The sequence below is a fragment of the Platichthys flesus genome, chromosome 12, assembly GCF_949316205.1.
Source record: "Platichthys flesus chromosome 12, fPlaFle2.1, whole genome shotgun sequence".
Taxonomy (NCBI): domain Eukaryota; kingdom Metazoa; phylum Chordata; class Actinopteri; order Pleuronectiformes; family Pleuronectidae; genus Platichthys; species Platichthys flesus.
Genome location: NC_084956.1, coordinates 18,126,947 through 18,199,035, shown reverse-complemented (window position 1 = coordinate 18,199,035; position 72,089 = coordinate 18,126,947). Strand labels below are relative to the sequence as shown.

The 72,089-nt window shown below is 41.4% G+C and overlaps 2 protein-coding genes across 3 annotated transcripts; one reads left to right on the top strand and one right to left on the bottom strand.

The window, feature by feature from the left end:
- Nucleotides 1–23,720: 23,720 nt before the first annotated feature.
- On the top strand, nt 23,721–29,864 carry LOC133965858 (merozoite surface protein CMZ-8-like). Of its 2 annotated transcripts, XM_062400436.1 has the most exons (10): nt 23,721–24,357; nt 25,188–25,393; nt 25,821–25,983; nt 27,394–27,558; nt 27,698–27,820; nt 28,142–28,264; nt 28,550–28,585; nt 28,755–28,822; nt 29,353–29,396; nt 29,672–29,864. In XM_062400436.1, exons 1-10 carry the CDS (start codon nt 24,255–24,257, stop codon nt 29,718–29,720), a joined length of 1,080 nt encoding a protein of 359 aa, XP_062256420.1. In that variant the 5' UTR covers nt 23,721–24,254; the 3' UTR covers nt 29,721–29,864. The 2 variants fall into 2 exon arrangements, with proteins under 2 accessions (XP_062256420.1, XP_062256421.1); XM_062400437.1 differs by having other exon boundaries at nt 24,257–25,313.
- Nucleotides 29,865–31,564: 1,700 nt separating this feature from the next.
- LOC133966530 (uncharacterized) lies at nt 31,565–38,224 on the bottom strand. Its single transcript, XM_062401510.1, has 19 exons — nt 37,893–38,224; nt 37,663–37,783; nt 37,063–37,143; nt 36,546–36,947; nt 36,369–36,470; nt 36,028–36,260; nt 35,754–35,932; nt 35,222–35,315; nt 34,961–35,047; nt 34,640–34,698; nt 34,268–34,472; nt 33,899–34,016; nt 33,673–33,764; nt 33,472–33,589; nt 33,261–33,365; nt 32,994–33,164; nt 32,506–32,667; nt 32,172–32,413; nt 31,565–32,016 (listed from the first exon to the last, which is right to left on the bottom strand). Exons 1-19 carry the CDS (start codon nt 37,977–37,979, stop codon nt 31,966–31,968), a joined length of 2,709 nt encoding a protein of 902 aa, XP_062257494.1. The 5' UTR covers nt 37,980–38,224; the 3' UTR covers nt 31,565–31,965.
- Nucleotides 38,225–72,089: the final 33,865 nt, after the last annotated feature.

Below are 72,089 nucleotides of genomic sequence, written 5' to 3'. Positions count from 1 at the left end.
TGGCCACTAGTGGCCGGCTCCATGTTAAAAAGCCTGAATTAATATTCAAGGTGATAATCTCCCACAGAGCTGTTGATAACAGTCCACATCATGTCTCTCCACTTCTCTGTGAAAACATAATTATATAATGAATAATAATAATAATAAATACAACTGTGTATTGATTTTGGTGAAGATCGGTCAATGCGAACACGTTCCGGGGTCTCGGGGGGCACCATTGAGACATTTTGTGACGCCCATTAAAAATTCCTCCAGAATATGTACATTTTCACCACAGACGTAATGCTACCTTAAACAGCTGCTCTTAAAATGCAGATGTGATTTTAAATACTCACGTTTCAGTTGATCACAGTAAATCTGTTTCTGCAGAATAATAATCTGTGTAACGTAGTCAAGTCAAATGGTTTGGCGAGTGAAACAACTTTACATACCATCAGATATCTTACGTGGTGGAGCTTATCCTCCAAACACACTCAACTCTAACGCTTTCCCCCGCTGGGTGGACCGGATCATGTTGGTTCATGTCGGGTCAATAACTCCGTACGGTCCCGTTTGCATCGCCTGCAGCCTAGCGAAGCTAAACTAACAAGCCATGTACAGGTACCTGCTCATCACTACTAACACATAAATACAATACTTAACTGGACTTACCACAGAAACGGGAGCGCAGACGTCTTTAGCTTCTCTGTCAGGAGAACACACCGAAGATCAAACTGTATTATTCGTCCGATATGTGAGTGAAACCTGTCCACAGACTCAGGTCGTGTTAGCCTGTTAGCCTGTTAGCTCAGTTGGAGCCTAGCAGGCAACAGGCTCGGAGCTGGAGTCGTGATTCCTATTATTCGAGTCGAGGTAATAGGCAGATTCCGTGGGTCACATCTGAAAGTGCCCCCCCACCCAATGTTAACGTCGGCCTGTGTGGTTCACGCTCATTGGTGTTTCCATGGCAACAGTCTTAAGCTTGGGCCGTTGCCCCCAGAGCAGAGACGGACGGCAAGAGAGACACTGTATCCAACTAGTGCTAATTCAGCTGACCCCTGGGAAATAGGTTGTACTTTCTTGGTGCCAAAATATGGATAAATGCAAGTACAATTCAAGTTACTGAAGGACTTATTAAAGGATTCTTCTATAAAGCTGTTTATCAAAATAGAAAGACCTTCTGTGCAGGCACGCAAACGATTAAAGAATAAGGAAGGAGCTGCACATATTGTGTAAGCTACAGACAGAAAAAAACAAGTTTCTCACAATGAGAAATGCTGTTTGCCTTCAAATAATGAAATGCTTGCATCAAATGATAGCAAAAGGATATTTTAATACTTGTATATATTTTCCCATACATAGCTGAAAATATAAGGAAACTAGAGATCAACATCAGATTTCATTTTATGTTTCCCTCAACAAATTCCTGTATTGATCAGTTTATTGGTATACGTGTGTAATCTCCACACTGTATTTACAAGGGCTATCACCAATACCACCCATCCTCCGGTGTTGGACTCTCCAGCAGCTCCTTCGAACTGGTTCCCCTGGTCAACGGATCAGGCTGAGAAAAAGCAGGCGCATTGTGCAGCAGATTGTAGAGGCGATTCCTGCGATTCCTGTTCTTATTGCCTCTTCTGCGTGGGGGACGAATAAACAAAGAGTCAGGAAGGATGGCAGTGTAAATGAGAAACTCTGAATATCAAGCTTTTCCACCAATTTGGAACCTACTACAATTTATTATCACTGACCTAAACAGAAGCAAAACAAACCCCTATTAACAGAACTGATTTATTTTTAAATTAATGGATTCTAGTTAATCAAAGTTAAAAATATCCTGCTAGCAGAAAAGATAAATATCTAAATCACAGAGACACTCTCCTCAAGTTTCAGAGAAACCTAACACCAACAGGATCCCTCAAATCAGACAGCGTTGTCATCTCATACCTTCCGTCGAAGTCTGCCTTCTCTTGAGGAGGGGTGGAGAGTTGTGGTGAGGGGCTGGACTGCAGCGCTGAGAAGCAGTTGAGGCCTGCAGAGATGAAATGTTAAAAGAGAGAAAAGTGAAAAATAACGATTGTGGGTGATCAGATCAAAGTCCAGTCATTAAGAGGAAGATGCTTCACCTGCCTCCGTGTACAGGATATGCTGTAAGTTACTGTTTTATATCAGGGTTTCATCAAGTTAAATTTAAAACCGTTTTAAGAACATAATGAAGGAAATTCTGGTAAAATGTAAAAGATATGAAAGACTATCAGACTCCCAGATTTCTAACAAGCTTCATATCTTAGATGAATCAGTGACAACTACACCTAAACAGAGCGGAGCAGCCAAAACATTGTGAAGTGAGTGACACCCTTTCAGGTTTGAAAGTCATGTGGTGTGACCTCACCTGAGTCACCGGCCTTGGCTCCTCCTCCACTGCCCTTCACCAATGTGACCCGAGCCCAGGGGCACTGCTTGATCTTCTCGTCGATTTGAGAATGCACCTTTCTCGGCTCCTCCTTCTCTTTAATCTTTGCCTCCTTGTGGACAATGGTGATCAGATCCTGCTCGGGTCCTCTGGACACCCAGTTGTTCTGAAAGAAAAAAAATGTACAAAACCACATTATATCTCCTCAACAACAGCAGTCTAGATATTCATTGAACAGAATGTGAACAGAATATGTAGTACTATATTCCTGGTCATCAGACAGATCGGGTGAAATAAATCTCTGTGGTAAAAATCCATCTTACTTTGAAGAATTTGAATGTTGGACTCTTTACAATTGTGCAAATGAAAGAAAAATCGCGAAGACCAACTCACCAATCTCAGGTCTATGACATCCTGCAACATGACCCGTATCCGAGTCGCTATCTTCCCCTCTCGGACGATTTTTTTAATCTGTTTAAAATACTGATCCATCCAAGGCTGGTGAGACAGAGAGGGAGAGAGATGGTTAATTTGAGACATGAAGCTCATGTTCAGCATGTCTCCATTCAATCTACCAGACAGCAGGTTGCAGATATTATTATTCTACAGAGTTGACCAATTGTCCAGTTTATCACTTGGAACAGTCCCGACCGCCCGAGATTAACTTTTCTCTTTTATGTCTTGGAAACTGTGTCCATGTACATCAGAATCAGCTCTTAAATCACTTATTGGACACTTTCAGAAGAATACATCTTGGTGGGATGAAAGCAGAGACATGAACTGATCTTTGGCTGCACTAATGTCAAAAACACTGCTATCGAAATGTTCACATCACATCTTCATTCCTGCAAACAACACATTTCTCTTAATATTTAGATTTAGAAAGGGAAACCAGACGCATATTATCCTCTAGATTATATTCAAAGCTTTCAATCTGTAGCCCTTCAGACCTTTTCTAAGACTTTAATAAAAGAAATTTAAGATTTATGTCAAATGTACTACTTCCAGCTCACCTTGGCCTCCTCTAGGTCAAGGACCTTGCCCATGGTGGTGAGCAGGCTGCACAGACACTCTGTAGACTCTTCGTCTTGGTGGTTCAGCAGCCTGACCACGCAGTCATGCATGATGGCCGCGGTTTGCATCTTGAGCTTGAAGATTTTGTTGATGAACTTGATGTTTCCAACGAAATGCCGCCAGATAATGGCCTCGGCCTTCTGCAGATTAATCAAAAGTCGGTGACGATCCGTGTAATGGGACCAAGGAATCAAACTTATGGACAGAGTTGAAACCAAAACTAAAAGACGTTTCGGGAAAGATCCAGCGTCACACTTAAGTCAGGTAAATCAGGCTTGAAACAATCGTTGAAATATTTAGTGTAACCAATGACAATGACACTGACACGATATGCAGATCTAGTTGCTTTCAGACATGTACATGAGAACTGAAATGTCCAGCAAGGTAAGAGAGGAGGGATGACAACTAAAGGTCAAGAACTTCAAAGCACATTATAGGACCGGAGCATCACTCATTTAGATTAAAGGCATTAAATCTGCCTTGAAACCATTGCGCAACATCCTGGAAAAGCTGCAGTCCACTGGATGGCCACTAGTGGCCGGCTCCATGTTAAAAAGCCTGAATTAATATTCAAGGTGATAATCTCCCAAAGAGCTGTTGATAACAGTACACATCATGTCTCTCCACTTCTCTGTGAAAACATAATTATATAATGAATAATAATAATAATAAATACACCTGTGTATTGATTTTGGTGAAGATCGGTCAATGCGAACACGTTCCGGGGTCTCGGGGGGCACCATTGAGACATTTTGTGACGCCCATTAAAAATTCCTCCAGAATATGTACATTTTCACCACAGACGTAATGCTACCTTAAACAGCTGCTCTTAAAATGCAGATGTGATTTTAAATACTCACGTTTCAGTTGATCACAGTAAATCTGTTTCTGCAGAATAATAATCTGTGTAACGTAGTCAAGTCAAATGGTTTGGCGAGTGAAACAACTTTACATACCATCAGATATCTTACGTGGTGGAGCTTATCCTCCAAACACACTCAACTCTAACGCTTTCCCCCGCTGGGTGGACCGGATCATGTTGGTTCATGTCGGGTCAATAACTCCGTACGGTCCCGTTTGCATCGCCTGCAGCCTAGCGAAGCTAAACTAACAAGCCATGTACAGGTACCTGCTCATCACTACTAACACATAAATACAATACTTAACTGGACTTACCACAGAAACGGGAGCGCAGACGTCTTTAGCTTCTCTGTCAGGAGAACACACCGAAGATCAAACTGTATTATTCGTCCGATATGTGAGTGAAACCTGTCCACAGACTCAGGTCGTGTTAGCCTGTTAGCCTGTTAGCTCAGTTGGAGCCTAGCAGGCAACAGGCTCGGAGCTGGAGTCGTGATCCGCATTATTCGAGTCGAGGTAATAGGCAGATTCCGTGGGTCACATCTGAAAGTGCCCCCCCCCCCCCCCCCCCCCCCACCCAATGTTAACTTCGGCCTGTGTGGTTCACGCTCATTGGTGTTTCCATGGCAACAGTCTTAAGCTTGGGCCGTTGCCCCCAGAGCAGAGACGGACGGCAAGAGAGACACTGTATCCAACTAGTGCTAATTCAGCTGACCCCTGGGAAATAGGTTGTACTTTCTTGGTGCCAAAATATGGATAAATGCAAGTACAATTCAAGTTACTGAAGGACTTATTAAAGGATTCTTCTATAAAGCTGTTTATCAAAATAGAAAGACCTTCTGTGCAGGCACGCAAACGATTAAAGAATAAGGAAGGAGCTGCACATATTGTGTAAGCTACAGACAGAAAAAAACAAGTTTCTCACAATGAGAAATGCTGTTTGCCTTCAAATAATGAAATGCTTGCATCAAATGATAGCAAAAGGATATTTTAATACTTGTATATATTTTCCCATACATAGCTGAAAATATAAGGAAACTAGAGATCAACATCAGATTTCATTTTATGTTTCCCTCAACAAATTCCTGTATTGATCAGTTTATTGGTATACGTGTGTAATCTCCACACTGTATTTACAAGGGCTATCACCAATACCACCCATCCTCCGGTGTTGGACTCTCCAGCAGCTCTTTCGAACTGGTTCCCCTGGTCAACGGATCAGGCTGAGAAAAAGCAGGCGCATTGTGCAGCAGATTGTAGAGGCGATTCCTGCGATTCCTGTTCTTATTGCCTCTTCTGCGTGGGGGACGAATAAACAAAGAGTCAGGAAGGATGGCAGTGTAAATGAGAAACTCTGAATATCAAGCTTTTCCACCAATTTGGAACCTACTACAATTTATTATCACTGACCTAAACAGAAGCAAAACAAACCCCTATTAACAGAACTGATTTATTTTTAAATTAATGGATTCTAGTTAATCAAAGTTAAAAATATCCTGCTAGCAGAAAAGATAAATATCTAAATCACAGAGACACTCTCCTCAAGTTTCAGAGAAACCTAACACCAACAGGATCCCTCAAATCAGACAGCGTTGTCATCTCATACCTTCCGTCGAAGTCTGCCTTCTCTTGAGGAGGGGTGGAGAGTTGTGGTGAGGGGCTGGACTGCAGCGCTGAGAAGCAGTTGAGGCCTGCAGAGATGAAATGTTAAAAGAGAGAAAAGTGAAAAATAACGATTGTGGGTGATCAGATCAAAGTCCAGTCATTAAGAGGAAGATGCTTCACCTGCCTCCGTGTACAGGATATGCTGTAAGTTACTGTTTTATATCAGGGTTTCATCAAGTTAAATTTAAAACCGTTTTAAGAACATAATGAAGGAAATTCTGGTAAAATGTAAAAGATATGAAAGACTATCAGACTCCCAGATTTCTAACAAGCTTCATATCTTAGATGAATCAGTGACAACTACACCTAAACAGAGCGGAGCAGCCAAAACATTGTGAAGTGAGTGACACCCTTTCAGGTTTGAAAGTCATGTGGTGTGACCTCACCTGAGTCACCGGCCTTGGCTCCTCCTCCACTGCCCTTCACCAATGTGACCCGAGCCCAGGGGCACTGCTTGATCTTCTCGTCGATTTGAGAATGCACCTTTCTCGGCTCCTCCTTCTCTTTAATCTTTGCCTCCTTGTGGACAATGGTGATCAGATCCTGCTCGGGTCCTCTGGACACCCAGTTGTTCTGAAAGAAAAAAAATGTACAAAACCACATTATATCTCCTCAACAACAGCAGTCTAGATATTCATTGAACAGAATGTGAACAGAATATGTAGTACTATATTCCTGGTCATCAGACAGATCGGGTGAAATAAATCTCTGTGGTAAAAATCCATCTTACTTTGAAGAATTTGAATGTTGGACTCTTTACAATTGTGCAAATGAAAGAAAAATCGCGAAGACCAACTCACCAATCTCAGGTCTATGACATCCTGCAACATGACCCGTATCCGAGTCGCTATCTTCCCCTCTCGGACGATTTTTTTAATCTGTTTAAAATACTGATCCATCCAAGGCTGGTGAGACAGAGAGGGAGAGAGATGGTTAATTTGAGACATGAAGCTCATGTTCAGCATGTCTCCATTCAATCTACCAGACAGCAGGTTGCAGATATTATTATTCTACAGAGTTGACCAATTGTCCAGTTTATCACTTGGAACAGTCCCGACCGCCCGAGATTAACTTTTCTCTTTTATGTCTTGGAAACTGTGTCCATGTACATCAGAATCAGCTCTTAAATCACTTATTGGACACTTTCAGAAGAATACATCTTGGTGGGATGAAAGCAGAGACATGAACTGATCTTTGGCTGCACTAATGTCAAAAACACTGCTATCGAAATGTTCACATCACATCTTCATTCCTGCAAACAACACATTTCTCTTAATATTTAGATTTAGAAAGGGAAACCAGACGCATATTATCCTCTAGATTATATTCAAAGCTTTCAATCTGTAGCCCTTCAGACCTTTTCTAAGACTTTAATAAAAGAAATTTAAGATTTATGTCAAATGTACTACTTCCAGCTCACCTTGGCCTCCTCTAGGTCAAGGACCTTGCCCATGGTGGTGAGCAGGCTGCACAGACACTCTGTAGACTCTTCGTCTTGGTGGTTCAGCAGCCTGACCACGCAGTCATGCATGATGGCCGCGGTTTGCATCTTGAGCTTGAAGATTTTGTTGATGAACTTGATGTTTCCAACGAAATGCCGCCAGATAATGGCCTCGGCCTTCTGCAGATTAATCAAAAGTCGGTGACGATCCGTGTAATGGGACCAAGGAATCAAACTTATGGACAGAGTTGAAACCAAAACTAAAAGACGTTTCGGGAAAGATCCAGCGTCACACTTAAGTCAGGTAAATCAGGCTTGAAACAATCGTTGAAATATTTAGTGTAACCAATGACAATGACACTGACACGATATGCAGATCTAGTTGCTTTCAGACATGTACATGAGAACTGAAATGTCCAGCAAGGTAAGAGAGGAGGGATGACAACTAAAGGTCAAGAACTTCAAAGCACATTATAGGACCGGAGCATCACTCATTTAGATTAAAGGCATTAAATCTGCCTTGAAACCATTGCGCAACATCCTGGAAAAGCTGCAGTCCACTGGATGGCCACTAGTGGCCGGCTCCATGTTAAAAAGCCTGAATTAATATTCAAGGTGATAATCTCCCAAAGAGCTGTTGATAACAGTACACATCATGTCTCTCCACTTCTCTGTGAAAACATAATTATATAATGAATAATAATAATAATAAATACACCTGTGTATTGATTTTGGTGAAGATCGGTCAATGCGAACACGTTCCGGGGTCTCGGGGGGCACCATTGAGACATTTTGTGACGCCCATTGAAAATTCCTCCAGAATACGTACATTTTCACCACAGACGTAATGCTACCTTAAACAGCTGCTCTTAAAATACAGATGTGACTTTAAATACTCACGTTTCAGTTGATCACAGTAAATCTGTTTCTGCAGAATAATAATCTGTGTAACGTAGTCAAGTCAAATGGTTTGGCGAGTGAAACAACTTTACATACCATCAGATATCTTACGTGGTGGAGCTTATCCTCCAAACACACTCAACTCTAACGCTTTCCCCCGCTGGGTGGACCGGATCATGTTGGTTCATGTCGGGTCAATAACTCCGTACGGTCCCGTTTGCATCGCCTGCAGGCTAGCGGAGCTAAACTAACAAGCCAAGTACAGGTACCTGCTCATCACTACTAACACATAAATACAATACTAAACTGGACTTACCACAGAAACGGGAGCGCAGACGTCTTTAGCTGCTCTGTCAGGAGAACAAACCGAAGATCAAACTGTATTATTCGTCCGATATGTGAGTGAAACCTGTCCACAGACTCAGGTCGTGTTAGCCTGTTAGCCTGTTAGCTCAGTTGGAGCCTAGCAGGCAACAGGCTCGGAGCTGGAGTCGCGATTCGCATTATTCGAGTCGAGGTAATAGGCAGATTCCGTGGGTCACATCTGAAAGTGCCCCCCCACCCAATGTTAACGTCGGCCTGTGTGGTTCACGCTCATTGGTGTTTCCATGGCAACAGTCTTAAGCTTGGGCCGTTGCCCCCAGAGCAGAGACGGACGGCAAGAGAGACACTGTATCCAACTAGTGCTAATTCAGCTGACCCCTGGGAAATAGGTTGTACTTTCTTGGTGCCAAAATATGGATAAATGCAAGTACAATTCAAGTTACTGAAGGACTTATTAAAGGATTCTTCTATAAAGCTGTTTATCAAAATAGAAAGACCTTCTGTGCAGGCACGCAAACGATTAAAGAATAAGGAAGGAGCTGCACATATTGTGTAAGCTACAGACAGAAAAAAACAAGTTTCTCACAATGAGAAATGCTGTTTGCCTTCAAATAATGAAATGCTTGCATCAAATGATAGCAAAAGGATATTTTAATACTTGTATATATTTTCCCATACATAGCTGAAAATATAAGGAAACTAGAGATCAACATCAGATTTCATTTTATGTTTCCCTCAACAAATTCCTGTATTGATCAGTTTATTGGTATACGTGTGTAATCTCCACACTGTATTTACAAGGGCTATCACCAATACCACCCATCCTCCGGTGTTGGACTCTCCAGCAGCTCCTTCGAACTGGTTCCCCTGGTCAACGGATCAGGCTGAGAAAAAGCAGGCGCATTGTGCAGCAGATTGTAGAGGCGATTCCTGCGATTCCTGTTCTTATTGCCTCTTCTGCGTGGGGGACGAATAAACAAAGAGTCAGGAAGGATGGCAGTGTAAATGAGAAACTCTGAATATCAAGCTTTTCCACCAATTTGGAACCTACTACAATTTATTATCACTGACCTAAACAGAAGCAAAACAAACCCCTATTAACAGAACTGATTTATTTTTAAATTAATGGATTCTAGTTAATCAAAGTTAAAAATATCCTGCTAGCAGAAAAGATAAATATCTAAATCACAGAGACACTCTCCTCAAGTTTCAGAGAAACCTAACACCAACAGGATCCCTCAAATCAGACAGCGTTGTCATCTCATACCTTCCGTCGAAGTCTGCCTTCTCTTGAGGAGGGGTGGAGAGTTGTGGTGAGGGGCTGGACTGCAGCGCTGAGAAGCAGTTGAGGCCTGCAGAGATGAAATGTTAAAAGAGAGAAAAGTGAAAAATAACGATTGTGGGTGATCAGATCAAAGTCCAGTCATTAAGAGGAAGATGCTTCACCTGCCTCCGTGTACAGGATATGCTGTAAGTTACTGTTTTATATCAGGGTTTCATCAAGTTAAATTTAAAACCGTTTTAAGAACATAATGAAGGAAATTCTGGTAAAATGTAAAAGATATGAAAGACTATCAGACTCCCAGATTTCTAACAAGCTTCATATCTTAGATGAATCAGTGACAACTACACCTAAACAGAGCGGAGCAGCCAAAACATTGTGAAGTGAGTGACACCCTTTCAGGTTTGAAAGTCATGTGGTGTGACCTCACCTGAGTCACCGGCCTTGGCTCCTCCTCCACTGCCCTTCACCAATGTGACCCGAGCCCAGGGGCACTGCTTGATCTTCTCGTCGATTTGAGAATGCACCTTTCTCGGCTCCTCCTTCTCTTTAATCTTTGCCTCCTTGTGGACAATGGTGATCAGATCCTGCTCGGGTCCTCTGGACACCCAGTTGTTCTGAAAGAAAAAAAATGTACAAAACCACATTATATCTCCTCAACAACAGCAGTCTAGATATTCATTGAACAGAATGTGAACAGAATATGTAGTACTATATTCCTGGTCATCAGACAGATCGGGTGAAATAAATCTCTGTGGTAAAAATCCATCTTACTTTGAAGAATTTGAATGTTGGACTCTTTACAATTGTGCAAATGAAAGAAAAATCGCGAAGACCAACTCACCAATCTCAGGTCTATGACATCCTGCAACATGACCCGTATCCGAGTCGCTATCTTCCCCTCTCGGACGATTTTTTTAATCTGTTTAAAATACTGATCCATCCAAGGCTGGTGAGACAGAGAGGGAGAGAGATGGTTAATTTGAGACATGAAGCTCATGTTCAGCATGTCTCCATTCAATCTACCAGACAGCAGGTTGCAGATATTATTATTCTACAGAGTTGACCAATTGTCCAGTTTATCACTTGGAACAGTCCCGACCGCCCGAGATTAACTTTTCTCTTTTATGTCTTGGAAACTGTGTCCATGTACATCAGAATCAGCTCTTAAATCACTTATTGGACACTTTCAGAAGAATACATCTTGGTGGGATGAAAGCAGAGACATGAACTGATCTTTGGCTGCACTAATGTCAAAAACACTGCTATCGAAATGTTCACATCACATCTTCATTCCTGCAAACAACACATTTCTCTTAATATTTAGATTTAGAAAGGGAAACCAGACGCATATTATCCTCTAGATTATATTCAAAGCTTTCAATCTGTAGCCCTTCAGACCTTTTCTAAGACTTTAATAAAAGAAATTTAAGATTTATGTCAAATGTACTACTTCCAGCTCACCTTGGCCTCCTCTAGGTCAAGGACCTTGCCCATGGTGGTGAGCAGGCTGCACAGACACTCTGTAGACTCTTCGTCTTGGTGGTTCAGCAGCCTGACCACGCAGTCATGCATGATGGCCGCGGTTTGCATCTTGAGCTTGAAGATTTTGTTGATGAACTTGATGTTTCCAACGAAATGCCGCCAGATAATGGCCTCGGCCTTCTGCAGATTAATCAAAAGTCGGTGACGATCCGTGTAATGGGACCAAGGAATCAAACTTATGGACAGAGTTGAAACCAAAACTAAAAGACGTTTCGGGAAAGATCCAGCATCACACTTAAGTCAGGTAAATCAGGCTTGAAACAATCGTTGAAATATTTAGTGTAACCAATGACAATGACACTGACACGATATGCAGATCTAGTTGCTTTCAGACATGTACATGAGAACTGAAATGTCCAGCAAGGTAAGAGAGGAGGGATGACAACTAAAGGTCAAGAACTTCAAAGCACATTATAGGACCGGAGCATCACTCATTTAGATTAAAGGCATTAAATCTGCCTTGAAACCATTGCGCAACATCCTGGAAAAGCTGCAGTCCACTGGATGGCCACTAGTGGCCGGCTCCATGTTAAAAAGCCTGAATTAATATTCAAGGTGATAATCTCCCAAAGAGCTGTTGATAACAGTACACATCATGTCTCTCCACTTCTCTGTGAAAACATAATTATATAATGAATAATAATAATAATAAATACACCTGTGTATTGATTTTGGTGAAGATCGGTCAATGCGAACACGTTCCGGGGTCTCGGGGGGCACCATTGAGACATTTTGTGACGCCCATTAAAAATTCCTCCAGAATATGTACATTTTCACCACAGACGTAATGCTACCTTAAACAGCTGCTCTTAAAATGCAGATGTGATTTTAAATACTCACGTTTCAGTTGATCACAGTAAATCTGTTTCTGCAGAATAATAATCTGTGTAACGTAGTCAAGTCAAATGGTTTGGCGAGTGAAACAACTTTACATACCATCAGATATCTTACGTGGTGGAGCTTATCCTCCAAACACACTCAACTCTAACGCTTTCCCCCGCTGGGTGGACCGGATCATGTTGGTTCATGTCGGGTCAATAACTCCGTACGGTCCCGTTTGCATCGCCTGCAGCCTAGCGAAGCTAAACTAACAAGCCATGTACAGGTACCTGCTCATCACTACTAACACATAAATACAATACTTAACTGGACTTACCACAGAAACGGGAGCGCAGACGTCTTTAGCTTCTCTGTCAGGAGAACACACCGAAGATCAAACTGTATTATTCGTCCGATATGTGAGTGAAACCTGTCCACAGACTCAGGTCGTGTTAGCCTGTTAGCCTGTTAGCTCAGTTGGAGCCTAGCAGGCAACAGGCTCGGAGCTGGAGTCGTGATTCGCATTATTCGAGTCGAGGTAATAGGCAGATTCCGTGGGTCACATCTGAAAGTGCCCCCCCCCCCCCCCCCACCCAATGTTAACTTCGGCCTGTGTGGTTCACGCTCATTGGTGTTTCCATGGCAACAGTCTTAAGCTTGGGCCGTTGCCCCCAGAGCAGAGACGGACGGCAAGAGAGACACTGTATCCAACTAGTGCTAATTCAGCTGACCCCTGGGAAATAGGTTGTACTTTCTTGGTGCCAAAATATGGATAAATGCAAGTACAATTCAAGTTACTGAAGGACTTATTAAAGGATTCTTCTATAAAGCTGTTTATCAAAATAGAAAGACCTTCTGTGCAGGCACGCAAACGATTAAAGAATAAGGAAGGAGCTGCACATATTGTGTAAGCTACAGACAGAAAAAAACAAGTTTCTCACAATGAGAAATGCTGTTTGCCTTCAAATAATGAAATGCTTGCATCAAATGATAGCAAAAGGATATTTTAATACTTGTATATATTTTCCCATACATAGCTGAAAATATAAGGAAACTAGAGATCAACATCAGATTTCATTTTATGTTTCCCTCAACAAATTCCTGTATTGATCAGTTTATTGGTATACGTGTGTAATCTCCACACTGTATTTACAAGGGCTATCACCAATACCACCCATCCTCCGGTGTTGGACTCTCCAGCAGCTCTTTCGAACTGGTTCCCCTGGTCAACGGATCAGGCTGAGAAAAAGCAGGCGCATTGTGCAGCAGATTGTAGAGGCGATTCCTGCGATTCCTGTTCTTATTGCCTCTTCTGCGTGGGGGACGAATAAACAAAGAGTCAGGAAGGATGGCAGTGTAAATGAGAAACTCTGAATATCAAGCTTTTCCACCAATTTGGAACCTACTACAATTTATTATCACTGACCTAAACAGAAGCAAAACAAACCCCTATTAACAGAACTGATTTATTTTTAAATTAATGGATTCTAGTTAATCAAAGTTAAAAATATCCTGCTAGCAGAAAAGATAAATATCTAAATCACAGAGACACTCTCCTCAAGTTTCAGAGAAACCTAACACCAACAGGATCCCTCAAATCAGACAGCGTTGTCATCTCATACCTTCCGTCGAAGTCTGCCTTCTCTTGAGGAGGGGTGGAGAGTTGTGGTGAGGGGCTGGACTGCAGCGCTGAGAAGCAGTTGAGGCCTGCAGAGATGAAATGTTAAAAGAGAGAAAAGTGAAAAATAACGATTGTGGGTGATCAGATCAAAGTCCAGTCATTAAGAGGAAGATGCTTCACCTGCCTCCGTGTACAGGATATGCTGTAAGTTACTGTTTTATATCAGGGTTTCATCAAGTTAAATTTAAAACCGTTTTAAGAACATAATGAAGGAAATTCTGGTAAAATGTAAAAGATATGAAAGACTATCAGACTCCCAGATTTCTAACAAGCTTCATATCTTAGATGAATCAGTGACAACTACACCTAAACAGAGCGGAGCAGCCAAAACATTGTGAAGTGAGTGACACCCTTTCAGGTTTGAAAGTCATGTGGTGTGACCTCACCTGAGTCACCGGCCTTGGCTCCTCCTCCACTGCCCTTCACCAATGTGACCCGAGCCCAGGGGCACTGCTTGATCTTCTCGTCGATTTGAGAATGCACCTTTCTCGGCTCCTCCTTCTCTTTAATCTTTGCCTCCTTGTGGACAATGGTGATCAGATCCTGCTCGGGTCCTCTGGACACCCAGTTGTTCTGAAAGAAAAAAAATGTACAAAACCACATTATATCTCCTCAACAACAGCAGTCTAGATATTCATTGAACAGAATGTGAACAGAATATGTAGTACTATATTCCTGGTCATCAGACAGATCGGGTGAAATAAATCTCTGTGGTAAAAATCCATCTTACTTTGAAGAATTTGAATGTTGGACTCTTTACAATTGTGCAAATGAAAGAAAAATCGCGAAGACCAACTCACCAATCTCAGGTCTATGACATCCTGCAACATGACCCGTATCCGAGTCGCTATCTTCCCCTCTCGGACGATTTTTTTAATCTGTTTAAAATACTGATCCATCCAAGGCTGGTGAGACAGAGAGGGAGAGAGATGGTTAATTTGAGACATGAAGCTCATGTTCAGCATGTCTCCATTCAATCTACCAGACAGCAGGTTGCAGATATTATTATTCTACAGAGTTGACCAATTGTCCAGTTTATCACTTGGAACAGTCCCGACCGCCCGAGATTAACTTTTCTCTTTTATGTCTTGGAAACTGTGTCCATGTACATCAGAATCAGCTCTTAAATCACTTATTGGACACTTTCAGAAGAATACATCTTGGTGGGATGAAAGCAGAGACATGAACTGATCTTTGGCTGCACTAATGTCAAAAACACTGCTATCGAAATGTTCACATCACATCTTCATTCCTGCAAACAACACATTTCTCTTAATATTTAGATTTAGAAAGGGAAACCAGACGCATATTATCCTCTAGATTATATTCAAAGCTTTCAATCTGTAGCCCTTCAGACCTTTTCTAAGACTTTAATAAAAGAAATTTAAGATTTATGTCAAATGTACTACTTCCAGCTCACCTTGGCCTCCTCTAGGTCAAGGACCTTGCCCATGGTGGTGAGCAGGCTGCACAGACACTCTGTAGACTCTTCGTCTTGGTGGTTCAGCAGCCTGACCACGCAGTCATGCATGATGGCCGCGGTTTGCATCTTGAGCTTGAAGATTTTGTTGATGAACTTGATGTTTCCAACGAAATGCCGCCAGATAATGGCCTCGGCCTTCTGCAGATTAATCAAAAGTCGGTGACGATCCGTGTAATGGGACCAAGGAATCAAACTTATGGACAGAGTTGAAACCAAAACTAAAAGACGTTTCGGGAAAGATCCAGCGTCACACTTAAGTCAGGTAAATCAGGCTTGAAACAATCGTTGAAATATTTAGTGTAACCAATGACAATGACACTGACACGATATGCAGATCTAGTTGCTTTCAGACATGTACATGAGAACTGAAATGTCCAGCAAGGTAAGAGAGGAGGGATGACAACTAAAGGTCAAGAACTTCAAAGCACATTATAGGACCGGAGCATCACTCATTTAGATTAAAGGCATTAAATCTGCCTTGAAACCATTGCGCAACATCCTGGAAAAGCTGCAGTCCACTGGATGGCCACTAGTGGCCGGCTCCATGTTAAAAAGCCTGAATTAATATTCAAGGTGATAATCTCCCAAAGAGCTGTTGATAACAGTACACATCATGTCTCTCCACTTCTCTGTGAAAACATAATTATATAATGAATAATAATAATAATAAATACACCTGTGTATTGATTTTGGTGAAGATCGGTCAATGCGAACACGTTCCGGGGTCTCGGGGGGCACCATTGAGACATTTTGTGACGCCCATTGAAAATTCCTCCAGAATACGTACATTTTCACCACAGACGTAATGCTACCTTAAACAGCTGCTCTTAAAATACAGATGTGACTTTAAATACTCACGTTTCAGTTGATCACAGTAAATCTGTTTCTGCAGAATAATAATCTGTGTAACGTAGTCAAGTCAAATGGTTTGGCGAGTGAAACAACTTTACATACCATCAGATATCTTACGTGGTGGAGCTTATCCTCCAAACACACTCAACTCTAACGCTTTCCCCCGCTGGGTGGACCGGATCATGTTGGTTCATGTCGGGTCAATAACTCCGTACGGTCCCGTTTGCATCGCCTGCAGGCTAGCGGAGCTAAACTAACAAGCCAAGTACAGGTACCTGCTCATCACTACTAACACATAAATACAATACTAAACTGGACTTACCACAGAAACGGGAGCGCAGACGTCTTTAGCTGCTCTGTCAGGAGAACAAACCGAAGATCAAACTGTATTATTCGTCCGATATGTGAGTGAAACCTGTCCACAGACTCAGGTCGTGTTAGCCTGTTAGCCTGTTAGCTCAGTTGGAGCCTAGCAGGCAACAGGCTCGGAGCTGGAGTCGCGATTCGCATTATTCGAGTCGAGGTAATAGGCAGATTCCGTGGGTCACATCTGAAAGTGCCCCCCCACCCAATGTTAACGTCGGCCTGTGTGGTTCACGCTCATTGGTGTTTCCATGGCAACAGTCTTAAGCTTGGGCCGTTGCCCCCAGAGCAGAGACGGACGGCAAGAGAGACACTGTATCCAACTAGTGCTAATTCAGCTGACCCCTGGGAAATAGGTTGTACTTACTTGGTGCCAAAATATGGATAAATGCAAGTACAATTCAAGTTACTGAAGGATTTATTAAAGGATTCTTCTATAAAGCTGTTTATCAAAATAGAAAGACCTTCTGTGCAGGCACGCAAACGATTAAAGAATAAGGAAGGAGCTGCACATATTGTGTAAGCTACAGACAGAAAAAAAACAAGTTTCTCACAATGAGAAATGCTGTTTGCCTTCAAATAATGAAATGCTTGCATCAAATGATAGCAAAAGGATATTTTAATACTTGTATATATTTTCCCATACATAGCTGAAAATATAAGGAAACTAGAGATCAACATCAGATTTCATTTTTTGTTTCCCTCAACAGATTCCTGTATTGATCAGTTTATTGGTATACGTGTGTAATCTCCACACTGTATTAACAAGGGCTATCACCAATACCACCCATCCTCCGATGTTGGACTCTCCAGCAGCTCCTTCGAACTGGTTCCCCTGGTCAACGGATCAGGCTGAGAAAAAGCAGGCGCATTGTGCAGCAGATTGTAGAGGCGATTCCTGCGATTCCTGTTCTTATTGCCTCTTCTGCGTGGGGGACGAATAAACAAAGAGTCAGGAAGGATGGCAGTGTAAATGAGAAACTCTGAATATCAAGCTTTTCCACCAATTTGGAACCTACTACAATTTATTATCACTGACCTAAACAGAAGCAAAACAAACCCCTATTAACCGAACTGATTTATTTTTAAATTAATGGATTCTAGTTAATCAAAGTTAAAAATATCCTGCTAGCAGAAAAGATAAATATCTAAATCACAGAGACACTCTCCTCAAGTTTCAGAGAAACCTAACACCAACAGGATCCCTCAAATCAGACAGCGTTGTCATCTCATACCTTCCGTCGAAGTCTGCCTTCTCTTGAGGAGGGGTGGAGAGTTGTGGTGAGGGGCTGGACTGCAGCGCTGAGAAGCAGTTGAGGCCTGCAGAGATGAAATGTTAAAAGAGAGAAAAGTGAAAATTAACGATTGTGGGTGATCAGATCAAAGTCCAGTCATTAAGAGGAAGATGCTTCACCTGCCTCCGTGTACAGGATATGCTGTAAGTTACTGTTTTATATCAGGGTTTCATCAAGTTAAATTTAAAACCGTTTTAAGAACATAATGAAGGAAATTCTGGTAAAATGTAAAAGATATGAAAGACTATCAGACTCCCAGATTTCTAACAAGCTTCATATCTTAGATGAATCAGTGACAACTACACCTAAACAGAGCGGAGCAGCCAAAACATTGTGAAGTGAGTGACACCCTTTCAGGTTTGAAAGTCATGTGGTGTGACCTCACCTGAGTCACCGGCCTTGGCTCCTCCTCCACTGCCCTTCACCAATGTGATCCGAGCCCAGGGGCACTGCTTGATCTTCTCGTCGATTTGAGGCTGCACCTTTCTCGGCTCCTCCTTCTCTTTAATCTTTGCCTCCTTGTGGACAATGGTGATCAGATCCTGCTCGGGTCCTCTGGACACCCAGTTGTTCTGAAAGAAAAAAAATGTACAAAACCACATTATATCTCCTCAACAACAGCAGTCTAGATATTCATTGAACAGAATGTGAACAGAATATGTAGTACTATATTCCTGGTCATCAGACAGATCGGGTGAAATAAATCTCTGTGGTAAAAATCCATCTTACTTTGAAGAATTTGAATGTTGGACTCTTTACAATTGTGCAAATGAAAGAAAAATCGCGAAGACCAACTCACCAATCTCAGGTCTATGACATCCTGCAACATGACCCGTATCCGAGTCGCTATCTTCCCCTCTCGGACGATTTTTTTAATCTGTTTAAAATACTGATCCATCCAAGGCTGGTGAGACAGAGAGGGAGAGAGATGGTTAATTTGAGACATGAAGCTCATGTTCAGCATGTCTCCATTCAATCTACCAGACAGCAGGTTGCAGATATTATTATTCTACAGAGTTGACCAATTGTCCAGTTTATCACTTGGAACAGTCCCGACCGCCCGAGATTAACTTTTCTCTTTTATGTCTTGGAAACTGTGTCCATGTACATCAGAATCAGCTCTTAAATCACTTATTGGACACTTTCAGAAGAATACATCTTGGTGGGATGAAAGCAGAGACATGAACTGATCTTTGGCTGCACTAATGTCAAAAACACTGCTATCGAAATGTTCACATCACATCTTCATTCCTGCAAACAACACATTTCTCTTAATATTTAGATTTAGAAAGGGAAACCAGACGCATATTATCCTCTAGATTATATTCAAAGCTTTTAATCTGTAGCCCTTCAGACCTTTTCTAAGACTTTAATAAAAGAAATTTAAGATTTATGTCAAATGTACTACTTCCAGCTCACCTTGGCCTCCTCTAGGTCAAGGACCTTGCCCATGGTGGTGAGCAGGCTGCACAGACACTCTGTAGACTCTTCGTCTTGGTGGTTCAGCAGCCTGACCACGCAGTCATGCATGATGGCCGCGGTTTGCATCTTGAGCTTGAAGATTTTGTTGATGAACTTGATGTTTCCAACGAAATGCCGCCAGATAATGGCCTCGGCCTTCTGCAGATTAATCAAAAGTCGGTGACGATCCGTGTAATGGGACCAAGGAATCAAACTTATGGACAGAGTTGAAACCAAAACTAAAAGACGTTTCGGGAAAGATCCAGCGTCACACTTAAGTCAGGTAAATAAGGCTTGAAACAATCGTTGAAATATTTAGTGTAACCAATGACAATGACACTGACACGATATGCAGATCTAGTTGCTTTCAGACATGTACATGAGAACTGAAATGTCCAGCAAGGTAAGAGAGGAGGGATGACAACTAAAGGTCAAGAACTTCAAAGCACATTATAGGACCGGAGCATCACTCATTTAGATTAAAGGCATTAAATCTGCCTTGAAACCATTGCGCAACATCCTGGAAAAGCTGCAGTCCACTGGATGGCCACTAGTGGCCGGCTCCATGTTAAAAAGCCTGAATTAATATTCAAGGTGATAATCTCCCAAAGAGCTGTTGATAACAGTACACATCATGTCTCTCCACTTCTCTGTGAAAACATAATTATATAATGAATAATAATAATAATAAATACACCTGTGTATTGATTTTGGTGAAGATCGGTCAATGCGAACACGTTCCGGGGTCTCGGGGGGCACCATTGAGACATTTTGTGACGCCCATTGAAAATTCCTCCAGAATACGTACATTTTCACCACAGACGTAATGCTACCTTAAACAGCTGCTCTTAAAATACAGATGTGACTTTAAATACTCACGTTTCAGTTGATCACAGTAAATCTGTTTCTGCAGAATAATAATCTGTGTAACGTAGTCAAGTCAAATGGTTTGGCGAGTGAAACAACTTTACATACCATCAGATATCTTACGTGGTGGAGCTTATCCTCCAAACACACTCAACTCTAACGCTTTCCCCCGCTGGGTGGACCGGATCATGTTGGTTCATGTCGGGTCAATAACTCCGTACGGTCCCGTTTGCATCGCCTGCAGGCTAGCGGAGCTAAACTAACAAGCCATGTACAGGTACCTGCTCATCACTACTAACACATAAATACAATACTAAACTGGACTTACCACAGAAACGGCAGCGCAGACGTCTTTAGCTGCTCTGTCAGGAGAACAAACCGAAGATCAAACTGTATTATTCGTCCGATATGTGAGTGAAACCTGTCCACAGACTCAGGTCGTGTTAGCCTGTTAGCCTGTTAGCTCAGTTGGAGCCTAGCAGGCAACAGGCTCGGAGCTGGAGTCGCGATTCGCATTATTCGAGTCGAGGTAATAGGCAGATTCCGTGGGTCACATCTGAAAGTGCCCCCCCACCCAATGTTAACGTCGGCCTGTGTGGTTCACGCTCATTGGTGTTTCCATGGCAACAGTCTTAAGCTTGGGCCGTTGCCCCCAGAGCAGAGACGGACGGCAAGAGAGACACTGTATCCAACTAGTGCTAATTCAGCTGACCCCTGGGAAATAGGTTGTACTTACTTGGTGCCAAAATATGGATAAATGCAAGTACAATTCAAGTTACTGAAGGATTTATTAAAGGATTCTTCACTAAAGCTGTTTATCAAAATAGAAAGACCTTCTGTGCAGGCACGCAAACGATTAAAGAATAAGGAAGGAGCTGCACATATTGTGTAAGCTACAGACAGAAAAAAACAAGTTTCTCACAATGAGAAATGCTGTTTGCCTTCAAATAATGAAATGCTTGCATCAAATGATAGCAAAAGGATATTTTAATACTTGTATATATTTTCCCATACATAGCTGAAAATATAAGGAAACTAGAGATCAACATCAGATTTCATTTTTTGTTTCCCTCAACAGATTCCTGTATTGATCAGTTTATTGGTATACGTGTGTAATCTCCACACTGTATTAACAAGGGCTATCACCAATACCACCCATCCTCCGGTGTTGGACTCTCCAGCAGCTCCTTCGAACTGGTTCCCCTGGTCAACGGATCAGGCTGAGAAAAAGCAGGCGCATTGTGCAGCAGATTGTAGAGGCGATTCCTGCGATTCCTGTTCTTATTGCCTCTTCTGCGTGGGGGACGAATAAACAAAGAGTCAGGAAGGATGGCAGTGTAAATGAGAAACTCTGAATATCAAGCTTTTCCACCAATTTGGAACCTACTACAATTTATTATCACTGACCTAAACAGAAGCAAAACAAAACCCTATTAACAGAACTGATTTATTTTTAAATTAATGGATTCTAGTTAATCAAAGTTAAAAATATCCTGCTAGCAGAAAAGATAAATATCTAAATCTAAGAGACACTCTCCTCAAGTTTCAGAGAAACCTAACACCAACAGGATCCCTCAAATCAGACAGCGTTGTCATCTCATACCTTCCGTCGAAGTCTGCCTTCTCTTGAGGAGGGGTGGAGAGTTGTGGTGAGGGGCTGGACTGCAGCGCTGAGAAGCAGTGGAGGCCTGCAGAGATGAAACGTTAAAAGAGAGAAAAGTGAAAAATAACGATTGTGGGTGATCAGATCAAAGTCCAGTCATTAAGAGGAAGATGCTTCACCTGCCTCCGTGTACAGGATATGCTGTAAGTTACTGTTTTATATCAGGGTTTCATCAAGTTAAATTTAAAACCGTTTTAAGAACATAATGAAGGAAATTCTGGTAAAATGTAAAAGATATGAAAGACTATCAGACTCCCAGATTTCTAACAAGCTTCATATCTTAGATGAATCAGTGACAACTACACCTAAACAGAGCGGAGCAGCCAAAACATTGTGAAGTGAGTGACACCCTTTCAGGTTTGAAAGTCATGTGGTGTGACCTCACCTGAGTCACCGGCCTTGGCTCCTCCTCCACTGCCCTTCACCAATGCAGGCTGGTCTCATCAAAATTTCGTTTGAAATGTTACTAAAGAACATCCGCAAAAATACGTATGAAATCGACTTAATCGTGAGTAACGCCGGGTTCACACCGGACGCGGAAGCGACGCCGAAGCGAGGCGGTAGCGCTAATCCCTAAAGCGCCGGCGCTTGGCGGTTCACACCGGGCTTGTTGCTCCAAAATTAACTGCATCCGCGTCCCAACATGTGTCCTTTTTAGTGTTGTCTTTATACAACATGTTCCGAGGATCATACAACTCACTGTACTTCTCCACTTCAATTATTAATTTAATGTCATCCATGTTGAAGAACTTCTCCGCTGTTTGCTCCGTTAAATGTCGGGTGTCGAGGGTAAATTATGTATTCTCCACTCAAGCCTATGTGGAGAATCTCTCTCTTTTTATCATTATGACTGCTTGTGTGGCTGTAGTGGATGGGCAGAGGGGGACATTTAATAATGTGTTCGGTAAAAGTGTTAAAATTAAAACTCCTGGACAACAGAAGGTGAATACAAAGTATGGGATGCATATTTGATCATTTATCTCATAAAAAATATGTCGTCAATATCGTTTAAAATCATTTTTCAGTGTGTTTCCTGTCGCGATACGCTCGCGTCAAGCGGAAAAAATAGACTCGACGCCGAAACGCTCGCTGCACGGCGCGAGGCAGATGCGGCGCAGCTCTGTGCTTCAGCCTCCGGTGTGTTCAGCACAACGATTTAACATGGGAGTGGATGGGAGCCACAGGATTGGCGCTGCGCTTCGCCTCGCTTCGGCGTCGCTTCCGCGTCCGGTGTGAACCCGGCGTCAGGCGGCCGGGGACAGGTGCCCTATACGTTGCTCTCTCCGTGGAAACAACATACATGGCGGATAATCACTTTATTCTTTATGGTAAATTAAATATTTTACTCGTTTATAAGTGTGTTTGATCAACTTTGAAGCAGCGCATTTTAGGATTATTTTCATAATCTTTTTTCAGATGGTTTGTATGATCTTTTGTTGTTAGTTTACTTTTAACGGATTTATTTTGATGTTGCTATGGACGCTTTCCTCTGCCACCATAGTCCGGCACTCACATATAAGGCAACCGCAGTTTAAAACTCCCAAACCGGGACCATTGTCGCATGCCGTTGACGTGTACTTTGTGATGGAATGAGTGAGCGTCCTGGAGCTCCTTGAAAAACGTAACCTTAGCATTACCGCGAACCGCCAGCATGGGCGTTTCGGTCTGTTCAGCCTCAAAGCCATTGGCTAGTAACGGACATGGAAATGAGTGATTGACAGGCTTGCCTGCCAACTCGGACAGGTCCTGTCAGAGAGAGATGCAAGCTCATAGGCTAGCCATAGCCGTGACAACTGAACACCACGTGGTGTCTTGTTTACCTTTTTTTAATAGGGTTACGTAACTATAATAACGCCAGAACCTGCTAAACCCCCATGTTAGCCCTGGAACGTGTATGTATTACTCTATGTAATTGTTATTTAGATTCTGATTGAAATTGAAAACATCTAGTATTTTATAGATATCTAGATCAAGAAACCGGAACATGCCCGGGTTAACTGGGACGTCTGTTCATTGTACTGCTGAACATCCGCCTGGAATTATTCACGTCCCTGAGTTTTTGAGGTTTTCTTCTGACTACCGAGTCCGGACGCCGGATGGCTGAAAACAGCAGAGAAGGGGACGTACGTCCCATGATAAGAGAGGGGAGAGCTAGGATATGGCACGATGGAACTTAGCTAAAGAGGAGACAGTGTGAGAGCAAACAAAGTCTATATTTTACTCTGCAAATAAGCAATGATTCTCACATACTATTCGAAACGATAGTACAGATGTTGCTACGTCAACATGTCGCGCGATGGCGCTGCAGATTTTTGGGCTCAACTCTACCGACTGAGAATGCAAACGAGTGAGAATGCATCATTCGCGGGCTGGAACACATCATTGACAAGTAAGTAAGTTGTTTATCGTTAACTGCTAATGACACTTAAAGCAAAACTCGGCTCTATGAAAATGATTAATCAATGCGACAGTCTGCATGTATTGATTATTCAAATTCTATTTATTTCTCTGTCACGGTGGTTTGAAGACCAACATTAGTCAATTGTAACTGCTAAAGCTACTAAGCTCCATTAAAAGTTCAGGCCACACATTGTGTTGTATTGACTAGCAGAAGTAATATGTCTGCAAAGTCCAGGAAGAATCTTAGAGTTGAGGATTCTCACACAGGGATGTTCTTATACTCAAGTTACGATGTACAGGTACAATGGCTGTCCTCGATCTAAAATATACTCTAATAATAATAATTATAATAATGATGATAATACCCAACAAATGTGGAAAAACATGTTCTCCATATGCAATTGTTTAGAAGTAGTTAGTTAAATCAAATGCTTATCATAAAATGCTTAAAGTTGCTTTGGAAGAAGTAGGGTAATATTCTGTAATGAACCTTGACATAGGTTTCCACTCACAAATAAACCCGAACCTACGATAATATGATCCTGTATCCTGATCACTATTTGCAGCTGAGAATTGTTAATAACTGTTAATTAGGTCATAGGTGTTTTATAGCAACCTAAGTTTTGTCTGTTTTCCCTCAGATTGCTATATCTATCTTTGCACACCAAGATGTTATTCTGACAATCTTGACAAACTGTTCACTCATGACCAATTGATCACTAATAGGACCACACTATAGTTATTGTAATACAAATTTATTATAGATAAAAAGGCCTCTGATGGACGAACTCTAACATTTTTTTCTCTTTTCCTTTTCAGTCAAAATGCCCGGGTCAACAATGAAAACCTGCATATCTTGCATGCAGCATATACGTGTTGCATGCAAGATATGCAAACTTTGTGGAGCCCAACAGCAAATGAAAAAGGCTGTTGAAAAAGCTAAAGGTAAAGCCGACAGGGAATGGGGAGCCAAGCTTAAAAAAGGTGGAAATTTGAACAAATTGATGAATGCTGCCCGGGTTCTGGTAAGCTCTTCACTACCTGTAGCCTGCCGACTCTTCACACTAGTTACCTATCCCGGTCGAATGGATGAATAATAGTAATAATTATCATAATTATTATAATTAATTTTATTTGTATAGAACATTTGTAACATTCATGCTCAAATCGGACAATCATATAATACAACATATAAAATTGATAGTCATTGTTTTTTCTACCCTCCCAAGGTCATAGTCCCATTTCTTACTAAATTTACTGCCCAGAAAACTGTAAAAAAACTCTATTAAAATCTTTTTAAAGCTATAAGGTGGACAGGTTATAGGCCATACTGTTTGACCAGATCAGGGCCATGGTCAATTCGAACAACAAGGATATGGAGGCACTGACAATATAATGTTTTTTGTTTTTAATAGTTAATCCATTTTTATTATGTTCCCGATTTGTTTTCAGGTTCACAAATTGAAAATGGCGGGGTTGCATCCAATGCTTCTCTTTGGGAGGGAGAAGAAGGGCTCTGTGACGGCTGACTCCATCAGTGGCCTGGAGCTAGTTTCAGACACCAATTACAAGTCCTTGAAAATCATAGAAGGACTGTATGGAAGCCTTGTGACAGGTTAGTCCACAAAATGTTTTGTTTGTGCTAGTGTAGTCTTTATTAAATATTTTTAGTTACAATTCAAGATCTCACGACACCAACTCTGGGGGGATAGAGTCTACAGTGAGCTTTGAACCATCATTGAGTCATTATACATTTTGTGATCAGAAACCATATTAGAAGAAAACCGCAACCCCTTGGACCAGATATATAGAATTACAGAGTTTTCATCCAAATATGTCTATTTCTTTTAAATCTTTCTCTCTTTGAATTTACAAAGTCATTCTTGGTGTATGGACATTATTAATAAGCATACTCTACTGGCAGCAACTCCAGCATTTAACATTAAAATCAAATTATAAATATTCTTTTGCAATATTTGTATTCTGCCTTCGTTTTATCAACAATGTTTTTCCTGACTTCATGCTGCCTTATCCAACTGCTGCACTTTCTTCACAAATTGTCCAAGCAATCCAAATTCCAGGGTTAAATTTGCACAACATTTTTTGTAGCTTTATTTTTACATATGCAGTCCATAAACATGTGATAAGGATCTTTAAGCTTATGAAAATGTTACTCCCTTAACAACTGACTCATTATATTTTTTAATAAGCACAAATTAGATCCTAAACACAACACAGCACACTGAATACGCTTTAGCATTTATTCTTGACCTAGCTCCTGTGCTGCTGGCTATATCTGTCACAGGCTTCACTACACTAAGATTGCGAGTGTGTATCAGGAGATGTTTAATATTGTGAGATGAAGTACAACTTTGAAAATTATAAACGTGGAATTAAAAAGTAGGATAGTCACAATAATCAGAACTAAAAGTTGACAGTTTTATAATGTAACCAGACTTCCATCTCAGTAGAATGGAATTTTACTGAATCAAACAACCACATTATTTAAATTTAGAACTCCCTTAAGATCACTTTTTGGCTATATCAGCAAGCCAACCCAGCCACAGAAGCCACAGTCATCCTACCAAATGTAGCTCAGTATGGTTTTATTAGGGTCAGGCATTTTTTAGGTCTGTATGTGTCCATCTTTGTGTACACTCCTATGTGTGCAAATGTTTATATAATTTGAGATATCACTTGCAGCTATGTAATTTCTATCTAGGCGTTTATAATGAATGTTTAATAATGCCAGACATGTTGTGAATAGAGACAGTATCATTAATTGTCCTCGTTTAATGTACAGGATCAAGACAGATTAACACTCCCAAACAGGTAATATTGTAGATACTTACCTTTACTTACACTCTGTCAGTACTTGAGAAAGCCTATTATTATAATTGTTAATAAATTGAGTGCCCTTATACAACAGTATGGCATAATACAGCTACATATTCCATGACATGTGCAGAGGACATGAATGGTGTCAATATTTAATCATGACCTAAGATAACTCTTTTTCAAACAGTGATTGTTAAAAGAGAGAGGGCCAACCCATTAACTCCGGTGGACCCAGAGGGACCGAGGGAACTGGCTGAATCCCCTCTTCATCCAGAAGCAACGGAGGAGGAGGGAGAGGAAGGGGAGGAAGGGGAGGAGGAAGAGACATTCGACCTCTTGTTGACACCTTGTGGTAAGAAGAAGTTTATGTTTATGTTTACAAGTCTTATCTTACTAACATCCAAGTTAGTTTCAATAAACATCCTGGAATACATTCAGTATGTATTTACTTTGTCATTTATGTTTTTTCTCTTTTGCCAACTGTACATTAGACCCTGCACCTACAGCTCCTGCCACGGCCCCATCCACCTCGCATTCACCTCCTGGACCAAGTTCCCCACCCTCATCTCCCCCGCTCTCCAACTCAAAAGAGAGCTGTCCACCAAAACATCCCGGTAAGACCCTGCAAATCAACCATTTACGTAAAGTGTGTTTACCCAATAAGTTTCATTTAATATTTGGACTTTCACCACAGTTCAAACAAGGTTCATACAATTTTGAGTTCATCATAAGTATGATCATGATAAATCTGATTCCTGTTTTAGAGACAATTTAGTCCATGACACCATAAGACACTTGGACACAATGTGTAACACTGTCCTTTTTCATAAAGGCTGTTCTTACTAGCATATAATGGTAATTTGTCACCCTTTAATATCATATTAAAATACCTTTACCTTATATAACTTTTTTCTCTTTTGCCAACTGTACATTAGACCCTGCACCTATAGCTCCTGCCACGGCCCCATCCACTTCCTATTCACCGCCTGGACCAAGTTCCCCAACCTCATCTCCCCTGCTCTCCAACTGCAAAGAGAGCTGTCCAGCAAAACATCCACGTAAGACCCTGCAAATAAGTATTAGGGGCCAGAAAAAATCGCTACATTTTCAGTTTTCAACAACAGATCCCATTGGTTTTGATGAGAAGAATTTGAACTTAAACTTAAAGGATCATAGACTTTGAAAGTATGATATTTCACATGCCAAATGGATACAGAATCTACTTCCCTATTTCTGTGCCTGGCAGATAAATTTAGGTATTAATAAGTGAAACCTTGAAAAGATTTCCAGAAACATTCTCTTATGTGTTGGATCTCAAACATTTTCTTCCCCTAACTCCCTAGGGACCCGCAAAGGTGGAAAAAAAGTCAACCCAAAAAGTAAGATTTAAACACTATTCCATTTTCCAGAATTTAATTTCACATCTTTAACAGAGTTAAGCAAATTCTTTATCAAGTTAGATCTAAATATGACATTTAGAGTTGTGGCTAACTAATTATATTTATATTCCTCTGACTAGGAAATTAATTGTCTCTTTTAATTTTTCAGACTGCAATTACCACGACTCAATGGGAAGTTACCCATATTCTAAAATCTGCGCGGAAAGAGTTCGAGATGTAAGTTGAATATTGCACATTTGCACTGAATTAAAATATTTTATGTTACACTATTATGTATATCTTACAATTAATGTTTTACAATTATGTTTCGAGGGAAATTTTTAAATTGTTAACATAATGTGTAAATTAATGTGTTAATGTGTGCATTCCTGGATCAGACATGATATGTGTTTGTTAATCTGGTTAGAAACATCTTATGCAGTAGGGGATGCTGACTTAAAAGAGAGTTTGATTTGGATTTCAACAGTTTACATGCAGATAAGAATGCCCTGTGTGCAATTATCCAGGTGAATTCTTACTCACCACTAGTTTTGTGAAATACATAAAATATTCAGTTTACACAGATTACTAAGATGGTACTTTATATTTGACATCTGACTGACCTTTGCAGGAAGATCCTTTCAGGGCTTCTACTGTCAATTTTCATATTGTAGTGGAATATGCACATTAACTGCTTCATATACACATGATTTTTTCATCGTTAATGATTTAAATTTGTTTTCTTTATGACCACTAATTGTTTTCAGGGGGTAAAGGAGGTGAAGGTGAGGTGGCTGCCATGCCCCAAATGGTATGTATAATGCTTCAAATCGGATGCCACATCGTGATGCACCATCACAAGTTATGAATTTTTATTTTACTCCATAGAAGGTAGCTCTGTTATGATGTTGGATTCAAGTCAATCTAAATCTATTTACAATAACTATTTAACTATTTACAATACCATACCATACCATATTTACCTCCATTGGTTCTCTGTTTACATGTTCCTGTGCATTTATATGCCCATAGTGATTAAAAATCCATTTACACTAAACATATTTTCTCTTTCCCTTTTTGTTGTAGCAATTTGAGGTGGAAAGATTCCTGGGTCCCTAAAACAGAGCTGGAATAATCCGGACAGAGGAGGATGCAGTTTATATTTCTGCTTGTTTGACGTGTAATTTGTTATTTTAGATGTTATTGTATATTGTGTTAATGTTACATTTACTGTTTCTTGTTCTATTTTACTGTTTTTAAATAAAATGTTATTTAAAAACTGTTTTTGTGACTTAAAATGGGTTAAACATCTGCAGCTCACAGAAGGCAATTGTATCGCAACTCCCATCTCCAGCACAGCATGTTCTTGTATGGAAAAGGCCTACCAAGCTATTTAATAGAGGTCATGCTACAGTAATTTTCAACAATATGTGTGCAACATTGACTTTTTCCTCATATTTCTAATTGAACTATTACACACTTTAATCTTGGCCATATATGACCTCTCTGTCAGCCGAGGGATGGTTGGTCATATCAAGTTAATATAAAAAAAATACATATGAACTCTGCAACACGGTGATTCAGCAGGGTGACAGCCACAGGAAGAACCTGTTCCTGAACCTGATGGTCCGGGAACGGAGGACCCTGTAGCGCCTCTCAGAGGTGAGGAGGGCAACAGTCTGAAACTGGGGTGTGAGAAATTGGTTTGTTAATGAACAAAGGTGTCTAAGTTGGTCCAAAAGTGAAACATATGATTGTGTATAAAGCAAATACACATGTTTTGACCATATCTGGCCATTAAATACCACTTAAAACCGATTTGACAGATTCGATCCAGCTTGGACCTCAATGGGGTCTGAGAATGTACACCCCAGAGGGCCTGTGTTTGGAGCAAGATGAAATGTAAACTTTGTCGTAGAACAAAAGCAAAGACATCATTGTAAAGGTCTTGGCCTCTGTAGTAACATTATGTCAGTGGGAAAATTGTGGATGGCTCCTGCTCCTAAGGGGTGAGCTTTGAACCTTGCATCTGAGTCAGCTTTGATGGCTTACAGGATGGAAACTAAATATGCAACAGACATGGTATGAACTGTTTTGGAAAGGTCTTGAACTCCCCTAACATAGCCCAATGCCAAACTATGGGGGGCGCCACTGAGGAGGGCCAAAACCTTGAAAAAACGAGATTTACCGTTTTATTAGTAAGAAAAACTAAATCTGACCCAACAGGTGATTTTCTTAGACCAAAATACCATAAAGAAGCATGCAAGGTCCCATGTCACAATCTCACAAAATAGTGAAAATACATTAGAACTACAAAAGGTGAGAACAACACACATACACGTACGGGACCACCATTCCGATTTGTAGTTCTTTGTATCCTTCTTCCGGGTTCAGATTAGGGTTCTAAAAATAGGGTTTGGAAAACATATTAGCGGTTTGTTTTTAACCAAATATGCTTAAGCAAAGCATATGTGTTAGAATTTTGAAATAAATATCGTTATAAAAAACAGACATATATACGTTTACCAATGCTTTTTCACACTTTATTGTTACCGCGCTGTTCCGCGGACAGAAAAGGGTGCATTCACTGCCCAACGGATTTATCACCGTTTTCACACAAATCTTCAGGAACTATTACCAGAATTATTTATTGGTATAAAGTGTTAAAATGGTTAACAATTTGTTTATATACAATCTGCCTTCCAAACAAAACCATATAAAAGAATAGAAATTGATTAATAATCAACCAGTTATTTCGGATGACTAATAGAATCAGATGGCTTGTGAACATACCTCAAGTTCAGTCAGACAACTCACGTTCGAGCATTGAGAATATAGAGTAACCACAAAAGGTTTTAATGTTGCAGGAAATAAGATTTGTTTAACAGAATGAATAATAATGTAGACTGGTCGTACACTTGTTTAAAACTACTTTCTTGGCAATAAAAATTACACATTGATTTAGGAATAACTCAGATATGCAGTGACAATATTTTATTGAATACAAGTAGAACATCAATACATTGGAAAACATACTAAATTATGATGGCTTAATTGTGTTGTTGAAAAATATGTTTTAATATCGAGGTATTCAATGGCTTTCCCTCCATTGATATTATTTATAAAAATATACAATGAATACAAAAGTGCGACATCCTCTGTCCATAACCCTCAACAAGAGTAAGGAAAAACTAAGAAAAAAAAAACTATTAACAGGTGGTAAAAAATGTAGAAACCTCAGAGAGAGCCACATGTGAGAGATCCTTCTCCCAGGATGGACAGAAGTGCAACTGATGCCGCTTTATCAGATCTGACAATTAAAAACACTTAAAGTAAACTTAACTATTTAACCCTAAACCTAACAGCAGTGTTTAGGATTTTTAAGGGTCAACAACGTCTTCCTCTGGAATCTGCTGTCCACTGTCAAGACCCTATATAGGAACATATAAGGAAATACATGGTAATTTGCATTTAGTTCAATGTGTATGATCCACAGAAAAATGCATTTCTCATAAATGTTTAAAGCAATATTCAACTAATCACAGTATCTATGATTACTGTCCCATGTTAAAATGTCATTAATCACCTGCATGTCAATGTCCTCCTCATCTGAGGAGCTTTCATTAGCACTTCTTAAAGCTTGCTCCTCAGACTCTTCAGGCTCTTCCCCCCAAACAAGGTCCGGCATTGACCCTTGAAGCCCTGCCTTTATTAGCTCCAAGTACTTTTGCCTCACTAAGGCAAGTTGAGAACGCTGCTGAAACAATTTGCACTTGAGCTCTCCCTGGAGACCTTGAAGGCCTTCTTTGGAGAGACTCCTGTGGCTACCTTAATTATGAAGACAAAAAAAAAATTACGATTAATTTTTGATATGGTGCATAAACAGAGACAACTCCTAACAATTTTTGATCAATGCTTACCCTCTATGCTGGTGAAAAGACCACTCAAGTCATGCTCCCTTTTCTTGAGGTACTCCCAATGCTGCCTTACTTCGGTAGCAAGGATTTTGACCTCCTCCTCAAGTCTTTTCACATGCATGACATTGTCAAACACCTTCTTTTTTGCAAGGAAATCAATGCCATCTAAAAATGCATCCATGAAAATTCCATGCATTAGTTCACAATGGTGGAAGGGGAAAAAACCATTGAGGAAAACAGATTTAAAACTAAAAAACAAATGGGGTACATTATTTCAAAAATAATAGTATCATAATTTTTCCCTATGACTCTTCTCTCCCCATATTCACAAAAAGTTAAGGCAGGTGGTCGTAGCAAACCATTGACCAATGTATATGCTACAACAATACCAATCAAGCTGTGTCTATATCGTCCACAATGCTTAGTTCACCTGCTGGCACCTGGGACACCCTCAATCAGAATCATGGCAAATAATTAAATAGGTAATATACCACTGGGCGGCAACAGCCACGGAAAGATGTAGCCAGCATTTAAGAGATTTTCAACAGCGCCAATTTGCTGTTGTGGCTGGACCATCTCGTCGTGCTGAGCCACATGGACCTCAAGCTGGTTCTTTTCCCTCCACATGCGGCTGCGAATCACAGAGCGTCCTGAGTTGGTGTCTGCGGTACATTACAAATGACACATTACAAAACATATGAAATATTTCATTGTTAAAACATTTTTTAAAGATTTAATGTATCCCACAATGTGTGTACCTGTATGACTGTAGAGACGGGCTCTACGCTGTCTCAGGCCCAGTGAATTCTCCTCAATTCTTCTCCTCACTTCCAGGAGAGAATCACTGCTGCCAGCTGGTGAATCTGAACAACACAAAGCAATACTGTAATTTGATGTACATTGTGTAATGCAATCTTACCAAGTATGTTTTCTGATCTCATTTGAACACGGAGATATTAAGACACCTACCATGTTCAGCCCAATCCTGTACATCTGTGACCCACTGCCGCACAGTCTCATCATTCAAAGACAGGTCCTCCTTGATAGCCTCTAGGCTCTGCCTCTCCCTCTGAAGATCCCTTTGTGTCTGTGGGGAAAATAGAGAATAAAAATATTATCTATTCCTCACTGAGATTGCACTGTGGCCTTTTAAAAATAAATGACAATTACCTTATGAAATCTGGAGCATAAGGTATTGCACATGTTTTTCACCTTCCTTTTGTTCCAGTCCATGATCTGGACAGTCAGCATGTCTGTGCGGGCTGTAACAAACAGATTTTTTTTTCAATACAATCAATGATACACTCTTAATTATGCTAACTGTTGTGTAATGCTATTGAATGATTAGCCTGGATATGCAAATATTATATTAGATAAGTCAGAAACTGCAACCAACCTCCTTTTCCCATAAACTTGGTGTTTATGGCAGTCCTGGAGAGGAAGGAGTTGACCATTTCCACCTCCTCTCCCAAGGTGGAACCAGCTCCATCCTGATTTCCTCCTCCCCATTTTATCTATCATTTTAGGATGATACCATGCATCCCATTAGTAGAAGGCCAGAGAAACATTCGCTGTTGTTTTGGCTCTGTGATCCAGCACATTTAAATATAAATAATAATAAGAAGAATAAAGTGTGTAGTTTAAGCTTTAACCTGAGGTGGTTTACATGCATATTAGTAAAACCATGTAGGAATCATCTCCCTTTTCACATAGTAGCCCCACGAGTAATTTAACAAATGAAAATGAAATTGATGTCTAAAATTACCTCACACTTGATACCGTGTGCTTTAGCATGGAGCACAGACAGAAAGGGTTTCATGGTAGTGAGGTGATTATATTCAGGGTAGGCTTCACAAATTCTGCTGATGTAAGGCCAATATTTGCAAATAACGTCCATGCAAAAGAAGGTTGGAGGACTGATGGCAGAGACTTCCTTCTGCAGGAACATGGGATAAGCGAAGATCTCACCCCTGTAGGATTGCATCACAGCATTATGTCAACAATACATAATAAACTGACAAAAAGACCGAAGTTAGGTTTACGATTAATAGATGAGTTTACGGTGTTAGCAAGTATATGTCCTGAAATGGTGAAACCTTTTTGGAATAGATGTTAGTAAGAGGGTTATCAAACTTGCCTGAACATATTCAGAGCACGAAGAATAATCCCATGTCGGCACACAGCTACTTCTATACCCTGTCGAACAATGGAACACTTAATTTCACATAATTTATCTGCATAGTAGAAAAGTTATCTACCCTTCCAGCAAAGAAATTGCTAAAAAAACAATGTTACTGAGGAACAAAATAAAACTGCGCACACAAAAATAACATACATCTTAATATAATATAGATTAAGTCTGATATCATCTACATAAGTTTGTAACAGAATTAGCATGTTTATTAGGGACTTAGTATGATAAATAGTAATTCCAAGAGAAATCTCTTACAACACATACCTGCTCATCAAGGCTGGAGCTACTCCTCTTACTCGTCTCTTTGGCTGCATTCAGCTGAGACCTGCCACAAACCCCCTTTCCTGGCACCTAAAAATGACAAAACATCGTCACAGTAGTCATTTTAATTAATTTATGAAAATTTTTGGGTGTAATTTTGCAGGAGATACTTTTGCAAATGGTAGTACTCATCTGAAATAAAATTGGGCTTGCAGTATACAAAGTACAATGACAAATCATGTGATTAAAAACAGACACTCTTACATGCTTGGTCCTCTTTTGGATGTCTTCCACAAATGCTGCCACCTCATCATCTTTGCAGAGAAGCACACCCTCAAAGTAACCTGCTTCATCAGTACTAGAGAACATACATAGCAATATATGATCATTTTAACATAAATACATAAATATACATAAATATTGCGGCTGCTGCTTCGGCAGTCACGTTATCTATATTTGGGAGTCCCAGCTGTGGGAAATCCTAATCTGAGGAAAACACAGATTTTCAACCACATGTGGATCTATGAGTAACTTGATAGATACTAACAAGCTCATTATTTGTAGGCATTGAAATAAAATATGGTAACATTAACAATTTAAATGCAAATAGAAGGTTCCGTCACTTGAGCACAACAGGTTGAATGTGTTAAGAATCCCTCAAGTGTTTTTTTAGTTGTTTGGCTCCCACTATAACAGTTTGCATTGCTTAAGAATTTACACAAACACTCTTGACATAACAAAAAAGAGCTGATACATTGACATGATAGGACAATGTAACATAAAAACATAGACACACCACCCGTCCTTTTTGAAGCGGTAGTGCTTCCTGTTTCCATCGACGGACACAGCCAGCATTTGTGGACAACAGGCTGGGCAGATGAACGGCTGCTCCGAACACAATTTGTTCACCTCGTAAGAGCTTATCACCCACTCCATGAAGCTCTTGTAGAATGTGTCAGAACACACTTTACCAGTCTGTTGAAATATCCATTACAATTTAAGTTATACGTATGCAGAATTATAAGGAGACATTGATAAATATTGTAAACGTATAATATATACCAACCCACCCTGCCACACTCTGTTGTTTGTGCATCGAGCATTCTCATAAAGCTCAAGCGAGAATTCCCTGGAGCAACCAGCTTCATTTCCTTGAACCCTTGAAATATGGCTACATCATATAGTGTGTAAAAATGTATTGTGGCCGGCCAGTAGCCGCTAACTTGAACATCTTTGAGCTCTGGTTTCCAGCTAGCACAGCAGCTTCCACACCGCAGCTCTGGGAGGTTCAGATCATATCGCCCTTGGTAAAAAACAAAACTTGTTATATTCTCTGATAAGAATATAAAGAAAAGGTGCTCAAAAGCCTAAACTTGTCTGACAGTATGGAATGTTCATGCTAATGAGTTACCTTTCATGTTTATGAAGACTATAGGCCTCCCTGGAACAACATTTAGACTCTCTGGAGGGCATTCACAAATATGGTCTGGCATTTCCATTGGCAATATTCTTACTAAGGGAAAAGAGATTAAAAACATAAATAAATAGATTTGTGTTTTTAAAAAGAAAAGAAAATATATTTATTTACCACATATGTGATGAGAATAGTGCCCGTCAGCATCATCTTTCACCACAACTGTTGGCGGCAGTGGCTTGTGGAAGCCATGAATCCTGGATGCCCGATTGTGAAGTGCTTGGGACTGATGATGGCTAATGTCACAATCACAGCAGTAATATTGCATGGGCATGCATTCAGCACATCTGATTGTGGCGTCTTTCTTTAAGCATCTCTGACAGAGCTGTGGTTTGATGCAGTTTGCTCTGAGCATATTATCCACAAGCTGTTGTCTGGCTTCCTTCCATCTCTCTGACGAGAAGATGTTTCGAGTCTTCCAGTCGCTGGCTGTTGTTGGTGTGCTGGCATCAATAACGACATCGGTGTCATCGTGTGAAACACTGAGAAGACTCTCAAGTTCTTTTAGTGCATTCTCTGTTTCAGGAAGAGAAAATGGTGTATATAAGGAAAAGTATGGGCTGGGCCATCAAATTTGTTTGCCAATCAAACATGGCACAGAAATATAAATATAGAAACTATCGTCACTTACCAAGTTCTTCCTCTTGGTCATCGGGCATCTGTACAGAAACCCCCTCAGGAACACTGGGAGTGGATGATCTGACCCGTTTCGCTAAGAAGAGAAAGTTAAATGTGAAGTATGCCAACATTTCATTGCAGTTTTAATGTCTATCACTACTAATCTTAATAGTTCTCAATGGAACTGCCCTTGTCTGTGGATCTCTTTGCTGTTTATAGGTTTGGTCAGGTTACTATTTCAGTTGTCATAGTATATGACAACAAAACATAGACAGACATTATGGCAGAGTTCACAGTACAGTGTATTAATGGTACTCTTGGAAATAGCGGAGTTAAAATGTGTTTGCTAATGTGAATGGTCCCTGATAAAAAAATAAATACAATGTTTCAGTATTTCATACCAAGCCAAAGTGTGGCCCTTGGTCGCATTTGTTGAAGAGTGAGGAGAGGATGTTTAGGTTGTATTGAGATGTAAACACTTCTGTTTGCGTTAGAAGATACTCTGCTTAATTATGGCATACCTTTGTTATTGTGCAATATTTCACAACAATCACCAGCAATTTTCTCTCAGCGAATAGTTTGAGCAGCATGCCAATTCCAGTATTGAACTAACCACATGAGTTTGATGAGGGGGACTTGCGTCTTTGGGCAACAATGTTGCCATCTTTGTCCCGTTTCCTCCATCGAACAAAAGGTTTTGGTTTTGGTTTTGATTTTCTCTTTTTCTTGGGTGACTAAGAAGGACAAAAATTTGAATTAAAGAAAATAAAACCATATAGACTGGCATAGCAAATCCTTTAATGAAAACAGGAAAATGGAAGTGTATCGAAAGTGTTACAATACCAGAGTTGCGTTGAGCTCCTTGATCATAGATAGTGCTGCCTTCTCCATCTCTTCAAGATGAGCCTCTGCATCCTGTAGTGATGACATATTGCCTAAACAAGCCAAGAAACTACTTACCAGAGACTTAGTATGCCACTGAAATTGGGGTAACAGGTCAGACAAATAAAAACCACACACAAACACATACAAACAAATGAGACACACTGTCTCACACAAATAGAGAGGACAACGGACAGATGTTGGCTCTTAAAAGAGCCGTTTTTTTTATCTATAAAGGACTTGATTGAGGTCGGAGTTAGGAGCAAGGGACAGGTAGAGTGCGGTCGGTGAAAGAGAAGAATGAATCAACATCCGGTGCGAGGCAGTGGGGGGGGCGAAGGAGAATGACGCAACGTCCGGCGCACGGCTCTTGTTACGGACGTGGTTATGTGCTGTAGAGCGAGGAATTTACGGGGCGAGGAAAATAAAAAGGCATTTTGTCCTGATTAAATACACATCTTGTGTGTCCTTCTTCTACCGATGCCTTGCACTATATGAAAAGATAGTAACGTATCGGGGGCAATTTATAAAGTGTTCCGGTTTGACGGCAAGGAGCGACAAAAGCGTCCATAGCAACCCTCTTAGATACGACAGAAACTCTTCGGAATAACTAACAAACCAAACACCGTAGAAGTTCACTGAATGAAAATATTGAAACTGAAACACACATATCTCGCCATAAATATCTTCAAAACACATTTTTATTAAGAAACATTGCTTAAACATAGCGTTTTCCAAAAAAGAATACAGCAATCTCCGCCATGTTGCTTTATCAGAGCACGGCAGAGCGAGAGCACGGCAGAGGTCTGCGCAGGCGCACTGGTCGTTTGGAGCATTTCGTCAGATCTGTACGGATATTTTTACATTGCATCTTTAGTAAGATACCTTACGAACCGTTTCGTGAGACCATGTTGACCAATGTGACCCGAGCCCAGGGGCACTGCTTGATCTTCTCGTCGATTTGAGAATGCACCTTTCTCGGCTCCTCCTTCTCTTTAATCTTTGCCTCCTTGTGGACAATGGTGATCAGATCCTGCTCGGGTCCTCTGGACACCCAGTTGTTCTGAAAGAAAAAAACTGTACAAAACCACATTATATCTCCTCAACAACAGCAGTCTAGATATTCATTGAACAGAATGTGAACAGAATATGTAGTACTATATTCCTGGTCATCAGACAGATCGGGTGAAATAAATCTCTGTGGTAAAAATCCATCTTACTTTGAAGAATTTGAATGTTGGACTCTTTACAATTGTGCAAATGAAAGAAAAATCGCGAAGACCAACTCACCAATCTCAGGTCTATGACATCCTGCAACATGACCCGTATCCGAGTCGCTATCTTCCCCTCTCGGACGATTTTTTTAATCTGTTTAAAATACTGATCCATCCAAGGCTGGTGAGACAGAGAGGGAGAGAGATGGTTAATTTGAGACATGAAGCTCATGTTCAGCATGTCTCCATTCAATCTACCAGACAGCAGGTTGCAGATATTATTATTCTACAGAGTTGACCAATTGTCCAGTTTATCACTTGGAACAGTCCCGACCGCCCGAGATTAACTTTTCTCTTTTATGTCTTGGAAACTGTGTCCATGTACATCAGAATCAGCTCTTAAATCACTTATTGGACACTTTCAGAAGAATACATCTTGGTGGGATGAAAGCAGAGACATGAACTGATCTTTGGCTGCACTAATGTCAAAAACACTGCTATCGAAATGTTCACATCACATCTTCATTCCTGCAAACAACACATTTCTCTTAATATTTAGATTTAGAAAGGGAAACCAGACGCATATTATCCTCTAGATTATATTCAAAGCTTTCAATCTGTAGCCCTTCAGACCTTTTCTAAGACTTTAATAAAAGAAATTTAAGATTTATGTCAAATGTACTACTTCCAGCTCACCTTGGCCTCCTCTAGGTCAAGGACCTTGCCCATGGTGGTGAGCAGGCTGCACAGACACTCTGTAGACTCTTCGTCTTGGTGGTTCAGCAGCCTGACCACGCAGTCATGCATGATGGCCGCGGTTTGCATCTTGAGCTTGAAGATTTTGTTGATGAACTTGATGTTTCCAACGAAATGCCGCCAGATAATGGCCTCGGCCTTCTGCAGATTAATCAAAAGTCGGTGACGATCCGTGTAATGGGACCAAGGAATCAAACTTATGGACAGAGTTGAAACCAAAACTAAAAGACGTTTCGGGAAAGATCCAGCGTCACACTTAAGTCAGGTAAATCAGGCTTGAAACAATCGTTGAAATATTTAGTGTAACCAATGACAATGACACTGACACGATATGCAGATCTAGTTGCTTTCAGACATGTACATGAGAACTGAAATGTCCAGCAAGGTAAGAGAGGAGGGATGACAACTAAAGGTCAAGAACTTCAAAGCACATTATAGGACCGGAGCATCACTCATTTAGATTAAAGGCATTAAATCTGCCTTGAAACCATTGCGCAACATCCTGGAAAAGCTGCAGTCCACTGGATGGCCACTAGTGGCCGGCTCCATGTTAAAAAGCCTGAATTAATATTCAAGGTGATAATCTCCCAAAGAGCTGTTGATAACAGTACACATCATGTCTCTCCACTTCTCTGTGAAAACATAATTATATAATGAATAATAATAATAATAAATACACCTGTGTATTGATTTTGGTGAAGATCGGTCAATGCGAACACGTTCCGGGGTCTCGGGGGGCACCATTGAGACATTTTGTGACGCCCATTGAAAATTCCTCCAGAATACGTACATTTTCACCACAGACGTAATGCTACCTTAAACAGCTGCTCTTAAAATACAGATGTGACTTTAAATACTCACGTTTCAGTTGATCACAGTAAATCTGTTACTGCAGAATAATAATCTGTGTAACGTAGTCAAGTCAAATGGTTTGGCGAGTGAAACAACTTTACATACCATCAGATATCTTACGTGGTGGAGCTTATCCTCCAAACACACTCAACTCTAACGCTTTCCCCCGCTGGGTGGACCGGATCATGTTGGTTCATGTCGGGTCAATAACTCCGTACGGTCCCGTTTGCATCGCCTGCAGGCTAGCGGAGCTAAACTAACAAGCCATGTACAGGTACCTGCTCATCACTACTAACACATAAATACAATACTAAACTGGACTTACCACAGAAACGGGAGCGCAGACGTCTTTAGCTGCTCTGTCAGGAGAACAAACCGAAGATCAAACTGTATTATTCGTCCGATATGTGAGTGAAACCTGTCCACAGACTCAGGTCGTGTTAGCCTGTTAGCCTGTTAGCTCAGTTGGAGCCTAGCAGGCAACAGGCTCGGAGCTGGAGTCGCGATTCGCATTATTCGAGTCGAGGTAATAGGCAGATTCCGTGGGTCACATCTGAAAGTGCCCCCCCACCCAATGTTAACGTCGGCCTGTGTGGTTCACGCTCATTGGTGTTTCCATGGCAACAGTCTTAAGCTTGGGCCGTTGCCCCCAGAGCAGAGACGGACGGCAAGAGAGACACTGTATCCAACTAGTGCTAATTCAGCTGACCCCTGGGAAATAGGTTGTACTTACTTGGTGCCAAAATATGGATAAATGCAAGTACAATTCAAGTTACTGAAGGATTTATTAAAGGATTCTTCTATAAAGCTGTTTATCAAAATAGAAAGACCTTCTGTGCAGGCACGCAAACGATTAAAGAATAAGGAAGGAGCTGCACATATTGTGTAAGCTACAGACAGAAAAAAACAAGTTTCTCACAATGAGAAATGCTGTTTGCCTTCAAATAATGAAATGCTTGCATCAAATGATAGCAAAAGGATATTTTAATACTTGTATATATTTTCCCATACATAGCTGAAAATATAAGGAAACTAGAGATCAACATCAGATTTCATTTTTTGTTTCCCTCAACAGATTCCTGTATTGATCAGTTTATTGGTATACGTGTGTAATCTCCACACTGTATTAACAAGGGCTATCACCAATACCACCCATCCTCCGATGTTGGACTCTCCAGCAGCTCCTTCGAACTGGTTCCCCTGGTCAACGGATCAGGCTGAGAAAAAGCAGGCGCATTGTGCAGAAGATTGTAGAGGCGATTCCTGCGATTCCTGTTCTTATTGCCTCTTCTGCGTGGGGGACGAATAAACAAAGAGTCAGGAAGGATGGCAGTGTAAATGAGAAACTCTGAATATCAAGCTTTTCCACCAATTTGGAACCTACTACAATTTATTATCACTGACCTAAACAGAAGCAAAACAAACCCCTATTAACCGAACTGATTTATTTTTAAATTAATGGATTCTAGTTAATCAAAGTTAAAAATATCCTGCTAGCAGAAAAGATAAATATCTAAATCACAGAGACACTCTCCTCAAGTTTCAGAGAAACCTAACACCAACAGGATCCCTCAAATCAGACAGCGTTGTCATCTCATACCTTCCGTCGAAGTCTGCCTTCTCTTGAGGAGGGGTGGAGAGTTGTGGTGAGGGGCTGGACTGCAGCGCTGAGAAGCAGTTGAGGCCTGCAGAGATGAAATGTTAAAAGAGAGAAAAGTGAAAAATAACGATTGTGGGTGATCAGATCAAAGTCCAGTCATTAAGAGGAAGATGCTTCACCTGCCTCCGTGTACAGGATATGCTGTAAGTTACTGTTTTATATCAGGGTTTCTTCAAGTTAAATTTAAAACCGTTTTAAGAACATAATGAAGGAAATTCTGGTAAAATGTAAAAGATATGAAAGACTATCAGACTCCCAGATTTCTAACAAGCTTCATATCTTAGATGAATCAGTGACAACTACACCTAAACAGAGCGGAGCAGCCAAAACATTGTGAAGTGAGTGACACCCTTTCAGGTTTGAAAGTCATGTGGTGTGACCTCACCTGAGTCACCGGCCTTGGCTCCTCCTCCACTGCCCTTCACCAATGTGACCCGAGCCCAGGGGCACTGCTTGATCTTCTCGTCGATTTGAGAATGCACCTTTCTCGGCTCCTCCTTCTCTTTAATCTTTGCCTCCTTGTGGACAATGGTGATCAGATCCTGCTCGGGTCCTCTGGACACCCAGTTGTTCTGAAAGAAAAAAAATGTACAAAACCACATTATATCTCCTCAACAACAGCAGTCTAGATATTCATTGAACAGAATGTGAACAGAATATGTAGTACTATATTCCTGGTCATCAGACAGATCGGGTGAAATAAATCTCTGTGGTAAAAATCCATCTTACTTTGAAGAATTTGAATGTTGGACTCTTTACAATTGTGCAAATGAAAGAAAAATCGCGAAGACCAACTCACCAATCTCAGGTCTATGACATCCTGCAACATGACCCGTATCCGAGTCGCTATCTTCCCCTCTCGGACGATTTTTTTAATCTGTTTAAAATACTGATCCATCCAAGGCTGGTGAGACAGAGAGGGAGAGAGATGGTTAATTTGAGACATGAAGCTCATGTTCAGCATGTCTCCATTCAATCTACCAGACAGCAGGTTGCAGATATTATTATTCTACAGAGTTGACCAATTGTCCAGTTTATCACTTGGAACAGTCCCGACCGCCCGAGATTAACTTTTCTCTTTTATGTCTTGGAAACTGTGTCCATGTACATCAGAATCAGCTCTTAAATCACTTATTGGACACTTTCAGAAGAATACATCTTGGTGGGATGAAAGCAGAGACATGAACTGATCTTTGGCTGCACTAATGTCAAAAACACTGCTATCGAAATGTTCACATCACATCTTCATTCCTGCAAACAACACATTTCTCTTAATATTTAGATTTAGAAAGGGAAACCAGACGCATATTATCCTCTAGATTATATTCAAAGCTTTCAATCTGTAGCCCTTCAGACCTTTTCTAAGACTTTAATAAAAGAAATTTAAGATTTATGTCAAATGTACTACTTCCAGCTCACCTTGGCCTCCTCTAGGTCAAGGACCTTGCCCATGGTGGTGAGCAGGCTGCACAGACACTCTGTAGACTCTTCGTCTTGGTGGTTCAGCAGCCTGACCACGCAGTCATGCATGATGGCCGCGGTTTGCATCTTGAGCTTGAAGATTTTGTTGATGAACTTGATGTTTCCAACGAAATGCCGCCAGATAATGGCCTCGGCCTTCTGCAGATTAATCAAAAGTCGGTGACGATCCGTGTAATGGGACCAAGGAATCAAACTTATGGACAGAGTTGAAACCAAAACTAAAAGACGTTTCGGGAAAGATCCAGCGTCACACTTAAGTCAGGTAAATCAGGCTTGAAACAATCGTTGAAATATTTAGTGTAACCAATGACAATGACACTGACACGATATGCAGATCTAGTTGCTTTCAGACATGTACATGAGAACTGAAATGTCCAGCAAGGTAAGAGAGGAGGGATGACAACTAAAGGTCAAGAACTTCAAAGCACATTATAGGACCGGAGCATCACTCATTTAGATTAAAGGCATTAAATCTGCCTTGAAACCATTGCGCAACATCCTGGAAAAGCTGCAGTCCACTGGATGGCCACTAGTGGCCGGCTCCATGTTAAAAAGCCTGAATTAATATTCAAGGTGATAATCTCCCAAAGAGCTGTTGATAACAGTACACATCATGTCTCTCCACTTCTCTGTGAAAACATAATTATATAATGAATAATAATAATAATAAATACACCTGTGTATTGATTTTGGTGAAGATCGGTCAATGCGAACACGTTCCGGGGTCTCGGGGGGCACCATTGAGACATTTTGTGACGCCCATTGAAAATTCCTCCAGAATACGTACATTTTCACCACAGACGTAATGCTACCTTAAACAGCTGCTCTTAAAATACAGATGTGACTTTAAATACTCACGTTTCAGTTGATCACAGTAAATCTGTTTCTGCAGAATAATAATCTGTGTAACGTAGTCAAGTCAAATGGTTTGGCGAGTGAAACAACTTTACATACCATCAGATATCTTACGTGGTGGAGCTTATCCTCCAAACACACTCAACTCTAACGCTTTCCCCCGCTGGGTGGACCGGATCATGTTGGTTCATGTCGGGTCAATAACTCCGTACGGTCCCGTTTGCATCGCCTGCAGGCTAGCGGAGCTAAACTAACAAGCCATGTACAGGTACCTGCTCATCACTACTAACACATAAATACAATACTAAACTGGACTTACCACAGAAACGGGAGCGCAGACGTCTTTAGCTGCTCTGTCAGGAGAACAAACCGAAGATCAAACTGTATTATTCGTCCGATATGTGAGTGAAACCTGTCCACAGACTCAGGTCGTGTTAGCCTGTTAGCCTGTTAGCTCAGTTGGAGCCTAGCAGGCAACAGGCTCGGAGCTGGAGTCGCGATTCGCATTATTCGAGTCGAGGTAATAGGCAGATTCCGTGGGTCACATCTGAAAGTGCCCCCCCACCCAATGTTAACGTCGGCCTGTGTGGTTCACGCTCATTGGTGTTTCCATGGCAACAGTCTTAAGCTTGGGCCGTTGCCCCCAGAGCAGAGACGGACGGCAAGAGAGACACTGTATCCAACTAGTGCTAATTCAGCTGACCCCTGGGAAATAGGTTGTACTTACTTGGTGCCAAAATATGGATAAATGCAAGTACAATTCAAGTTACTGAAGGATTTATTAAAGGATTCTTCTATAAAGCTGTTTATCAAAATAGAAAGACCTTCTGTGCAGGCACGCAAACGATTAAAGAATAAGGAAGGAGCTGCACATATTGTGTAAGCTACAGACAGAAAAAAACAAGTTTCTCACAATGAGAAATGCTGTTTGCCTTCAAATAATGAAATGCTTGCATCAAATGATAGCAAAAGGATATTTTAATACTTGTATATATTTTCCCATACATAGCTGAAAATATAAGGAAACTAGAGATCAACATCAGATTTCATTTTTTGTTTCCCTCAACAGATTCCTGTATTGATCAGTTTATTGGTATACGTGTGTAATCTCCACACTGTATTAACAAGGGCTATCACCAATACCACCCATCCTCCGATGTTGGACTCTCCAGCAGCTCCTTCGAACTGGTTCCCCTGGTCAACGGATCAGGCTGAGAAAAAGCAGGCGCATTGTGCAGCAGATTGTAGAGGCGATTCCTGCGATTCCTGTTCTTATTGCCTCTTCTGCGTGGGGGACGAATAAACAAAGAGTCAGGAAGGATGGCAGTGTAAATTCGAAACTCTGAATATCAAGCTTTTCCACCAATTTGGAACCTACTACAATTTATTATCACTGACCTAAACAGAAGCAAAACAAACCCCTATTAACAGAACTGATTTATTTTTAAATTAATGGATTCTAGTTAATCAAAGTTAAAAATATCCTGCTAGCAGAAAAGATAAATATCTAAATCACAGAGACACTCTCCTCAAGTTTCAGAGAAACCTAACACCAACAGGATCCCTCAAATCAGACAGCGTTGTCATCTCATACCTTCCGTCGAAGTCTGCCTTCTCTTGAGGAGGGGTGGAGAGTTGTGGTGAGGGGCTGGACTGCAGCGCTGAGAAGCAGTTGAGGCCTGCAGAGATGAAATGTTAAAAGAGAGAAAAGTGAAAAATAACGATTGTGGGTGATCAGATCAAAGTCCAGTCATTAAGAGGAAGATGCTTCACCTGCCTCCGTGTACAGGATATGCTGTAAGTTACTGTTTTATATCAGGGTTTCATCAAGTTAAATTTAAAACCGTTTTAAGAACATAATGAAGGAAATTCTGGTAAAATGTAAAAGATATGAAAGACTATCAGACTCCCAGATTTCTAACAAGCTTCATATCTTAGATGAATCAGTGACAACTACACCTAAACAGAGCGGAGCAGCCAAAACATTGTGAAGTGAGTGACACCCTTTCAGGTTTGAAAGTCATGTGGTGTGACCTCACCTGAGTCACCGGCCTTGGCTCCTCCTCCACTGCCCTTCACCAATGTGATCCGAGCCCAGGGGCACTGCTTGATCTTCTCGTCGATTTGAGGCTGCACCTTTCTCGGCTCCTCCTTCTCTTTAATCTTTGCCTCCTTGTGGACAATGGTGATCAGATCCTGCTCGGGTCCTCTGGACACCCAGTTGTTCTGAAAGAAAAAAAATGTACAAAACCACATTATATCTCCTCAACAACAGCAGTCTAGATATTCATTGAACAGAATGTGAACAGAATATGTAGTACTATATTCCTGGTCATCAGACAGATCGGGTGAAATAAATCTCTGTGGTAAAAATCCATCTTACTTTGAAGAATTTGAATGTTGGACTCTTTACAATTGTGCAAATGAAAGAAAAATCGCGAAGACCAACTCACCAATCTCAGGTCTATGACATCCTGCAACATGACCCGTATCCGAGTCGCTATCTTCCCCTCTCGGACGATTTTTTTAATCTGTTTAAAATACTGATCCATCCAAGGCTGGTGAGACAGAGAGGGAGAGAGATGGTTAATTTGAGACATGAAGCTCATGTTCAGCATGTCTCCATTCAATCTACCAGACAGCAGGTTGCAGATATTATTATTCTACAGAGTTGACCAATTGTCCAGTTTATCACTTGGAACAGTCCCGACCGCCCGAGATTAACTTTTCTCTTTTATGTCTTGGAAACTGTGTCCATGTACATCAGAATCAGCTCTTAAATCACTTATTGGACACTTTCAGAAGAATACATCTTGGTGGGATGAAAGCAGAGACATGAACTGATCTTTGGCTGCACTAATGTCAAAAACACTGCTATCGAAATGTTCACATCACATCTTCATTCCTGCAAACAACACATTTCTCTTAATATTTAGATTTAGAAAGGGAAACCAGACGCATATTATCCTCTAGATTATATTCAAAGCTTTCAATCTGTAGCCCTTCAGACCTTTTCTAAGACTTTAATAAAAGAAATTTAAGATTTATGTCAAATGTACTACTTCCAGCTCACCTTGGCCTCCTCTAGGTCAAGGACCTTGCCCATGGTGGTGAGCAGGCTGCACAGACACTCTGTAGACTCTTCGTCTTGGTGGTTCAGCAGCCTGACCACGCAGTCATGCATGATGGCCGCGGTTTGCATCTTGAGCTTGAAGATTTTGTTGATGAACTTGATGTTTCCAACGAAATGCCGCCAGATAATGGCCTCGGCCTTCTGCAGATTAATCAAAAGTCGGTGACGATCCGTGTAATGGGACCAAGGAATCAAACTTATGGACAGAGTTGAAACCAAAACTAAAAGACGTTTCGGGAAAGATCCAGCGTCACACTTAAGTCAGGTAAATCAGGCTTGAAACAATCGTTGAAATATTTAGTGTAACCAATGACAATGACACTGACACGATATGCAGATCTAGTTGCTTTCAGACATGTACATGAGAACTGAAATGTCCAGCAAGGTAAGAGAGGAGGGATGACAACTAAAGGTCAAGAACTTCAAAGCACATTATAGGACCGGAGCATCACTCATTTAGATTAAAGGCATTAAATCTGCCTTGAAACCATTGCGCAACATCCTGGAAAAGCTGCAGTCCACTGGATGGCCACTAGTGGCCGGCTCCATGTTAAAAAGCCTGAATTAATATTCAAGGTGATAATCTCCCAAAGAGCTGTTGATAACAGTACACATCATGTCTCTCCACTTCTCTGTGAAAACATAATTATATAATGAATAATAATAATAATAAATACACCTGTGTATTGATTTTGGTGAAGATCGGTCAATGCGAACACGTTCCGGGGTCTCGGGGGGCACCATTGAGACATTTTGTGACGCCCATTGAAAATTCCTCCAGAATACGTATATTTTCACCACAGACGTAATGCTACCTTAAACAGCTGCTCTTAAAATACAGATGTGACTTTAAATACTCACGTTTCAGTTGATCACAGTAAATCTGTTTCTGCAGAATAATAATCTGTGTAACGTAGTCAAGTCAAATGGTTTGGCGAGTGAAACAACTTTACATACCATCAGATATCTTACGTGGTGGAGCTTATCCTCCAAACACACTCAACTCTAACGCTTTCCCCCGCTGGGTGGACCGGATCATGTTGGTTCATGTCGGGTCAATAACTCCGTACGGTCCCGTTTGCATCGCCTGCAGGCTAGCGGAGCTAAACTAACAAGCCATGTACAGGTACCTGCTCATCACTACTAACACATAAATACAATACTAAACTGGACTTACCACAGAAACGGGAGCGCAGACGTCTTTAGCTGCTCTGTCAGGAGAACAAACCGAAGATCAAACTGTATTATTCGTCCGATATGTGAGTGAAACCTGTCCACAGACTCAGGTCGTGTTAGCCTGTTAGCCTGTTAGCTCAGTTGGAGCCTAGCAGGCAACAGGCTCGGAGCTGGAGTCGCGATTCGCATTATTCGAGTCGAGGTAATAGGCAGATTCCGTGGGTCACATCTGAAAGTGCCCCCCCACCCAATGTTAACGTCGGCCTGTGTGGTTCACGCTCATTGGTGTTTCCATGGCAACAGTCTTAAGCTTGGGCCGTTGCCCCCAGAGCAGAGACGGACGGCAAGAGAGACACTGTATCCAACTAGTGCTAATTCAGCTGACCCCTGGGAAATAGGTTGTACTTACTTGGTGCCAAAATATGGATAAATGCAAGTACAATTCAAGTTACTGAAGGATTTATTAAAGGATTCTTCTATAAAGCTGTTTATCAAAATAGAAAGACCTTCTGTGCAGGCACGCAAACGATTAAAGAATAAGGAAGGAGCTGCACATATTGTGTAAGCTACAGACAGAAAAAAAACAAGTTTCTCACAATGAGAAATGCTGTTTGCCTTCAAATAATGAAATGCTTGCATCAAATGATAGCAAAAGGATATTTTAATACTTGTATATATTTTCCCATACATAGCTGAAAATATAAGGAAACTAGAGATCAACATCAGATTTCATTTTTTGTTTCCCTCAACAGATTCCTGTATTGATCAGTTTATTGGTATACGTGTGTAATCTCCACACTGTATTAACAAGGGCTATCACCAATACCACCCATCCTCCGGTGTTGGACTCTCCAGCAGCTCCTTCGAACTGGTTCCCCTGGTCAACGGATCAGGCTGAGAAAAAGCAGGCGCATTGTGCAGCAGATTGTAGAGGCGATTCCTGCGATTCCTGTTCTTATTGCCTCTTCTGCGTGGGGGACGAATAAACAAAGAGTCAGGAAGGATGGCAGTGTAAATGAGAAACTCTGAATATCAAGCTTTTCCACCAATTTGGAACCTACTACAATTTATTATCACTGACCTAAACAGAAGCAAAACAAAACCCTATTAACAGAACTGATTTATTTTTAAATTAATGGATTCTAGTTAATCAAAGTTAAAAATATCCTGCTAGCAGAAAAGATAAATATCTAAATCTAAGAGACACTCTCCTCAAGTTTCAGAGAAACCTAACACCAACAGGATCCCTCAAATCAGACAGCGTTGTCATCTCATACCTTCCGTCGAAGTCTGCCTTCTCTTGAGGAGGGGTGGAGAGTTGTGGTGAGGGGCTGGACTGCAGCGCTGAGAAGCAGTGGAGGCCTGCAGAGATGAAACGTTAAAAGAGAGAAAAGTGAAAAATAACGATTGTGGGTGATCAGATCAAAGTCCAGTCATTAAGAGGAAGATGCTTCACCTGACTCCGTGTACAGGATATGCTGTAAGTTACTGTTTTATATCAGGGTTTCATCAAGTTAAATTTAAAACCGTTTTAAGAACATAATGAAGGAAATTCTGGTAAAATGTAAAAGATATGAAAGACTATCAGACTCCCAGATTTCTAACAAGCTTCATATCTTAGATGAATCAGTGACAACTACAGCTAAACAGAGCGGAGCAGCCGAAACATTGTGAAGTGAGTGACACCCTTTCAGGTTTGAAAGTCATGTGGTGTGACCTCACCTGAGTCACCGGCCTTGGCTCCTCCACCACTGCCCTTCACCAATGTGACCCGAGCCCAGGGGCCCTGCTGGATCTTCTCGTCCATTTGAGGCTGCACCTTTCTCGGCTCCTCCTTCTCTTTAATTTTTGCCTCCTTGTGGACAATGGTGATCGGATCCTGCTCGGGTCCTCTGGACACCCAGTTGTTCTGAAAGAAAAAAAATGTAAAGAACCACATAATATCTCCTCAACAACAGCAGTCTAGATATTCATTGAACAGAATGTGAACAGAATATGCAGCATTATATTCCTGGTCATCAGACAGATCGGGTGAAATAAATCTCTGTGGTAAAAATCCATCTTACTTTGAAGAATTTCAACGTTGGACTCTTTACAATTGTGCAAATGAAAGAAAAATCGCGAAGACCAACTCACCAATCTCAGGTCTATGACATCCTGCAACATGACCCGTATCCGAGTCGCTATCTTCCCCTTTCGGACGATTTTTTTAATCTGTTTGAAATACTGATCCATCCAAGGCTGGTGAGACAGAGAGGGAGAGAGATGGTTAATTTGAGACATGAAGCTCATGTTCAGCATGTCTCCATTCAATCTACCAGACAGCAGGTTGCAGATATTATTATTCTACAGAGTTGACCAATTGTCCAGTTTATCACTTGGAACAGTCCTGACCGCCCGAGATGAACTTTTCTCTTTTATGTCTTGGAAACTGTGTCCATGTACATCAGAATCAGCTCTTAAATCACTTATTGGACACTTTCAGAAGAATACATCTTGGTGGGATGAAAGCAGAGACATGAACTGATCTTTGGCTGCACTAATGTCAAAACACTGCTATCGAAATGTTCACATCACATCTTCATCCCTGCAAACAACGCATTTCTCTTAATATTTAGTTTTAGAAAGGGAAACCAGACGCATATTATCCTCTAGATTATATTCAAAGCTTTCAATCTGTAGCCCTTCAGAGCTTTTCTAAGACTTTAATAAAAGAAATTTAAAATTTATGTCAAATGTACTACTTCCAGCTCACCTTGGCCTCCTCAAGGTCAAGGACCTTGCCCATGGTGGTGAGCAGGCTGCACAGACACTCTGTAGACTCTTCGTCTTGGTGGTTCAGCAGCCTGACCACGCAGTCATGCATGATGGCCGCGGTTTGCATCTTGAGCTTGAAGATTTTGTCGATGAACTTGATGTTTCCAACGAAATGCCGCCAGATAATGTCCTCGGCCTTCTGCAGATTAATCAAAAGTCGGTGACGATCCGTGTAATGGGACCAAGGAATCAAACTTATGGACAGAGTTGAAACCAAAACTAAAAGACGTTTCTGGAAAGATCCGGCGTCACACTTAAGTCAGGTAAATCAGGCTTGAAACAATCGTTGAAACATTTAGTGTAACCAATGACAATGACACTGACACGATATGCAGATCTAGTTGCTTTCAGACATGTACATGAGAACTGAAATGTCCAGCAAGGTAAGAGAGGAGGGATGACAACTAAAGGTCAAGAACTTCAAAGCACATTATAGGACCGGAGCATCACTCATTTAGATTAAAGGCATTAAATCTGCCTTGAAACCATTGCGCAACATCCTGGAAAAGCTGCAGTCCACTGGATGGCCACTAGTGGCCGGCTCCATGTTAAAAAGCCTGAATTAATATTCAAGGTGATAATCTCCCACAGAGCTGTTGATAACAGTTCACATCATGTCTCTCCACTTCTCTGTGAAAACATAATTATATAATGAATAATAATAATAATAAATACACCTGTGTATTGATTTTGGTGAAGATCGGTCAATGCGAACACGTTCCGGGGTCTCGGGGGGCACCATTGAGACATGTTGTGATGCCCATTAAAAATTCCTCCAGAATACGTACATTTTCACCACAGACGTAATGCTACCTTAAACAGCTGCTCTTAAAATGCAGATGTGACTTTAAATACTCACGTTTCAGTTGATCACAGTAAATCTGTTTCTGCAGAATAATAATCTGTGTAACGTAGTCAAGTCAAATGGTTTGGCGAGTGAAACAACTTTACATACCATCAAATATCTTACGTGGTGGAGCTTATCCTCCAAACACACTCAACTCTAACGCTTTCCCCCGCTGGGTGGACCGGATCATGTTGGTTCATGTCGGGTCAATAACTCCGTACGGTCCCGTTTGCATCGCCTGCAGGCTAGCGGAGCTAAACTAACAAGCCATGTACAGGTACCTGCTCATCACTACTAACACATAAATACAATACTAAACTGGACTTACCACAGAAACGGTAGCGCAGACGTCTTTAGCTGCTCTGTCAGGAGAACAAACCGAAGATCAAACTGTATTATTCGTCCGATATGTGAGTGAAACCTGTCCACAGACTCAGGTCGTGTTAGCCTGTTAGCCTGTTAGCTCAGTTGGAGCCTAGCAGGCAACAGGCTCGGAGCTGGAGTCGCGATTCGCATTATTCGAGTCGAGGTAATAGTCAGATTCCGTGGGTCACATCTGAAAGTGCCCCCCCCCCCCCCCCCCCCCCCACCCAATGTTAACTTCGGCCTGTGTGGTTTACGCTCATTGGTGTTTCCATGGCAACAGTCTTAAGCTTGGGCCGTTGCCCCCAGAGCAGAGACGGACGGCAAGAGAGACACTGTATCCAACTAGTGCTAATTCAGCTGACCCCTGGGAAATAGGTTGTACTTACTTGGTGCCAAAATATGGATAAATGCAAGTACAATTCAAGTTACTGAAGGATTTATTAAAGGATTCTTCTATAAAGCTGTTTAAAAAAATAGAAAGACCTTCTGTGCAGGCACGCAAACGATTAAAGAATAAGGAAGGAGCTGCACATATTGTGTAAGCTACAGACAGAAAAAAACAAGTTTCTCACAATGAGAAATGCTGTTTGCCTACAAATAATGAAATGCTTGCATCAAATGATAGCAAAAGGATATTTTAATACTTGTATATATTTTCCATACATAGCTGAAAATACAAGGAAACTAGAGATCAACATCAGATTTCATTTTTTGTTTCCCTCAACAAATTCCTGTATTGATCAGTTTATTGGTATACGTGTGTAATGTCCACACTGTATTTACAAGGGCTATCACCAATACCACCCATCCTCCGGTGTTGGACTCTCCAGCAGCTCCTTCGAACTGGTTCCCCTGGTCAACGGATCAGGCTGAGAAAAAGCAGGCGCATTGTGCAGCAGATTGTAGAGGCGATTCCTGCGATTCCTGTTCTTATTGCCTCTTCTGCGTGGGGGACGAATAAACAAAGAGTCAGGAAGGATGGCAGTGTAAATTCGAAACTCTGAATATCAAGCTTTTCCACCAATTTGGAACCTACTACAATTTATTATCACTGACCTAAACAGAAGCAAAACAAAACCCTATTAACAGAACTGATTTATTTTTAAATTAATGGATTCTAGTTAATCAAAGTTAAAAATATCCTGCTAGCAGAAAAGATAAATATCTATATCACAGAGACACTCTCCTCAAGTTTCAGAGAAACCTAACACCAACAGGATCCCTCAAATCAGACAGCGTTGTCATCTCATACCTTCCGTCGAAGTCTGCCTTCTCTTGAGGAGGGGTGGAGAGTTGTGGTGAGGGGCTGGACTGCAGCGCTGAGAAGCAGTTGAGGCCTGCAGAGATGAAACGTTAAAAGAGAGAAAAGTGAAAAATAACGATTGTGGGTGATCAGATCAAAGTCCAGTCATTAAGAGGAAGATGCTTCACCTGACTCCGTGTACAGGATATGCTGTAAGTTACTGTTTTATATCAGGGTTTCATCAAGTTAAATTTAAAACCGTTTTAAGAACATAATGAAGGAAATTCTGGTAAAATGTAAAAGATATGAAAGACTATCAGACTCCCAGATTTCTAACAAGCTTCATATCTTAGATGAATCAGTGACAACTACACCTAAACAGAGCGGAGCAGCCAAAACATTGTGAAGTGAGTGACACCCTTTCAGGTTTGAAAGTCATGTGGTGTGACCTCACCTGAGTCACCGGCCTTGGCTCCTCCACCACTGCCCTTCACCAATGTGACCCGAGCCCAGGGGCCCTGCTGGATCTTCTCGTCCATTTGAGGCTGCACCTTTCTCGGCTCCTCCTTCTCTTTAATTTTTGCCTCCTTCTGGACAATGGTGATCGAATCCTGCTCGGGTCCTCTGGACACCCAGTTGTTCTGAAAGAAAAAAAATGTAAAGAACCACATAAAATCTCCTCAACAACAGCAGTCTAGATATTCATTGAACAGAATGTGAACAGAATATGCAGTATTACATTCCTGGTCATCAGACAGATCGGTGAAATAAATCTCTGTGGTAAAAATCCATCTTACTTTGAAGAATTTCAACGTTGGACTCTTTACAATTGTGCAAATGAAAGAAAAATCGCGAAGACCAACTCACCAATCTCAGGTCTATGACATCCTGCAACATGACCCGTATCCGAGTCGCTATCTTCCCCTCTCGGATGATTTTTTTAATCTGTTTGAAATACTGATCCATCCAAGGCTGGTGAGACAGAGAGGGAGAGAGATGGTTAATTTGAGACATGAAGCTCATGTTCAGCATGTCTCCATTCAATCTACCAGACAGCAGGTTGCAGATATTATTATTCTACAGAGTTGACCAATTGTCCAGTTTATCACTTGGAACAGTCCCGACCGCCCGACATGAACTTTTCTCTTTTATGTCTTGGAAACTGTGTCCATGTACATCAGAATCAGCTCTTAAATCACTTATTGGACACTTTCAGAAGAATACATCTTGGTGGGATGAAAGCAGAGACATGAACTGATCTTCGGCTGCACTAATGTCAAAACACTGCTATCGAAATGTTCACATCACATCTTCATCCCTGCAAACAACGCATTTCTCTTAATATTTAGTTTTAGAAAGGGAAACCAGACGCATATTATCCTCTAGATTATATTCGAAGCTTTCAATCTGTAGCCCTTCAGAGCTTTTCTAAGACTTTAATAAAAGAAATTTAAGATTTATGTCAAATGTACTACTTCCAGCTCACCTTGGCCTCCTCAAGGTCAAGGACCTTGCCCATGGTGGTGAGCAGGCTGCACAGACACTCTGTAGACTCTTCGTCTTGGTGGTTCAGCAGCCTGACCACGCAGTCATGCATGATGGCCGCGGTTTGCATCTTGAGCTTGAAGATTTTGTCGATGAACTTGATGTTTCCAACGAAATGCCGCCAGATAATGTCCTCGGCCTTCTGCAGATTAATCAAAAGTAGGTGACGATCCGTGTAATGGGACCAAGGAATCAAACTTATGGACAGAGTTGAAACCAAAACTAAAAGACGTTTCGGGAAAGATCCGGCGTCACACTTAAGTCAGGTAAATCAGGCTTGAAACAATCGTTGAAACATTTAGTGTAACCAATGACAATGACACCGTCACGATATGCAGATCTAGTTGCTTTCAGACATGTACATGAGAACTGAAATGTCCAGCAAGTTAAGAGAGGAGGGATGACAACTAAAGGTCAAGAACTTCAAAGCACATTATAGGACCGGAGCATCACTCATTTAGATTAAAGGCATTAAATCTGCCTTGAAACCATTGCGCAACATCCTGGAAAAGCTGCAGTCCACTGGATGGCCACTAGTGGCCGACTCCATGTTAAAAAGCCTGAATTAATATTCAAGGTGATAATCTCCCACAGAGCTGTTGATAACAGTCCACATCATGTCTCTCCACTTCTCTGTGAAAACATAATTATATAATGAATAATAATAATAATAAATACACCTGTGTATTGATTTTGGTGAAGATCGGTCAATGCGAACACGTTCCGGGGTCTCGGCGGGCACCATTGAGACATTTTGTGACGCCCATTGAAAATTCCTCCAGAATACGTACATTTTCACCACAGACGTAATGCTACCTTAAACAGCTGCTCTTAAAATACAGATGTGACTTTAAATACTCACGTTTCAGTTGATCACAGTAAATCTGTTTCTGCAGAATAATAATCTGTGTAACGTAGTCAAGTCAAATGGTTTGGCGAGTGAAACAACTTTACATACCATCAGATATCTTACGTGGTGGAGCTTATCCTCCAAACACACTCAACTCTAACGCTTTCCCCCGCTGGGTGGACCGGATCATGTTGGTTCATGTCGGGTCAATAACTCCGTGCGGTCCCGTTTGCATCGCCTGCAGGCTAGCGGAGCTAAACTAACAAGCCATGTACAGGTACCTGCTCATCACTACTAACACATAAATACAATACTAAACTGGACTTACCACAGAAACGGGAGCGCAGACGTCTTTAGCTGCTCTGTCAGGAGAACAAACCGAAGATCAAACTGTATTATTCGTCCGATATGTGAGTGAAACCTGTCCACAGACTCAGGTCGTGTTAGCCTGTTAGCCTGTTAGCTCAGTTGGAGCCTAGCAGGCAACAGGCTCGGAGCTGGAGTCGCGATTCGCATTATTCGAGTCGAGGTAATAGTCAGATTCCGTGGGTCACATCTGAAAGTGCCCCCCCCCCCCCACCCAATGTTAACTTCGGCCTGTGTGGTTCACGCTCATTGGTGTTTCCATGGCAACAGTCTTAAGCTTGGGCCGTTGCCCCCAGAGCAGAGACGGACGGCAAGAGAGACACTGTATCCAACTAGTGCTAATTCAGCTGACCCCTGGGAAATAGGTTGTACTTACTTGGTGCCAAAATATGGATAAATGCAAGTACAATTCAAGTTACTGAAGGATTTATTAAAGGATTCTTCTATAAAGCTGTTTATCAAAATAGAAAGACCTTCTGTGCAGGCACGCAAACGATTAAAGAATAAGGAAGGAGCTGCACATATTGTGTAAGCTACAGACAGAAAAAAACAAGTTTCTCACAATGAGAAATGCTGTTTGCCTTCAAATAATGAAATGCTTGCATCAAATGATAGCAAAAGGATATTTTAATACTTGTATATATTTTCCCATACATAGCTGAAAATATAAGGAAACTAGAGATCAACATCAGATTTCATTTTTTGTTTCCCTCAACAAATTCCTGTATTGATCAGTTTATTGGTATACGTGTGTAATCTCCACACTGTATTTACAAGGGCTATCACCAATACCACCCATCCTCCGGTGTTGGACTCTCCAGCAGCTCCTTCGAACTGGTTCCCCTGGTCAACGGATCAGGCTGAGAAAAAGCAGGCGCATTGTGCAGCAGATTGTAGAGGCGATTCCTGCGATTCCTGTTCTTATTGCCTCTTCTGCGTGGGGGACGAATAAACAAAGAGTCAGGAAGGATGGCAGTGTAAATGAGAAACTCTGAATATCAAGCTTTTCCACCAATTTGGAACCTACTACAATTTATTATCACTGACCTAAACAGAAGCAAAACAAAACCCTATTAACAGAACTGATTTATTTTTAAATTAATGGATTCTAGTTAATCAAAGTTAAAAATATCCTGCTAGCAGAAAAGATAAATATCTAAATCACAGAGACACTCTCCTCAAGTTTCAGAGAAACCTAACACCAACAGGATTCCTCAAATCAGACAGCGTTGTCATCTCATACCTTCCGTCGAAGTCTGCCTTCTCTTGAGGAGGGGTGGAGAGTTGTGGTGAGGGGCTGGACTGCAGCGCTGAGAAGCAGTTGAGGCCTGCAGAGATGAAACGTTAAAAGAGAGAAAAGTGAAAAATAACGATTGTGGGTGATCAGATCAAAGTCCAGTCATTAAGAGGAAGATGCTTCACCTGACCTCGTGTACAGGATATGCTGTAAGTTACTGTTTTATATCAGGGTTTCATCAAGTTAAATTTAAAACCGTTTTAAGAACATAATGAAGGAAATTCTGGTAAAATGTAAAAGATATGAAAGACTATCAGACTCCCAGATTTCTAACAAGCTTCATATCTTAGATGAATCAGTGACAACTACACCTAAACAGAGCGGAGAAGCCAAAACATTGTGAAGTGAGTGACACCCTTTCAGGTTTGAAAGTCATGTGGTGTGAACTCACCTGAGTCACCGGCCTTGGCTCCTCCACCACTGCCCTTCACCAATGCGACCCGAGCCCAGGGGCCCTGCTGGATCTTCTCGTCCATTTGAGGCTGCACCTTTCTCGGCTCCTCCTTCTCTTTAATCTTTGCCTCCTTGTGGACAATGGTGATCAGATCCTGCTCGGGTCCTCTGGACACCCAGTTGTTCTGAAAGAAAAAAAATGTACAAAACCACATTATATCTCCTCAACAACAGCAGTCTAGATATTCATTGAACAGAATGTGAACAGAATATGTAGTACTATATTCCTGGTCATCAGACAGATCGGGTGAAATAAATCTCTGTGGTAAAAATCCATCTTACTTTGAAGAATTTCAACATTGGACTCTTTACAATTGTGCAAATGAAGGAAAAATCGCGAAGACCAACTCACCAATCTCAGGTCTATGACATCCTGCAACATGACCCGTATCCGAGTCGCTATCTTCCCCTCTCGGACGATTTTTTTAATCTGTTTAAAATACTGATCCATCCAAGGCTGGTGAGACAGAGAGGGAGAGAGATGGTTAATTTGAGACATGAAGCTCATGTTCAGCATGTCTCCATTCAATCTACCAGACAGCAGGTTGCAGATATTATTATTCTACAGAGTTGACCAATTGTCCAGTTTATCACTTGGAACAGTCCCGACCGCCCGACATGAACTTTTCTCTTTTATGTCTTGGAAACTGTGTCCATGTACATCAGAATCAGCTCTTAAATCACTTATTGGACACTTTCAGAAGAATACATCTTGGTGGGATGAAAGCAGAGACATGAACTGATCTTTGGCTGCACTAATGTCAAAAACACTGCTATCGAAATGTTCACATCACATCTTCATTCCTGCAAACAACACATTTCTCTTAATATTTAGATTTAGAAAGGGAAACCAGACGCATATTATCCTCTAGATTATATTCAAAGCTTTCAATCTGTAGCCCTTCAGACCTTTTCTAAGACTTTAATAAAAGAAATTTAAGATTTATGTCAAATGTACTACTTCCAGCTCACCTTGGCCTCCTCTAGGTCAAGGACCTTGCCCATGGTGGTGAGCAGGCTGCACAGACACTCTGTAGACTCTTCGTCTTGGTGGTTCAGCAGCCTGACCACGCAGTCATGCATGATGGCCGCGGTTTGCATCTTGAGCTTGAAGATTTTGTTGATGAACTTGATGTTTCCAACGAAATGCCGCCAGATAATGGCCTCGGCCTTCTGCAGATTAATCAAAAGTCGGTGACGATCCGTGTAATGGGACCAAGGAATCAAACTTATGGACAGAGTTGAAACCAAAACTAAAAGACGTTTCGGGAAAGATCCAGCGTCACACTTAAGTCAGGTAAATCAGGCTTGAAACAATCGTTGAAATATTTAGTGTAACCAATGACAATGACACTGACACGATATGCAGATCTAGTTGCTTTCAGACATGTACATGAGAACTGAAATGTCCAGCAAGGTAAGAGAGGAGGGATGACAACTAAAGGTCAAGAACTTCAAAGCACATTATAGGACCGGAGCATCACTCATTTAGATTAAAGGCATTAAATCTGCCTTGAAACCATTGCGCAACATCCTGGAAAAGCTGCAGTCCACTGGATGGCCACTAGTGGCCGGCTCCATGTTAAAAAGCCTGAATTAATATTCAAGGTGATAATCTCCCAAAGAGCTGTTGATAACAGTACACATCATGTCTCTCCACTTCTCTGTGAAAACATAATTATATAATGAATAATAATAATAATAAATACACCTGTGTATTGATTTTGGTGAAGATCGGTCAATGCGAACACGTTCCGGGGTCTCGGGGGGCACCATTGAGACATTTTGTGACGCCCATTGAAAATTCCTCCAGAATACGTACATTTTCACCACAGACGTAATGCTACCTTAAACAGCTGCTCTTAAAATACAGATGTGACTTTAAATACTCACGTTTCAGTTGATCACAGTAAATCTGTTTCTGCAGAATAATAATCTGTGTAACGTAGTCAAGTCAAATGGTTTGGCGAGTGAAACAACTTTACATACCATCAGATATCTTACGTGGTGGAGCTTATCCTCCAAACACACTCAACTCTAACGCTTTCCCCCGCTGGGTGGACCGGATCATGTTGGTTCATGTCGGGTCAATAACTCCGTACGGTCCCGTTTGCATCGCCTGCAGGCTAGCGGAGCTAAACTAACAAGCCATGTACAGGTACCTGCTCATCACTACTAACACATAAATACAATACTAAACTGGACTTACCACAGAAACGGGAGCGCAGACGTCTTTAGCTGCTCTGTCAGGAGAACAAACCGAAGATCAAACTGTATTATTCGTCCGATATGTGAGTGAAACCTGTCCACAGACTCAGGTCGTGTTAGCCTGTTAGCCTGTTAGCTCAGTTGGAGCCTAGCAGGCAACAGGCTCGGAGCTGGAGTCGCGATTCGCATTATTCGAGTCGAGGTAATAGGCAGATTCCGTGGGTCACATCTGAAAGTGCCCCCCCACCCAATGTTAACGTCGGCCTGTGTGGTTCACGCTCATTGGTGTTTCCATGGCAACAGTCTTAAGCTTGGGCCGTTGCCCCCAGAGCAGAGACGGACGGCAAGAGAGACACTGTATCCAACTAGTGCTAATTCAGCTGACCCCTGGGAAATAGGTTGTACTTACTTGGTGCCAAAATATGGATAAATGCAAGTACAATTCAAGTTACTGAAGGATTTATTAAAGGATTCTTCTATAAAGCTGTTTATCAAAATAGAAAGACCTTCTGTGCAGGCACGCAAACGATTAAAGAATAAGGAAGGAGCTGCACATATTGTGTAAGCTACAGACAGAAAAAAACAAGTTTCTCACAATGAGAAATGCTGTTTGCCTTCAAATAATGAAATGCTTGCATCAAATGATAGCAAAAGGATATTTTAATACTTGTATATATTTTCCCATACATAGCTGAAAATATAAGGAAACTAGAGATCAACATCAGATTTCATTTTTTGTTTCCCTCAACAGATTCCTGTATTGATCAGTTTATTGGTATACGTGTGTAATCTCCACACTGTATTAACAAGGGCTATCACCAATACCACCCATCCTCCGGTGTTGGACTCTCCAGCAGCTCCTTCGAACTGGTTCCCCTGGTCAACGGATCAGGCTGAGAAAAAGCAGGCGCATTGTGCAGCAGATTGTAGAGGCGATTCCTGCGATTCCTGTTCTTATTGCCTCTTCTGCGTGGGGGACGAATAAACAAAGAGTCAGGAAGGATGGCAGTGTAAATGAGAAACTCTGAATATCAAGCTTTTCCACCAATTTGGAACCTACTACAATTTATTATCACTGACCTAAACAGAAGCAAAACAAAACCCTATTAACAGAACTGATTTATTTTTAAATTAATGGATTCTAGTTAATCAAAGTTAAAAATATCCTGCTAGCAGAAAAGATAAATATCTAAATCACAGAGACACTCTCCTCAAGTTTCAGAGAAACCTAACACCAACAGGATCCCTCAAATCAGACAGCGTTGTCATCTCATACCTTCCGTCGAAGTCTGCCTTCTCTTGAGGAGGGGTGGAGAGTTGTGGTGAGGGGCTGGACTGCAGCGCTGAGAAGCAGTGGAGGCCTGCAGAGATGAAACGTTAAAAGAGAGAAAAGTGAAAAATAACGATTGTGGGTGATCAGATCAAAGTCCAGTCATTAAGAGGAAGATGCTTCACCTGACTCCGTGTACAGGATATGCTGTAAGTTACTGTTTTATATCAGGGTTTCATCAAGTTAAATTTAAAACCGTTTTAAGAACATAATGAAGGAAATTCTGGTAAAATGTAAAAGATATGAAAGACTATCAGACTCCCAGATTTCTAACAAGCTTCATATCTTAGATGAATCAGTGACAACTACAGCTAAACAGAGCGGAGCAGCCGAAACATTGTGAAGTGAGTGACACCCTTTCAGGTTTGAAAGTCATGTGGTGTGACCTCACCTGAGTCACCGGCCTTGGCTCCTCCACCACTGCCCTTCACCAATGTGACCCGAGCCCAGGGGCCCTGCTGGATCTTCTCGTCCATTTGAGGCTGCACCTTTCTCGGCTCCTCCTTCTCTTTAATTTTTGCCTCCTTGTGGACAATGGTGATCGGATCCTGCTCGGGTCCTCTGGACACCCAGTTGTTCTGAAAGAAAAAAAATGTAAAGAACCACATAATATCTCCTCAACAACAGCAGTCTAGATATTCATTGAACAGAATGTGAACAGAATATGCAGCATTATATTCCTGGTCATCAGACAGATCGGGTGAAATAAATCTCTGTGGTAAAAATCCATCTTACTTTGAAGAATTTCAACGTTGGACTCTTTACAATTGTGCAAATGAAAGAAAAATCGCGAAGACCAAATCACCAATCTCAGGTCTATGACATCCTGCAACATGACCCGTATCCGAGTCGCTATCTTCCCCTTTCGGACGATTTTTTTAATCTGTTTGAAATACTGATCCATCCAAGGCTGGTGAGACAGAGAGGGAGAGAGATGGTTAATTTGAGACATGAAGCTCATGTTCAGCATGTCTCCATTCAATCTACCAGACAGCAGGTTGCAGATATTATTATTCTACAGAGTTGACCAATTGTCCAGTTTATCACTTGGAACAGTCCTGACCGCCCGAGATGAACTTTTCTCTTTTATGTCTTGGAAACTGTGTCCATGTACATCAGAATCAGCTCTTAAATCACTTATTGGACACTTTCAGAAGAATACATCTTGGTGGGATGAAAGCAGAGACATGAACTGATCTTTGGCTGCAGTAATGTCAAAACACTGCTATCGAAATGTTCACATCACATCTTCATCCCTGCAAACAACGCATTTCTCTTAATATTTAGTTTTAGAAAGGGAAACCAGACGCATATTATCCTCTAGATTATATTCGAAGCTTTCAATCTGTAGCCCTTCAGAGCTTTTCTAAGACTTTAATAAAAGAAATTTAAAATTTATGTCAAATGTACTACTTCCAGCTCACCTTGGCCTCCTCAAGGTCAAGGACCTTGCCCATGGTGGTGAGCAGGCTGCACAGACACTCTGTAGACTCTTCGTCTTGGTGGTTCAGCAGCCTGACCACGCAGTCATGCATGATGGCCGCGGTTTGCATCTTGAGCTTGAAGATTTTGTCGATGAACTTGATGTTTCCAACGAAATGCCGCCAGATAATGTCCTCGGCCTTCTGCAGATTAATCAAAAGTCGGTGACGATCCGTGTAATGGGACCAAGGAATCAAACTTATGGACAGAGTTGAAACCAAAACTAAAAGACGTTTCTGGAAAGATCCGGCGTCACACTTAAGTCAGGTAAATCAGGCTTGAAACAATCGTTGAAACATTTAGTGTAACCAATGACAATGACACTGACACGATATGCAGATCTAGTTGCTTTCAGACATGTACATGAGAACTGAAATGTCCAGCAAGGTAAGAGAGGAGGGATGACAACTAAAGGTCAAGAACTTCAAAGCACATTATAGGACCGGAGCATCACTCATTTAGATTAAAGGCATTAAATCTGCCTTGAAACCATTGCGCAACATCCTGGAAAAGCTGCAGTCCACTGGATGGCCACTAGTGGCCGGCTCCATGTTAAAAAGCCTGAATTAATATTCAAGGTGATAATCTCCCACAGAGCTGTTGATAACAGTTCACATCATGTCTCTCCACTTCTCTGTGAAAACATAATTATATAATGAATAATAATAATAATAAATACACCTGTGTATTGATTTTGGTGAAGATCGGTCAATGCGAACACGTTCCGGGGTCTCGGGGGGCACCATTGAGACATGTTGTGATGCCCATTAAAAATTCCTCCAGAATACGTACATTTTCACCACAGACGTAATGCTACCTTAAACAGCTGCTCTTAAAATGCAGATGTGACTTTAAATACTCACGTTTCAGTTGATCACAGTAAATCTGTTTCTGCAGAATAATAATCTGTGTAACGTAGTCAAGTCAAATGGTTTGGCGAGTGAAACAACTTTACATACCATCAAATATCTTACGTGGTGGAGCTTATCCTCCAAACACACTCAACTCTAACGCTTTCCCCCGCTGGGTGGACCGGATCATGTTGGTTCATGTCGGGTCAATAACTCCGTACGGTCCCGTTTGCATCGCCTGCAGGCTAGCGGAGCTAAACTAACAAGCCATGTACAGGTACCTGCTCATCACTACTAACACATAAATACAATACTAAACTGGACTTACCACAGAAACGGTAGCGCAGACGTCTTTAGCTGCTCTGTCAGGAGAACAAACCGAAGATCAAACTGTATTATTCGTCCGATATGTGAGTGAAACCTGTCCACAGACTCAGGTCGTGTTAGCCTGTTAGCCTGTTAGCTCAGTTGGAGCCTAGCAGGCAACAGGCTCGGAGCTGGAGTCGCGATTCGCATTATTCGAGTCGAGGTAATAGTCAGATTCCGTGGGTCACATCTGAAAGTGCCCCCCCCCCCCCCCCCCCCCCCCACCCAATGTTAACTTCGGCCTGTGTGGTTTACGCTCATTGGTGTTTCCATGGCAACAGTCTTAAGCTTGGGCCGTTGCCCCCAGAGCAGAGACGGACGGCAAGAGAGACACTGTATCCAACTAGTGCTAATTCAGCTGACCCCTGGGAAATAGGTTGTACTTACTTGGTGCCACAATATGGATAAATGCAAGTACAATTCAAGTTACTGAAGGATTTATTAAAGGATTCTTCTATAAAGCTGTTTATCAAAATAGAAAGACCTTCTGTGCAGGCACGCAAACGATTAAAGAATAAGGAAGGAGCTGCACATATTGTGTAAGCTACAGACAGAAAAAAACAAGTTTCTCACAATGAGAAATGCTGTTTGCCTACAAATAATGAAATGCTTGCATCAAATGATAGCAAAAGGATATTTTAATACTTGTATATATTTTCCATACATAGCTGAAAATACAAGGAAACTAGAGATCAACATCAGATTTCATTTTTTGTTTCCCTCAACAAATTCCTGTATTGATCAGTTTATTGGTATACGTGTGTAATGTCCACACTGTATTTACAAGGGCTATCACCAATACCACCCATCCTCCGGTGTTGGACTCTCCAGCAGCTCCTTCGAACTGGTTCCCCTGGTCAACGGATCAGGCTGAGAAAAAGCAGGCGCATTGTGCAGCAGATTGTAGAGGCGATTCCTGCGATTCCTGTTCTTATTGCCTCTTCTGCGTGGGGGACGAATAAACAAAGAGTCAGGAAGGATGGCAGTGTAAATTCGAAACTCTGAATATCAAGCTTTTCCACCAATTTAGAACCTACTACAATTTATTATCACTGACCTAAACAGAAGCAAAACAAAACCCTATTAACAGAACTGATTTATTTTTAAATTAATGGATTCTAGTTAATCAAAGTTAAAAATATCCTGCTAGCAGAAAAGATAAATATCTATATCACAGAGACACTCTCCTCAAGTTTCAGAGAAACCTAACACCAACAGGATCCCTCAAATCAGACAGCGTTGTCATCTCATACCTTCCGTCGAAGTCTGCCTTCTCTTGAGGAGGGGTGGAGAGTTGTGGTGAGGGGCTGGACTGCAGCGCTGAGAAGCAGTTGAGGCCTGCAGAGATGAAACGTTAAAAGAGAGAAAAGTGAAAAATAACGATTGTGGGTGATCAGATCAAAGTCCAGTCATTAAGAGGAAGATGCTTCACCTGACTCCGTGTACAGGATATGCTGTAAGTTACTGTTTTATATCAGGGTTTCATCAAGTTAAATTTAAAACCGTTTTAAGAACATAATGAAGGAAATTCTGGTAAAATGTAAAAGATATGAAAGACTATCAGACTCCCAGATTTCTAACAAGCTTCATATCTTAGATGAATCAGTGACAACTACACCTAAACAGAGCGGAGCAGCCAAAACATTGTGAAGTGAGTGACACCCTTTCAGGTTTGAAAGTCATGTGGTGTGACCTCACCTGAGTCACCGGCCTTGGCTCCTCCACCACTGCCCTTCACCAATGTGACCCGAGCCCAGGGGCCCTGCTGGATCTTCTCGTCCATTTGAGGCTGCACCTTTCTCGGCTCCTCCTTCTCTTTAATTTTTGCCTCCTTCTGGACAATGGTGATCGAATCCTGCTCGGGTCCTCTGGACACCCAGTTGTTCTGAAAGAAAAAAAATGTAAAGAACCACATAAAATCTCCTCAACAACAGCAGTCTAGATATTCATTGAACAGAATGTGAACAGAATATGCAGTATTACATTCCTGGTCATCAGACAGATCGGTGAAATAAATCTCTGTGGTAAAAATCCATCTTACTTTGAAGAATTTCAACGTTGGACTCTTTACAATTGTGCAAATGAAAGAAAAATCGCGAAGACCAACTCACCAATCTCAGGTCTATGACATCCTGCAACATGACCCGTATCCGAGTCGCTATCTTCCCCTCTCGGACGATTTTTTTAATCTGTTTGAAATACTGATCCATCCAAGGCTGGTGAGACAGAGAGGGAGAGAGATGGTTAATTTGAGACATGAAGCTCATGTTCAGCATGTCTCCATTCAATCTACCAGACAGCAGGTTGCAGATATTATTATTCTACAGAGTTGACCAATTGTCCAGTTTATCACTTGGAACAGTCCCGACCGCCCGACATGAACTTTTCTCTTTTATGTCTTGGAAACTGTGTCCATGTACATCAGAATCAGCTCTTAAATCACTTTTGGACACTTTCAGAAGAATACATCTTGGTGGGATGAAAGCAGAGACATGAACTGATCTTCGGCTGCACTAATGTCAAAACACTGCTATCGAAATGTTCACATCACATCTTCATCCCTGCAAACAACGCATTTCTCTTAATATTTAGTTTTAGAAAGGGAAACCAGACGCATATTATCCTCTAGATTATATTCGAAGCTTTCAATCTGTAGCCCTTCAGAGCTTTTCTAAGACTTTAATAAAAGAAATTTAAGATTTATGTCAAATGTACTACTTCCAGCTCACCTTGGCCTCCTCAAGGTCAAGGACCTTGCCCATGGTGGTGAGCAGGCTGCACAGACACTCTGTAGACTCTTCGTCTTGGTGGTTCAGCAGCCTGACCACGCAGTCATGCATGATGGCCGCGGTTTGCATCTTGAGCTTGAAGATTTTGTCGATGAACTTGATGTTTCCAACGAAATGCCGCCAGATAATGTCCTCGGCCTTCTGCAGATTAATCAAAAGTCGGTGACGATCCGTGTAATGGGACCAAGGAATCAAACTTATGGACAGAGTTGAAACCAAAACTAAAAGACGTTTCGGGAAAGATCCGGCGTCACACTTAAGTCAGGTAAATCAGGCTTGAAACAATCGTTGAAACATTTAGTGTAACCAATGACAATGACACCGTCACGATATGCAGATCTAGTTGCTTTCAGACATGTACATGAGAACTGAAATGTCCAGCAAGGTAAGAGAGGAGGGATGACAACTAAAGGTCAAGAACTTCAAAGCACATTATAGGACCGGAGCATCACTCATTTAGATTAAAGGCATTAAATTTGCCTTGAAACCATTGCGCAACATCCTGGAAAAGCTGCAGTCCACTGGATGGCCACTAGTGGCCGACTCCATGTTAAAAAGCCTGAATTAATATTCAAGGTGATAATCTCCCACAGAGCTGTTGATAACAGTCCACATCATGTCTCTCCACTTCTCTGTGAAAACATAATTATATAATGAATAATAATAATAATAAATACACCTGTGTATTGATTTTGGTGAAGATCGGTCAATGCGAACACGTTCCGGGGTCTCGGCGGGCACCATTGAGACATTTTGTGACGCCCATTGAAAATTCCTCCAGAATACGTACATTTTCACCACAGACGTAATGCTACCTTAAACAGCTGCTCTTAAAATACAGATGTGACTTTAAATACTCACGTTTCAGTTGATCACAGTAAATCTGTTTCTGCAGAATAATAATCTGTGTAACGTAGTCAAGTCAAATGGTTTGGCGAGTGAAACAACTTTACATACCATCAGATATCTTACGTGGTGGAGCTTATCCTCCAAACACACTCAACTCTAACGCTTTCCCCCGCTGGGTGGACCGGATCATGTTGGTTCATGTCGGGTCAATAACTCCGTGCGGTCCCGTTTGCATCGCCTGCAGGCTAGCGGAGCTAAACTAACAAGCCATGTACAGGTACCTGCTCATCACTACTAACACATAAATACAATACTAAACTGGACTTACCACAGAAACGGGAGCGCAGACGTCTTTAGCTGCTCTGTCAGGAGAACAAACCGAAGATCAAACTGTATTATTCGTCCGATATGTGAGTGAAACCTGTCCACAGACTCAGGTCGTGTTAGCCTGTTAGCCTGTTAGCTCAGTTGGAGCCTAGCAGGCAACAGGCTCGGAGCTGGAGTCGCGATTCGCATTATTCGAGTCGAGGTAATAGTCAGATTCCGTGGGTCACATCTGAAAGTGCCCCCCCCCCCCCCACCCAATGTTAACTTCGGCCTGTGTGGTTCACGCTCATTAGTGTTTCCATGGCAACAGTCTTAAGCTTGGGCCGTTGCCCCCAGAGCAGAGACGGACGGCAAGAGAGACACTGTATCCAACTAGTGCTAATTCAGCTGACCCCTGGGAAATAGGTTGTACTTACTTGGTGCCAAAATATGGATAAATGCAAGTACAATTCAAGTTACTGAAGGATTTATTAAAGGATTCTTCTATAAAGCTGTTTATCAAAATAGAAAGACCTTCTGTGCAGGCACGCAAACGATTAAAGAATAAGGAAGGAGCTGCACATATTGTGTAAGCTACAGACAGAAAAAAACAAGTTTCTCACAATGAGAAATGCTGTTTGCCTTCAAATAATGAAATGCTTGCATCAAATGATAGCAAAAGGATATTTTAATACTTGTATATATTTTCCCATACATAGCTGAAAATATAAGGAAACTAGAGATCAACATCAGATTTCATTTTTTGTTTCCCTCAACAAATTCCTGTATTGATCAGTTTATTGGTATACGTGTGTAATCTCCACACTGTATTTACAAGGGCTATCACCAATACCACCCATCCTCCGGTGTTGGACTCTCCAGCAGCTCCTTCGAACTGGTTCCCCTGGTCAACGGATCAGGCTGAGAAAAAGCAGGCGCATTGTGCAGCAGATTGTAGAGGCGATTCCTGCGATTCCTGTTCTTATTGCCTCTTCTGCGTGGGGGACGAATAAACAAAGAGTCAGGAAGGATGGCAGTGTAAATGAGAAACTCTGAATATCAAGCTTTTCCACCAATTTGGAACCTACTACAATTTATTATCACTGACCTAAACAGAAGCAAAACAAAACCCTATTAACAGAACTGATTTATTTTTAAATTAATGGATTCTAGTTAATCAAAGTTAAAAATATCCTGCTAGCAGAAAAGATAAATATCTAAATCACAGAGACACTCTCCTCAAGTTTCAGAGAAACCTAACACCAACAGGATCCCTCAAATCAGACAGCGTTGTCATCTCATACCTTCCGTCGAAGTCTGCCTTCTCTTGAGGAGGGGTGGAGAGTTGTGGTGAGGGGCTGGACTGCAGCGCTGAGAAGCAGTTGAGGCCTGCAGAGATGAAACGTTAAAAGAGAGAAAAGTGAAAAATAACGATTGTGGGTGATCAGATCAAAGTCCAGTCATTAAGAGGAAGATGCTTCACCTGACCTCGTGTACAGGATATGCTGTAAGTTACTGTTTTATATCAGGGTTTCATCAAGTTAAATTTAAAACCGTTTTAAGAACATAATGAAGGAAATTCTGGTAAAATGTAAAAGATATGAAAGACTATCAGACTCCCAGATTTCTAACAAGCTTCATATCTTAGATGAATCAGTGACAACTACACCTAAACAGAGCGGAGAAGCCAAAACATTGTGAAGTGAGTGACACCCTTTCAGGTTTGAAAGTCATGTGGTGTGATCTCACCTGAGTCACCGGCCTTGGCTCCTCCACCACTGCCCTTCACCAATGCGACCCGAGCCCAGGGGCCCTGCTGGATCTTCTCGTCCATTTGAGGCTGCACCTTTCTCGGCTCCTCCTTCTCTTTAATTTTTGCCTCCTTGTGGACAATGGTGATCGGATCCTGCTCGGGTCCTCTGGACACCCAGTTGTTCTGAAAGAAAAAAAATGTAAAGAACCACATAATATCTCCTCAACAACAGCAGTCTAGATATTCATTGAACAGAATGTGAACAGAATATGCAGTATTATATTCCTGGTCATCAGACAGATCGGGTGAAATAAATCTCTGTGGTAAAAATCCATCTTACTTTGAAGAATTTCAACATTGGACTCTTTACAATTGTGCAAATGAAGGAAAAATCGCGAAGACCAACTCACCAATCTCAGGTCTATGACATCCTGCAACATGACCCGTATCCGAGTCGCTATCTTCCCCTCTCGGACGATTTTTTTAATCTGTTTGAAATACTGATCCATCCAAGGCTGGTGAGACAGAGAGGGAGAGAGATGGTTAATTTGAGACATGAAGCTCATGTTCAGCATGTCTCCATTCAATCTACAAGACAGCAGGTTGCAGATATTATTATTCTACAGAGTTGACCAATTGTCCAGTTTATCACTTGGAACAGTCCCGACCGCCCGAGATGAACTTTTCTCTTTTATGTCTTGGAAACTGTGTCCATGTACATCAGAATCAGCTCTTAAATCACTTATTGGACACTTTCAGAAGAATACATCTTGGTGGGATGAAAGCAGAGACATGAACTGATCTTCGGCTGCACTAATGTCAAAACACTGCTATCGAAATGTTCACATCACATCTTCATCCCTGCAAACAACGCATTTCTCTTAATATTTAGTTTTAGAAAGGGAAACAAGACGCATATTATCCTCTAGATTATATTCGAAGCTTTCAATCTGTAGCCCTTCAGAGCTTTTCTAAGACTTTAATAAAAGAAATTTAAGATTTATGTCAAATGTACTACTTCCAGCTCACCTTGGCCTCCTCAAGGTCAAGGACCTTGCCCATGGTGGTGAGCAGGCTGCACAGACACTCTGTAGACTCTTCGTCTTGGTGGTTCAGCAGCCTGACCACGCAGTCATGCATGATGGCCGCGGTTTGCATCTTGAGCTTGAAGATTTTGTCGATGAACTTGATGTTTCCAACGAAATGCCGCCAGATAATGTCCTCGGCCTTCTGCAGATTGATCAAAAGTCGGTGACGATCCGTGTAATGGGACCAAGGAATCAAACTTATGGACAGAGTTGAAACCAAAACT

Bases quoted from the DNA above. Each gene is read 5' to 3' on its own strand.
- LOC133966530 (XM_062401510.1), bottom strand. From the start codon at position 37,979: ATGTCATCACTACAGGATGCAGAGGCTCATCTTGAAGAGATGGAGAAG. The intron at 33,765-33,898 runs GTTGGTTGCAGT...TGTTTGTTACAG, and splicing joins CAAGTTTATGGGAAAAGGAG to CCCGCACAGACATGCTGACT. The intron at 32,017-32,171 runs GTGATTAATGAC...GTTCCTATATAG, and splicing joins AGGAGGACATTGACATGCAG to GGTCTTGACAGTGGACAGCA.
- LOC133965858 (XM_062400436.1), top strand. From the start codon at position 24,255: ATGTCGCGCGATGGCGCTGCAGATTTTTGGGCTCAACTCTACCGACTG. The intron at 25,394-25,820 runs GTAAGCTCTTCA...ATTTGTTTTCAG, and splicing joins TGAATGCTGCCCGGGTTCTG to GTTCACAAATTGAAAATGGC. The intron at 28,823-29,352 runs GTAAGTTGAATA...AATTGTTTTCAG, and splicing joins GCGCGGAAAGAGTTCGAGAT to GGGGTAAAGGAGGTGAAGGT.